The sequence below is a fragment of the Mandrillus leucophaeus genome, unplaced genomic scaffold (genome assembly GCF_000951045.1).
Source record: "Mandrillus leucophaeus isolate KB7577 unplaced genomic scaffold, Mleu.le_1.0 Scaffold90, whole genome shotgun sequence".
Classification (NCBI taxonomy): domain Eukaryota; kingdom Metazoa; phylum Chordata; class Mammalia; order Primates; family Cercopithecidae; genus Mandrillus; species Mandrillus leucophaeus.
This window is the reverse complement of record NW_012109808.1, coordinates 6647634-6703327: the sequence shown is the minus strand read 5'-3', so window position 1 is coordinate 6703327 and position 55694 is coordinate 6647634. Positions and strand designations below refer to the sequence as shown.

At 38.0% G+C, this 55694-nt stretch overlaps 1 long non-coding RNA gene across 1 annotated transcript; it reads right to left on the bottom strand.

Moving 5' to 3' along the window:
* Nucleotides 1-33384: 33384 nt before the first annotated feature.
* Nucleotides 33385-45540, bottom strand: LOC105531732. Its single transcript, XR_001004849.1, has 2 exons — nucleotides 45405-45540; nucleotides 33385-33774 (listed from the first exon to the last, which is right to left on the bottom strand). It is a non-coding gene; the product is annotated as an uncharacterized LOC105531732 (long non-coding RNA).
* Between the last annotated feature and the right edge of the window lie 10154 nt (nucleotides 45541-55694).

Here is a 55694-nt window from a genome sequence, read left to right as displayed (position 1 = left end):
CCTTCTTTCCTCTCTTCCTCTCTTTCTTTCTTTTTCTTTCAGATGGAGCCTCACTCTATCACCAGACTGGAGTGCAGTGGTGCAATCTCGGCTCACTGCAAACTCTGCCTCCTGGGTTCAAGTGATTCTCCTGCCTCAACCTCCCAAGTAGCTAGGATTACAGCTACACCACACCCAGTTAATTTTTGTATTTTTAGTAGAAACAGGGTTTCACCATGTTGGCCAGGATGGTCTCGATCTCTTGACCTCGTCATCTGCCCACCTTGGCCTCCCAAAGTTCTGGGATTACAGGCATGAGCCTCTGTGCCCGGCCAATGCTGCCTGGTTTCTTAAGCTTTAAAGGCTTTGTAGCCAATAAATGGTGTTATTATTTCTAAAGTAAATAATTAAGCCATCCAAAAAAAAAAAAAAGAAAAGAAAAAAGAAAAAAACCCAAAACCCCAGAGAGAAATTGAACAATGTTGTGCTTGCTTCCACTCTATTTCCATAGCAGCTGTTTATAGTTCTATGCCTCCTAAAGGATATAATGAGAACACTGTAAAACAATCATTATCTTTTTAAAAACATTTTTATTGAAGTGTAGCTTACATACCGTAAAATTCACAGACTGTAAGTGCACAATTCAACAATTTTTAGTAAATTTATAGAGTGTGCAACCATTGCCACTGTCCAGCTTTAGAACATTTCCATCACCCTCCAAAATTCAATCAAGTCCATGTGTAATCAACTCCCTTGGGCAGCACAAGGCTGAGACAAAAAGAAGTTGTTCCTGGGCAGTAGGTCAGTGCCATTTTGCCGAGTGTCTGATGAGCAGAATGGATGCTTGGACAGTAAACTTACAATAAACTTGCAGCAATTGAAGATACTGAGGTGGAGAATTACTTCTAGTGCACAGTAAATGACCATTCAAGGGAAGATGGGAGGGGCTGAAACTTCATGGGACACACCGATGATAGTAATGTAAGCAAATATTTACATAGTGCAAATGCTCTAACGTGTCCTATTCTAGCGCTTTAATATTCATTCACTGATTTAACATAGACAATAACCCTGTGAGATACTGCTACTGCCACCCCCATTCTGCAGATAAGAGAACTGAGGCCCAGACAGGTATGGTAAATAAGCATATAAACATAGAATCAAACCCAGGAAATCTGACTCTAAAATCTACAGTTTCACTGACTACCCTCTGCTTCTTCCCCTCAGTGTTGCTTAGGTTAGCAAACCCCAGTAAATCAATGACTGACATTTTCTGAGTTGGAGCCAATTGACTAGCAACAGTCAGTTTGAGGACCCAGAATACACAAACCGGGGAAGAGGCATCCTTGTGCCATGGTAAGGCTATTTCAGCTTGGCTGTTATACTGTAACACAAGCAGAGGTGTTGGTATAAAGGAAAAGTTTTTTTTTTTTTTTTTTTTTTTGTGAAGGCGGGAGGGAACTGGCTTAATGGGTAGCAACCAGGCAAATACACGTGCAGCAATTTTGTGTCCTGGAATGAGTCTTCTCTGGCCAAGAGTCATGGTCTCCATTTTCGTGAACAAAGCAATATCCACTAATGACTTTGCATCCATGTTAGCTTCATATTTTTTCTATTCCCCCTTTTTATGATCCACTCCATTAATGTTTCTCTTTTCCTAGGCTCCCCCTCGCTACCTAGCCCTTACTAGACTCTTTTTCCAGATGTGGGTCAACTACTTCATCGTCTCTAAACATATTTTAGACTAATTTGTTTAATGGTTACATGTTCTTTTTGCTGATACTAGAGGATTTCAAAAGTCTAAGGAGACTTTCATGGATGCTGTTCCATGGTAACTTGAGTCCCAAGTTTATGAATATATGTCTTGGCAGCATTGTGAATTCAAGTACTTCCTGAAGTTCAGGGCCAAAATGGGAAATACAGCTGGGGCAGATGTTCTGGGATTAAAGTTGCTTTCTTGGTTTTAAAAGTTGAGAAATTCAGATATGTTGAGGGGACTCAACAAAGCTAAGCCAGGTGAAACAATGGGAGCAGCACCAATGCATACATTTCCATATACTTACTGCCATGGACTGTTAGAATTATTTTGGCAATACTTTGTAAAGTAGCTAGCATATTTGATGTCTAGTAAGTAAACGAGGAAGAGGAAATGAAGATACAGTATTATACACAATAATAAATGGTACATAAAAGCTATCCCTCTAGAATAATAAGCAGTCTTGGAAGACCTAGTTACAGAAAATTGATCCATCCGTAAGAAATTATCTAAAATCATCGTAAAAATGGTGTGGCTTTAGGAACACATGGAAAATAATATCCATTATAGTGGTGTTTATTTTTAAATATGTAAGTTCCAAGTTATTGTTAACTTTTATCAATCAAACCACATTATCGTAAAATTTTGTTTCTGCGATGACTAAATTCCTCCACAGAAAATAGACTCCTACCCATTGAATATCTATACAATTATCTATTCAGCTCAGTGCTTAATTTTTAGCAGTTATTTTCCAAGACAAAATGTATCTTTTCTGAAAGACAAGGACAATTACAACAGTTTCCCAGGTTTTTGTTCATTCTTAGCTTTTAAACATTTTCCTAATTGAATGATTACACTATATCATGTAAAAAAACCTTCATCAATCATCAGTTTAAAATTGTGGCTCTGTAGAAAGCATGTTTTTGTGTTTTTTTTGTTTGTTTTGTTTTTTTACTTTTTAAAATATGCTTTAAGTTCTGGGATACATGTGCAAAATGTGCAGGTTCGTTACCTAGGTATACACGTGCCATGGTGGTTTGTTGCACCCATCAACCTGTCATCTACATTACGTATTTCTCCTAATGCTATCTCTCCCCTAGCCCTCCACCCACAGAGAGGCCCCAGTGTGTGATGTGCCTCTCTGGTGTCCATGTGTTCTCATTTTTCAACTCCCACTTATGAGTGAGAACATGTGGGTTTGGTTTTTGGTTCCTGTGTTAGTTTGCTGAAAATGATGGTTTCCAGCTTCATCTATGTCCCTGCAAGGACATGAACTCATCTTTTTCTATGGCTGCATAGTCTTCCACGGTGTATATGTGCCACATTTTCTTTATCCAGTCTATCATTGATGGGCATTTGGGTTGGTACCAAGTCTTTGCTATTGTGAATGGTGCTGCAATAAACATACGTATGCATGTATCTTTATAGTAGAATGATTTATAATCCTTTGGGTATATACCCACTAATGGGATTGCTGGGTCAAATGGTATTTCTGGTTCTAGATCCTTGAGGAATCGCCACACTGTCTTCCGAAATGGTTGAACTAATTTACACTTCCACAAACAGTGTTAAAACATTCCTATTTCTCCACATCCTCTCCAGCGTCCGTTGTTTTCTGACTTTTTAATGATCGCCATTTTAACTGGTGTGAGATGGTATCTCATTGTGGTTTTGATTTTCATTTCTCTAATGACCAGTGATGATGAGCTTTTTTTCATGTTTGTTGGTCGCATAAATGTCTTCTTTTGAGAAGTGTCTGATCATATCTTTTGCCCACTTTTTGATGGGGCTATTTGTTTACTTCTTGTAAATTTGTTTAAGTTCCTTGTAGATTCTGGATATTAGCCCTTTGTCAGATGGATAGACTGCAAAAATTTTCTCCCGAATGGGAGAGGTTACCTGTTCACTCTGATGATAGTCTCTTTTGCTGTGCAGAAGCTCTTTAGTTTAATTAGATCCCATTTGTCAATTTTGACTTTTGTTGCCATAAGGATGCTTTGGCATTCACACCCAAAATAGTAAATTAAATGAGTACTTATTGGATATTTTCAGTGTGCTGAGTAGACTGTCAAGTATGAAACTCTCTAGACCAGGAGCAGAGGACCTCGTCTGTAGTCTTGAATTTCTAGCTATGTGACTGTAAGCAAGTTATGTAAGTTTCAGTTCCTTGGTTGCTTCATCTGTTAAATTTCTTTTATTAGGATGCTTCTAGATCAGAATTGTATGCAGCAGAAACCAATTCTGGCTAATTTAAGCAGAAAACGAATTCATTAATGGTTATTATAGGATAGTTCACAGATCCTTGGGGACAGTCAGAGACATATTCTTAGAAGTTAAGTAAGGATACATGATGTGAAAATGAAGCCAAAGTTGGCTCCTGGAGGACAGCGTTTTCTCATCTTTGTGTATGGACTTTCCCACTTTGAACCATTTAACCAATCAAAAGTTATTGCTAAAGCCACCATCATTTCTGCCTGGGAAAACTGAATGTAGTTACTATAGTTACCACCACAATTGTATGCAAAGATATGGAGCAGCCTCTGCTTCTGTGTGTCCCTAGTTTGGCCAAAGAATGTCTCATTGGAATAGTCAATGACCTGTGCCTATGCCTCAGCTGCAGAGGGGCAGCACGACATAAAGATCTTGCATTGCTCCCTCTGAAAGGTGAGAACTGCTCTAAATATAAAAAAGAAAGTTCCTATGCTGCACAGTCCAAAATCTTGATGAAACATTTCAAATTCTGGCATCTTCTATAATACTGATTACAATTTGGGCAATGATTTGCCTGAAAAAATCTTGACAATCGCCTGTTGTATTTCTAAATAGCACCCTGTTTCTCTCTCATTTATATCCTGGTTTAAAAGATAAATTACAAAGTCAACCTATTTACAATGAATGCCCTCATGTCACAAACTAGGAGTATAGGTTTGCAATCCATTACCATATTTATTTATATAGATCTCAATATCTATATAAATCTTTGAGATAAAAACTTTTATCTTGAATTGTGTTTACCTGTATCTATGTTGTTATCTTGACAATAGTTCCATGGGGTAGCCAGGGGAAGCATTAGCCATCCCTTTTATAAGTAAGAAATCTGTTACTTGACAAGGGTATGCCAATGCTATTTTGTGAGTGGCAAAGAGGATATTAGACTCTGTGTCTGATTGCTCTAACCTTTGGATCAAGCACACCAGCTTCCGTTATTAAAGGGTAATCTCACATTTAATTTATTAGATTGCCCCAGGAAGACAGTAAAGATGACTGAACAAGTAAGAGCTTGAGATTTCAACTGTCATATTCTGTGCTCTAAACTAGAGCTTCTTAGCTCAGAAGGGGGACCCTCCTTGCATGGGTGTGATGAATGGGTGCTCCTCCAGTTCTCCAGGCTGTCAGGGCCTGTGGCATTAGCCTCAGGTGGACAAGCCCCCTCCTTGTCCTTTTCCCTATTGTACTCTGATTGCCCTGATTGGAAAATGCTTGGGAAGGATGGCTCTAAGCAATCTAGTACAGATGTTCCAATCCACTTGAAAGATATTTCTCATGCATTTATTCATTCAACACTGACTTACTAAAGGCTCTGATGTTCCAGATATGGTGCCAGATGTGACACATAAAAAGGTAAAAAACTCAGCTCCTGCCTGTGTGTGGGTAGTTTGTTGTCCAGCAGGGGAGGCATCAGACACAGGGGCAGACTCAGAGCAGGTGATCAAGGTGGTCATATGAGTAGGTACAAGGGCTATAGGAATACTTAGGTGGGACTCTTAGAAGGGTTTGGTTGCAAGGGAGTGCATGGGGATCTTCTCAGAGAGGATGATCGTTTACTTGAACCTAAAGTAGTGGGAGGAATTTTCCAAGCAAAAGAATGATAAGTGAAGAGAGACTGTCCTACGCAGAATGAGCCACTGTGCAAAGGATGGAGACCCTAGAAATCTCCCTTCCTTTTAGGGCATGTGGACATTTCAATATAGCTGAAGAGCAGGTGCGAGGTGGGTAGGGCTCAAAGACCAGGTAAAGAAGTGCCAGTTCTTGCAAGGCCTGCTAGATCACAAAGGGTCTTCTATGCTAAAGTCACAATCTCTGATCTTATAATAATCAAATGTAGAAAAATAAAATGTTTATAAGAGACAGTGGCTTAAAAGTCAACTCAAATGTTTCCAGTGAGGATGCCAGTAATCACTACTATCTATTCAACATTGTGTATATGGCAACCATTGTTCTAATCTCTTTCTAGCTATTCAATTATTCGATCCTTCCAACAAGCATATGAGGTAAGTAATACTCTCCTAGTATTACAAATGAGAAAAATTGAGACCTAGAGGTATTGTTATAGGTAGCGTAGAACTGGGATTTGAATTCACATAGTCTATTTCCCAGTTTGTCTCTTAGATACAATAGTAGTACACACTAGTACAAAATTCCACTTTAGATATTTCCATCATGAGAATATGTTTGCTGTAGGAGTTCATGTGAATAATGTTATTTTGAATAATTTGAAATTACAAGCATTACAGCAATATTACTCATGCTTCAGAATCCTCAGACTTACTAATATTATAATAAATGCACCCAATAAGAAAGCATACGTTTTTGCCTCCTAAAAAATGGTTTCTCTTATGGCACATAAAAACTCTGAGCTTTAGTTTTTCATATGAAAACCAAAGATGATAAGTTGGCACAAAGGTAATCATGGTTTTTGCCATTAAAAGAAATGATTTGAATCCATTAGCATTCATGTAATGGTTTTGCCACTAAAAGTAATGGCAAAAACTGATTACTTTTGCACCAATCTAATAATATCCTGCTATAAAATGAGATGAACAGGGGGCAAGTGACATGTACATAGCTCAAAATGTAATATCTGAAACTGAATCTGACACTACAAAGCTGGATATTTGCAATAATCTCACACTGCAAAGTGATGGGACATCTACTGACATATGTTTGTAAAACAATGGAGGTTGTGTTGTCTTCTCAGCAGATGTCTCATTTAGCTTCAAATAATTTATTTATTCTTTCATTCTTTTTATTTAAAAAACTTGCTTCAAGATACTTTGTGTCTGCCTTTGTCTTGGGTGCTGGGGATATAAATAGTGACCATTACGTGATCTCTGTCCTCGGAAGTCTCAGTCTTGTGGAAGAGTCCAACGCAGGCATAAACAGAAATTACAAAGCAGTATGCCAAACACACTGACAGTGCAATGTTTAGGGTTTAATAGCAGCCCCAGTCAAGGGGACTTAACCCATCCTAGTGCTACAGGGGAAGATTTCGCTGTAAAAGGGGTGCCTTCAACTTTTGCCAGAATGAGAATCAACATCACTGTAGTTAGAGCAAGATAGAACTGGTTACAAGAAGAGCAAGAGTCTAATCCTTCTCCTCTGCTAATATACAGCATTCACCAGGCAAGTTGGTGATGCCATTTCTATTTTTAATTGTTTCCCCCTCTGGCCACATTTGCCATATTCATTTTCATACTATCCAAAAACTTTATCAGGGCCGGGCGCAGTGGCTCATGGCTGTAATCCCAGCACTTTGGGAGGCCAAGGCGAGCGGATCACGACGTCAGGAGATCGAGACCATCCTGCCTAACAGGGTGAAACCCCATCTCTACTAAAAATACAAAAAATTAGTCGGCTGTGGTGGCGGGCGCCTGTAGTCCCAGCTACTTGGGAGACTGAGGCAGGAGAACGGAGTGAACCCAGGAGGTGGAGCTTGCAGTGAGCTGAGATCGTGCCACTGCACTCTCCAGCCTGGCTGACAGAGCAAGACTCCGTCTCAAACAAACAAAACAAAACAAAAACAAAAAACAAAAAACAACAACAAAAAATACTGGATCAGGTTCAGTCTAGAATTGACGAGGTCCCTGTGTACCCTCAACAAAACAGCCTTACCCGCGCTCATCATTCCTGGCATATGCCTCTTCATCTGTTCCCAGCAGCCAGTGCGAAGACATTCAGGCCCCTGAATGGATGTGGAAAGTTTAACAGAAATGCTGTGAGGGTTTCCTGTTGAGAGCCTTTGCTGCATACAAGTCAGAATGAGATTCTTTCTTTCTTTTTTTTTTTCCTTTTTTTTTTTTTTAAGCTAGTGTTATCCCATCCAAATAATCCTTCAGAGGGTTTGTAGTCCAATGAGGGCTCCAAATACAGCACATATATTTGGTTTATTATCAAAAATGGCATTTCAGAAACATGTAAATAATTAGATAAGAGATTGTAACAATATCTTCTCATCCTGGGCTTTGGGGATTTACTAGAATTGTATAACATTTCCAACAATGTTATTATGGTTATAAAAATACACGGTTATCTGCAAGCAGCCCCTTTTGTATTGAGAAGAGACATGTCAACTAAGTTCTCATTTCCCTATTTCCACACCATAGATCATTATTTCCTAAGTTCCAGTTACTTCGTGATGTGCTTCCCTTGAACTCGTAAGACATTTTCTTCATGATCTTTCCAAAAGATCAAGTGAATTTAGTTTCTACACCTGGTTTATGTGTAGAATTTCAAATTGCTCTTCTCTAGTCCCAACTATCCCATTCTTGAAGGCCCAAATCTTGTCTCATCTCTCTTATAAAGTTGTATCTGTGCTTCATTATGGGGGCAGAGTACACTTGTGGTCCTCATTTCTCAGAGTAAGTGAGACTGTGCCATGGAAGCCAACAAACCCCCAATCCCAGAGGCTATAAACAACAAAGGTTGTTTCAATGTTCCAGTGCTGCATCATGGTCTGGCTGGAGACTGTTCTGCTTCACCTCACGCTGGCACTCTGGCTTTCAGAGAAGCCACAAGCTGGAAACTTGCGAATTGCAAGGGCAGAAGGAGAGAGAACTCTGGAGAGTCTTGCTATGGCACTTACATGCTTTATCCAGAAAGCTGCACGTGTCACTGTGCTTGGTACTGATTGGCTACTGCTAGACCCACGGTCCCTCCCAATCACAGGGGAGACAGGAAGTGCAACGATATCATGTGCCTGGAAGCAGAGATCATAAATATTTGGTAAACTGCACTAACAACAATTCTTGGGGATTGACTGGGGGATTTGGCACTTACTAATAATGACTTTGACTCTGAGCAAGTGCTGTAACTGCTGAACTGCTTTACGCCTCATCTTCCTCTTTTGTAAGAGAGGAGAATCCTTTATTCTTTGATAATTTCTAGAAAACAATTATTGACTATATAAGTCATCTAACAGATCTAATCTGCTGTAACTCTTTGTTCTTGAATAGTGTGATGAGTGTGTTTGATATCCCTCATAAGAATGCAAGCTTGTTCTGTTGAATTGAGCTCCTTTAACATTTAAGGAGTATTAGATGGAAACCAATTTAGTTTGGCAGCGCTAGGCAAATGAAATTTGACTCTATGATCTTCTTCATTAAGGAAAGAAAGAAAAATTAGAAGGGGCATGAGTTGAATCCTCAGGGCTGTTAGAAACTTATCTTTTTGTCTCAGAAAAAAATAGTCTCACAAATATCTCATAAAATGTCCCTTAAAATTCAATTTTTGAAAGAGTTATTCATTGAGTTCATTCTTCTCAATGAGGTAATTATGTATAAGTCAATGAATGATGTTGGGCTCTATGGATTTGGTAATCGTGTTCCAGTTTCTGCTCAGTCATTTTTAATCGACACCTTCGTTGCATCTGTTGCTAAAGAACAGATTTATGCATTGTTTGTCATCAGATCAATGAGCATTACAAGCAATCAGGCTAAAGAGTTACAAAGGCCCACATTATTTTTCCTTAGGCATAAAACAGTCAGTCGGCTTCAAGTCAGAGCTGAGTAAATTATTCATTCTAATGTTGTTGATCTAGGCCCACCTAAAGAGATGGCCTTGATGACCTACAATAAAACTGGTATGACTAAATATTTCTCTCATCTCAAATCTTCCTGCAGTTTTTAGGCTTTTGTGTACCATGAGCTCAATAATCTGTATGCATCAAAAGAATAGGCTGGACCATAAATAGCAGTCATTAATTGAAGGTGCTTTACACCTAGTTTGCAATTTCTCATCTCCATAATTTAGAAAATGTGTATGTTTAAATCAGATGTGACGTTTTATTGCAATTTATAGGACTATTTAATATTGAGCTTTAAAATTTTAAATATATTGTAATACTTTCTGGACTAACACTTGTCTTGCCATCTTTGAGCCGCATATTAACATATTTTCAGCTGCAGGTAAAATTAGTCTATGCCAATATTAGTGTATTTTGGATGACGTCTAATTAATCATAGCTCTTAGACCAAGATGGCTGTGACCTGGTTATTTATTGAAATGTTGACCCAATACGGACAATTGGGCAAAAGTCTTATGGTTTTTTTCTTTCCTGCAGTCAGAATTAAATCAATGATCCCAGAAGAAAGGAACCACCACAGTGTTGCGGAAAACAGGAATTGTGAGAAGTTATGGGATCAATTTTAACTTGATTTACTCACAGCCTCCTTAAGCACTCTTTATAAGGAACTCACAACTATATTTTGTTTCCCAAACTCCTCAGACTATTATGTCTTTGCTATGTGGTGTCCCCTGCTAAGCATGACTGCCTCTGTTTCCTCTTCTAACTCTGAGTCATCAAAGTTGCAAAACTCAACTCCAGCAATATGCCTTCTAAAGTGTTTTCTCCAAATTTATTTCAACTTCCCAGTTCTGTGTTTCCATTAGATGGCTTAATAGTCAGCACCTGTCAACCATTTATGTGTCTGTTTGCTCTACTAGAATGCTAGCTTCTGGACCAAAGATCTTATGAATTATTTAAATATTGGCTGGACATGGTGGCTCACGCCTGTAATCCCAGAATTTTGGGAGGCCTAAGGGGGCAGATCACTTGAGGCCAGGAGTTCGAGATCAGCCTGGCCAACAGAGTGAAACCCTGTCTCTACTAAAAATACAAAAATTAGCCAGGTGTGGTGGCGCATGCCTGTAATCCCAGCTACTTGGGAAGTTGAGGCAGAAGGATTACTTGAACCCAGGAGGTGGAGGTTTCAGTGAGCTGAGATGGTGCCACTGCACTGTAACTTCAGCTACAGAGGAAGTCTCTGTCCCCCTTCCCCACTTAAAAAAAACCTAAAAACCAAAAAATGAATCTTTATGACCAGTTCTTTGGCATGGCATACACTTAATAAATGTCTGTTGAATGAATGAATATTTGTTGAGTGAATGGGTGAATATCATAGAACCATGACTTGACCTAACTGCTGTATTTATTGGAAATATTAATTGATAGCATGTATGGAATACTGTGTGCCAGGCACTGTTCTTTGCATGTTGTAACTCACTGATGGTGTGTAAAAGTCCTGAGAAATACTGTTATTATCCCACTTCACAGCTGAGGAAACTGAGACAGTAGAAGAGAAAGTAACTTGCCTAATGTCACTCATCCAGTAAGAAGAGGAACCCAGCATTGAAATCCGGACAGTCTAGCTCCAAAACAAATAAACAATACCACCATACTTTTACCTTTCATCCTATAAATTTCTAATAGCCAATGAAGAAAACAAATTGAAAACAAAATTCCTCCTTCCTGCTGTTGCTTATTCCTAATGGCTGTTCTTTTTAGCTCATGTAAAAAATAAAGTAGTAGCATGTTTCAGTATTTAATGTAGCTTTAGTAATTTCAGCTCGTAAATTTGCTTTGGAAGCCTGAGTGTTTAAATATTAATCAAAGAGATGAAACCTTCCAAGCAACTGTTGTCGGAGAAAGATCAACATTAGTTAGATTTTTACTTACTGACAAGTTAAAAATAAGATTATGGTAGCTTTCTTACCTCCTGAAAATCTGTTGGTCTTTAAGCCCCTTGTGAGATCCAAAAGAAACATTTTGCACTAAACTTTAAAGCAGAGATATATAAAAATCAGTAAATAAATGAAAAAGTGATTAAATTATTTATTAACGATTTACCAAAAAATAATCCTTTAACTATGTAATCCTATAATTGTTTTCAAAGACAAATGATTTCCCCCATGTTTAGATGAATATACTTAATGAATGCTACTCAGTATAATGATCTTCCTAAAAATGCCCCTTTTGTTTCCTTTTCTGAGACTTCTAATATATTAAAAAATAAATAATGCCAAAAGGCTTTTATTAAATTGTGAAAAATTTAAAATTTCCACACTTGTTAAAGAAATACTTTTAAGCACACACATGTGCAGTTATTTGCTTGTGTTTTTCCCCTGATAGTAACAGGATTTATAAAGATGTTATTTTGTAGCTCATTTCGCTAGTTACAACATTTGGGGCATTTGGGATCAGTTACTTAAACTGTCCCTGATTCCTTTTCTTCTATACAAAATAGAGGTAACAATATGACTTACTTTAAGAAATTAAAATACCTAGAACAGTGCTCATGGAAAGTTTAATAAATTGCGATTATTGTTATTACTGGCATTGAGCAACGTGGTTTCATAAAAGAACAAGCATTTAAAAACTGACAAACATTGGCCGGGCAGGGTGACTCATGCCTGTAATCCCAGCACTTTGGGAGGCCGAGGCGGATGGATCACGAGGTCAGGAGATGGAGACCATCCTGGCTAACACGGTGAAACCCCGTCTCTACTAAAAATACAAAAAAATTAGCTAGACGTGGTGGCCGTGGTGGTGGACGCCTGTAGTCCCAGCTACTCGGGAGGCTGAGGCAGGAGAATAGCATGAACCCAGGAGGCGGAGCTTGCAGTGAGCCAAGATTGCACCGCTGCACACCAGCCTGGGTGACAGAACTCCAGCCTGGGTGACAGAGCGAGATTCCGTCTCAAAAAAAAAAAAAAAAAAAGGACAAATATCATTTAATATGTCAGCTCATCTTCTGTGACCACAGCTATATGTTAGTGTGCTCTGGTCACCACAAGAGAATACCACAGACTGGATGGCTTAAGCAACAGAAATTTATTTTCTCGCAGTTCTGGAGGCTGGAAGTCAAAGATCAAGGTGCCAGCAGCATTGGTTTCTAGTGAGGCCTCTCTTCCTGGCTTGCAAATGACCACCTTCCCACTGTCTTTACACAAGCTTTCCTCTGTGTAAGTGCATTCCTAGTGTCTCTTCCTCTTCTTATGTTAATATTAACATAAGTTCTATTGGATTAAGGCCCTATCTTTATGACCTCATTTGACCTAAATTATCTTCTTTTAGACCTTATCTCCAAATATAGTCACATTGGGGCTTAGGAGTTTGACATATGAATATTGGGGGGCACTATAGGGTCCATAACAAGGTAGAACATCATTTGGGGATATCTTCAATATATGAATTTGAAGTTCTTTATATAAAGCCTAAGTCAAAATCCACCCCCCACCCTCCCTTCCCAGTAGAAGGTTTAAAGAGGTCATCTGATTCCCATTTTAAATGAATGACTTCGGCTCCTGTTTGGAATTCCACTCATTAATGTGCTTTTCTTTCTCCAGTCCTGTATTAACATATATTTCCATGGGGTTTTCCATTACTTTTATTTTGTTTCTTAGAGGACTGGTGGGGAGCTTGATTACTACTTGATGCCAGGAAATAAGAGATTCAGAAATGGAATAAATAGGGAACAGTGGAACATTTGTCTGGGCATGCCATCAGCCTCAAGCATGTTAAGAATGTTGCTGGAATAGCTTTGCCATCAGAGGAATGGTTCTAGCACCACACATCAGTCCTTCACTTGGGGAAGCGTGACATTCCTAAGGTTTTAAAAATAACAGAACGATAGAATAGGCTCTCATTGCAACAAACTGAATCTCACCCACAATTATAATAAATATGATTTGGAGAATGATGACATTTTAAATTGAGACCAAAGTGTCTCCAACCAGAAAGCAGTAATGACTAATTTCGCATTGTGCAGAATAACTCATTTGTTGGGGAAACCTAACTCCTATGCTTAGATTCTCATTGTTCTTTTTATGATAACTGCCCAACGTCTCTGTTTAGTTATGATGTCAGTTTGATATACTATGTAGTATGAACAACTCATCACATGAAACAAACAGCGAGCTAATTTTCTACAAGTGTGCAAGTAAATACTGAATTACGGTTAACCCTTAGAGCAATGCACTTGAGAAAACTTCCACTTTCCTTTTACAGTCTGCCAATCTTTAAAACAATTTCCACCATCCCACGTGTTTGTGTAAAACCTCAAAGGGAACTATTATTTTATTTTATTTAATATGGCTGGCAATTCTATTTTTAAGTACTATTATGAACTGGATAAGCTAAGTAATCTACAGGCCTTAATGGTATCTTACAGCCACTAGATCTTTAGGTAGATTCAATAAAACATTAATTGTTACCTATAGGAAGCCCTTGGTTGGCTATGTTTTCATAAGTCGTAAAGAGGCAGATCATCTGAGGCCAGGAGTTCGAGACCAGCCTGGCTAACATGGTGAAACTCCATCTCTACTGAAAAAATGAAAAAAAAAAAACACCAAAAATTAGCCAAGCGTGGTGGCATACATCTGTAATTCCAGCTACTTGGGAGGCTGAGGCAGGAGAATCACTTGAACCTGGGGAGTGGAGGTTGCAGTGAGCCGAGATTGCGCCATTGCACTCCAGCCTGGGTGACAAGAGTGAAACTCTGTTCCCCCCGCCCAAAAAGAAGCTCTCTTAAAACAATACCTTTTGGCCCACATTATAAAAACAAAGTAGCAATATCCGAAATGAAGATGGTAGTAACAGATAAAAGTATCCTTGCATAGAAATCTAACTCATACGAATACGTGGCTTGACCAGTATTATTGGTAGATGGTTTTTAACAATTCTTACAGCCTGGATCTTCAAAATATGGGTCCTCTAATTTTCTTTCTTATTCCAGATCTGACAGACCCAAATAAGTAGCAGACAAGTAATGCTAGAAAAAACATCAGCCAGCACATTTCTGGCAGCTGGGTTTTATGGCCAGGCCCTGGGGAAAGTGAACCTACATTTGTCTCCAAGAAAAGATGAGTAGGCCATAGTGGGAGAAACTGTGCATGAGAAAATCAGGGCAAATGTTAGTGCGATTCTGGCTATGTGTGGCTTGGTCTCTCACGGTGGAGTCTTAGTTTTTCTCTTTGGCTCACAGTTAAATGACAACTCTTTCAGGGAAAAACTCTCTCACACTACATTTTCCCTCTGCTTTCACACCACCACAACAATCATCAACAGAGAAGCCTTCTATGACCAAAGGTGTGGGGGTTTCTGCCCATACACCAAGCAGCAGGTCCTCTAATTCAGTTCCGTAGGGTAGACACTATCCACCCAGAGATGGTGTCAGATCCCACAGATTGAGGACTCAGTCCCACAGGACCACCCCCTTCCTTCCTCTCAGTCACCAGTCCCGGCCTCCAGAAATCCTGACCAACTGGCTTCAAGTTGGGATTCCCACGACCCCTTCTTTGAGTTCAGTTAATTGAGTTCCATTAACTGGCTAGAGCAGCTCACAGAATTCAGGGAAACACTTCCTTGTGTTTACCCATTATTGCAAAGGCTATTTTAAAGGATACAAATAAACAGCCAGATGATGAGACGCGTATGGTGAGGACTGGAAGGGTCCCAAGTGCAGGAGCTTCTGTCCCCGTGGACTTGGGGCGTGCCACCCTCCGGGCATGCAGATGAGTCAGTTCTTCACCTTTCTGATGGCCGCCACGTGTTCAGCTTGCCAGAAGCTCCCAGAACCCTGTTCTTTGGACCTTTTATGGAGACTTCGCTGGTTGTGTATCACTGAAGCATGAATGATCATGTGGAAATATAACTGGACACAAAGCATAGGATCTAAATCCAGCAAGACTTGTCTGTTCAGATTCTTCTTAGCCTGTCTGTGCAGTGTACTCTTCCCCAGGATATGCAGCAGGACCCTCTCTGGAATGAGGTCTTATGATCCACAATCAGATGAGAATCTTGCCTTGGGCATGTGAAAGGAGGACAAGAGAAAGTCAGAGAGAAACGTTGTGCTTCTGAAACCTAAAGTACACCCAACGTTGCAACAAGACAATAACAACGGAAAATGGAAAATGGGAGTTATGAGCTAGGAACTGTGAATAAAAACCTATATGTACATATATGATCATGATTTTCACACAAGAAACCCAGCAGTGACTATACACTTTTGTGGTTGTTTCTGAGCTTTTTGGTCTCCGGTACCTTCCACCTCCTCTGTGTAATAACTGGGTCTGTGTTCCAGCCTCAACCTTAAAGTTAACTTCTCCAAGAAATCATTCACCTTCCCAGCATTTGAAATCACTGTTTTATGACACAATAGATCGAAAATAATACATATACTATATGATAATCATTGGGGGGGGGGGTGTGGAAAAAGAAGGCTGACCAAACAGGGAGATTGTCTGGCTTTGAAAAGCTATCACGAGTTGGCAATTGTTAGAGAGTGACTCAGCTGTCTGGCTTTATCTACCTTTCAGACAGATTTAGGTGAGCTGGAGACAGATTCAACAGTAAGGCTTATTCACAAGTAGGCATGCCTGGATCAGCCAAGTCTCATCAGCATACAGGAAGGGCAAATATCCATGATTGCATTAGGCAAATCCTACCTTTTCTCTGTTGAGATGCCATCAGTTTAAACTTTCTAAGCTAAGAGCTGTCTAATTATATTTAAGCATATATTTCTACGTATTTCTTCACACATTCATTATGTTTTTAGTTTATTCATTTACTAAATGTTTGCAGTGTAATGGTGTCAAATGCATTTAATGATTTAAGAACATTTATACTCATGTTGCAGAGGAGATTGAGGCTTAGAAAGGTTAGATGACTTTCTCCAAGTCATATTGCTGATTTGTGCGAGAGAAGAGACCAGAGTTAATACTTCTTTGTACATTTCCCACTAAATTCTTACTTAGTTGTCTTTTTTCATTCAGATTTTATATAATTCCAAAATACTTAAGAGTATTGAGTGCATTGTGTATACGAGGTTCCATTCATACAGGTCCAGTTTCTGAGGCTGAGAAGAACACACACAGAGAATAGCAAGGAAGAGGAACGGAAGCTGGCGGGCTCTTTGATGACTTCCCTGTGTCATGAGCCCATCGTGGGGACATGTACCTCCACTTTCTTGTCATGCAAGACAGTCACATATCCTTATTGTTTATTTAAATTAATGGTTTGTCACTCTTTTATTTGCAACAAAAAGTTTTTAACTACTAGACTAAAATAATAAAGATAGTGCAATGACGAAGTAAAATAAAAGGGTTTTTTTTTTAAGCCTTCAACTTAAACAAATTTGCAAAAACACAACCCCATTAAAAAGTGGGCAAAGGACATCAACAGACACTTCTCAAAAGAAGACACACATGTGGCCAACAAACATATGAAAAAAAGCTCAACATCGCTGACCATTACAGAAATGCAAATCAAAACCGCAATGAAATATCATCCCATGCCAGCCAGAATAGCTATTATTAAAAAGTTAAAAAACAACAGATACTGGTGAGGTTGTGGAGAAAAAAGAACACTTTTACATTGTTAGTAGGAGTGTAGGAGTTCAATCATTGTAGGAGACAGTGGGTGATTTCTCAAATACCTAAAGGCAGAAATACCATTTGACCCAGCAATCCTATTACTGGATATACACCCAAAAGAATATAAATCATTCTGTTATAAAGATACATGCACTTATATATTCATTGCAGCACTATTCACAATAGCAAAGGCGTGGAATCAACTTACGTGCCCGTCAGTGATAGATTGGACAAAGAAAATGTGGTCCATATACAACACGGAACACTATGCAGTTATAAAAAGGAATGAGGTCATGTCCTTTGCAGGAACATCAGTGGAATTGCAAGCCATTATCCTCAGCAAACCAATGCAGGAACAGCACACCAAACACCGCATGTTCTCACTTATAAGTAAGTGGGAGCTGAATGATAAGAACACATGGATGCAGGGAGGGGAACAACACACAGTGGGGGCAGAGAGGTTGCAGGGAGGGACAGCATTAGGAAGAATAGCTAATGGATGCTGGGCTAAATACCTAGGTGATGGGATGCTCTGTGTAGCAAGCCACCGTGGCACACATTTACTTATGCCACAAACCACATCCTGCACATGTACCCTTGAACTTGAAGAGAAATAAAGCCTTAAAAAAAGCCCATGCTGAACATATTTGAGTTTGTAAGAGTCATGTGTGAAGAGGCTGTTTTGAATTTATACAATGTGGCTCACTACCAAAAATGCTAGGAAACGCATTATAAAATTATTCACTTTATATCACAATGTCAAGTACAGGTACTTTCTTTTTAAAAAGAAAATATATATACTTTACGTTCTAGGGTACATGTGCACAACGTGCAGGTATACCTGTGCCATATTGGTTTACTGCACCCATCAACTCGTCATTTACATTAGGCATTTCTCCTAATGCTATCCCTCCCTCAGGCCCCCATCCCTCAACAGGCCCCAGTGTGTGATGTTCCTTGCCTCGTGTCCATGTATTCTCATTGTTCAACTCTCACCTATGAGTGAGAACATGCGGTGCTTGGTTTTCTGAAGTACAGGTACTTTCAAAACTGTTGTACCAGGATGATGGTGTATGATGGTGGACGATGGTGGACGGGTCATGGACTGCAGATGCTTTCCATGAGAGCATGTAATTCAGACTGGGCCTGGGAGAGCAGCATATGATATAAATGGCTAGGTTTCTAAAATCCCAGTATGAGAGAAGTGTGCAAGATGAAATCTGATTGCATTTTCCATATCAGGAACACCTTTGTAGACACCTGATTTCAAGGATTCATAAATATTAGGCCTGTTTCACAAAGAGTTGTTATAGGGCAAAATAAAATGTGACAGTGTGTATCATTACTCTGTAATGATCGGTGATGTTGATCCTTTTTTCAGATGCTTCTTGGCTGCATGTATATCTTCTTTTGAGAAGGGTCTGTTCATATCCTATTGCCACTAATGAGAGGTAACATTTGTGGCATTTACTATTTTCCATGCACTATTCAAACTGCTTTTCATGTCTTTCCCTAGTAGAGCCTCATGCCCTGGTTAGAGAGAATACTTATAATCCCTCTCTTTATATACGAAGAACCTGTAGCTTGGTGTTGCTTGGTGTAGTGAAATAACTGGTGTAATACCATTAAACTAGTAAGTAGAAGAACCAGGATTTGAACATAAACAGGGTTACAATCTCTACGCCCTACTGTCAATTGCAATAAAGCTATACGCATTTTATATTACTTGCACACCAAATAGATCATTTCCCTGAGTGCTGGTTGTCTGCTTTCATGTACTGTTGCCATACCTTGAAGACGTGAAGTTTCTTATCCTTGAAAGAAGAGAAAAGTCACCTTAATTGTGATTGGGATGAGAGACGGGGTGAAAGTAGGAACCTTGTATAGAATAGCTGAGGTTTTGCTTCAGTCTCTTTGCTATATGGTATCATGGGCACATGTGCAAGCTTGAGTTAAAGGGAAAAGGAATTCAGTGGAGAAATTGAAGTAGTCCTTTTCCTTGTCAGTGGGCATTATCACCCATTAATATTTGGTCATGTGGGAAGTAGAACAAATGAAATCTTTAGAATCAGATAAATCTGAGTAAATTCTATTCCACCATTTTTCTGACTAAGTCTTGGTTTCCCTATGTTCAAAAATATGAGCAATGCCTACGTCATAATGTCATTGAGGGGAGTTGCATATGTTTGTAATTGCGCATTTATCAAGCAAAATGCTTTGCACAGAGGTGAAACAACAAACAATAGTTATAGCTATTATATATATGATTATATAATAGTTATAATAATACAATTGTTTTCTATTAGCAGCTATTACTACCTTGCTAACTACTAGTTTATTTTCTCATTTTGTCTTTCTAATCTCGCCTGGCTGCTCTGGCTCTTAATGACCTCTCTAGGAGTTGAAGTATTTTTCTTTTCTTCATTTTCAACTGAGAAGATTTATTAACTGTATCATTATGGTTTGAATTAAAAAATATTTTAATCAAAGTGCTTCTAAAGTCAACCAATTCATATTTCTAGCATGCTCCTATTCCTTCTTTGATATTACCACCTTTTCTTAAAATGTGGCTAAGAGAAAAGGCTATGATGTTCATATAAGCTGCGGCACATAGTCCCTATCAAGGGAAACCTCCTCTGTCTTTTCTGCTTGTTACAGGTGATTTAGAGAACTCCTAAGTAGGATAGTGTGGTTTTAAAATGACGTGCTTGACCAGGTGTGGTGGCTCATGCCTGTAATCCCAGCACTTTGGGAGGCTGAGGCGGGTGGATCATGAGGTCAGGAGTTCAAGACCAGCCTGACTAACATGGTGAAACCCTGTCTATACTAAAAATACAAAAATTAACTGGGTGTGGTGGCGCGTGCCTGTAATCCCAGCCACTCAGGAGGCATAGGCAGGAGAATTGCTTGAACCTGGGAGGTGGAGGTTGCAGTGAGCCCAGATTGCATCACTGCACTCCAGCCTGGGTGACAGAGACTCCGTCTCAACAACAACAATAACAACAAAATCATGTACTTGTAGACAAAGACTAGACCAAAGAATGGCTTAAGGAAACTTCTATCTTAAAATTTGTGGTTATATTCAATTTGGATAACTCTATTCATGTTTCACGATGGCTTCCATCTCACTAGATATGTTTGGACAATTAAATAACACATATGTAGCACCCAGCATATAGTAAATATGTAGTCAAAAACCTAGCATATAGTAAATGCTATTAATTGCTAGCCATTACCAGTATCGTTTACTCTGTTGTGGAACTACAAGTACAGCTTTGCAAACGGTAATGGTAAATGACAGGCAAATTAATACAGGTTGTTTTCCTTCTGCACAGTTATTAAGCGGTTGCCTTTCTCATCTTTAAACCCTCCTACTATGTTTTATTTTGTATTCTGGAGAAGACCACACTTCTTTGCCAGCAATCTTCTGTTAGGCTCTGACAATAGTCAGACTTAAAAGGAGACTGGAAGGCAGGAGGAGGCATGGACCTCCTTCAGAGGAGTCTCACGGCTCTTCAAGTAGAGGGCACCTTCCCCAGTAACAGGGAGTGAGTGCTTTCTGCTCTTATCTGCTGTCCTTATTGGGGTCATCCTTGAAATAGCTCTTCTCACTGACGTCAAAAGTAGATTCCAAAAGCTGCAATTGCTCCCCATTTATAGTTTATCCACATGCTAGAAATAGCCTCTTAAAGCCTCCTCAACTTTATTAAAGCCAGCTAATCTGGGTCCTAACTCCATGGGGTCCCTTTTTTGAACCCCTGATGTGTTAGTACCAACTAGCAGGGACCCCGCCACCAGAATTCTAGGTTCAGGCTCTGCAAGACTCTTCTCTAAACTTCTAAATTTTAATAATACCTCCCTCATCCCATTATTCATGAACCCTAAGGGAGATGGTTGTTCCTTCCAGTAATTACCTATGTGAATCCACAGTGCCCCTCTTGTGTCTTTCGCTTCTGTAATACTTGTTTGTCCATGCTTTATAACAACTTTTTCCGTTAAAATAACTAGTGGATTTTTTTTCCCCTGACAAGACCCAGACTAATAAGTGATCCTACGTTCTGCTCAGGGGATAGCAAATATTGCAAACCTAGGAAAGCCTTTTTTATTATTTTTTTTTTTTATTTTTGAGAAGGAGTCTTGCTCTGTCACCCAGGCTGGAGTGCAGTGGTGTGATCTTGGCTCACTGCAACCTCCACCTCCCTGGTTCAAGCAATTCTCCTGCCTTAGCATCCCGAGTACCTGGGATTACAGGTGCGTGCCACCATGCCTGGCTAATTTTTTGGATTTTTAGTAGAGACGGGGTTTCACCGTGTTAGCCAGGATGGTTTTGATCTTGATCTCCTGACCTCATGATCTGGAAAGCCTTTTGTTATGTGTAAACTAATCTCAAACGGTGGATTTAAGATTATAGAATATTAGAGTAATTAAAAGTTAGAGCTATCTTTCTAATAATTGTGGTTGTGCACATTCTCTTCTCAAGATCTATATTGACATACGTGCGTGTGTATACATACATCTTAAGATTACATTGACATATGTGTGTGTGTATACATGTATCTTAAGATTACGTATTATCTATCACTTGGAACCCTGTGATTTGAAGGAAAATTCTCTCAGGTTACAGTGCCCAAGAATATTCTTGGATTGGAGGAAGGTTTATGCTCTTTAACTTAAAATGTCAAGAAAATTAAAATGAAGGATTTTATTTTTCCTGCAAAATATTTGACTTAAACTTTATCATGTAACTTTGAATATGTAGATTGTTAGTGACTTGGGGGCCTTCCTGTTTTTAACTTTTATTTGCATATATATATATATGTAACTGTGTGTATATATTAACTGTGTGTACATATGTGTGTGTATATATATCTGTATAGTACATATATGAGTGTGTATATATATAGTCATGCTTGAATAGCTTACTTACAGAAGTATTCAGAAAACTACAGATGAATCTCTCAAGATGAGCCAACTGTAAGAGATATTGATTTTTTCTATGTCATGGGTAAAAATAATTTAGGGATAGGCTGGGTCTTTCCACTTCATTTGATCTGTTGAAATATGAATTGAATCTGATAATATTTGAAAAATGTTTAAAACTAAATTTAGTGGAAAGTATCAAGGTTTATTAAAGGAAATGAAAACACTAATATTAATCACTTTAGTTAAGAAAACATGTTTGTGCTCAAGTGGGCACTAACTGGGTTATAATTGTAATGGAAAACAGAAATTTCTTCTTCTGTGATATATCTCAGTTTTAATTTAGAGCAGAGCCAAACAAAATTAATTACTACTACTTGGCAGTATATGCAAAGCCACATTCTATGCTTTCGATAGATACAATAAAGAATTACTATTACTTGTCTCCTTCCTGAGTACCTTCTTAAAATGTTTGAGTTTACTAGTCAAATTCATGGTATAGCTCCCCAAACCATTGATCAATTTACTAAACGTATTAGTGTACTTGTATGTTTCCTAGTATAGAGAATTCACTGAGGTGCATTGCCTTATTCTTTTTGTATTGGTTAGATGTTTCTAAAAGAAGCAGCATGTTCAAGTAGAAAGTTAGGTTTAAGTCACTAATATGGTTTAACTCTGTCTCCACCCAAATGTCATCCTGAACTGTAATATGAATTGTAATCTCCTGATGTTGAGGGAGGGACCTGGTGGGAGATGATTGGATCCCCATGGTGTTCTTGTGACAATCAGTGAATTCTCATGACATTTGATGGTTTTATAAATGGCACTTTCCCCTGCCCTTTCTCCTGCAGGCTTGTGAAGAAGGCATATATTTCTCCTTTGCCTTCTGTCATGATTATAAGTTTCCTGAGGCCTCCCAGCCATGCAGAACTGTGAGCTGTGAGTCAATTAAACCTCTTTTCTTTACAAACTACCCAGTCTCAAGTATTTCTTTATGACAGTGGGAAAACAGGCTAATACAGTCACATTTCCCCCAAAAGAAAGTGTATAACAGAATTATTATGGGTTTTAAATAACACAATTTTCTAGAGTATAATCTCCATGAGGACAGAAATTTTTGCCTGTGCTCTATTCCAACAGCATAGAACAGTGCCCGGAACATAATAGGTGGTCAATAAATAGTTATGGGCTGGGCACAGTGGCTCACGCCTGTAATCCCAGCACTTTGGGAGGCCAAGGCAAGCAGATTACTTGAGGTCAGGAGTTCAACATCAGCCTGGCCAACATGGCAAAACCCTGTCTCTACTAAAAATACAAAAATCAGCTGGGCATATTGGTGCACGCTTGTAATCCCAGCTACTTGGGAGGCTGATGCATGAGAATCACTTGAACCCGGGAGGTGGAGGTTGCAGGGAGCTGAGATGGCGCCACTGCACTCCAGCCTGGGCAACAGCATGAGACTCTGTCTCAAAAAATTAAAAAAAAAACATAATAAATAAATACATAAATATGGAGTGAATGAATAATAGTTTTAAAACCACATTGTAAACTGCAAAGCTCTGTGAAAGTATTATTGCTCGCTGGTATGGTTTGGCTCTGTGTCCTCACCCAAATCTCACCTTGTAGCTCCCATAATTCCCATATGTTGTGAGAGTGACCCAGGGGAAGATGATTGAACCATGGGGTTGGGTCTTTCCCATGCTGTCCTCATGATAAGTGAATGGGTCTCATGAGATCTGATGTTTTTAAAAATGGGAACTTCTCTGAACAAGCTCTCTCTTTGCCTGCTGCCATCCATGTAAGATGTGATTTGCTCCTCCTCACCTTCTGCCATGATTGTGAGGTCTCTCTAGCCATGTGGAACTGTAAGTCCAATAAACCTCTTTCTTTTGTAAATTGCCCAGTCCGGGGTATGTTTTTATCAGCAGTGTGAAAACGGACTAAACATTCACTAATATACTTTGATGTCAAACGCGTTGTCAAATGTTATTGAAACTCACTCAATAGATAATTCCTGCCCCTTATTATAAAATAAATCCCACCTTGGATTTATTTGGTTTTGTGTCCTGCTTGGATATAAGCATTTTGCTACAAAGAAGAATTTGTTTAGGTACAGAAGCAGTGCTTTCCCAAACTAAATCATATTGAAGTACAAAAAGGTAGTAGTGTATATGTATGTTTGTATCTCTGTGTATCTAAGTCTCTCATTTGTGAGTGTATCTTTGAGTATGTGTTACTGCTACTTTGATCTTTAGTCTCTCACAGATATGTGAGATGCTAGTTTGTGAGACTCTTATAGGACTTTACTTTGCCAAATCTTAATTCAGCACTTTCCAAGACCACCTATCATAGAAAGTTTAAAACAGAGAAGGGAAAAGGGGAAAGAGAACAAAACTGAAAAAGATTTGTGCATTAGGTGGAACTGCTTTATATAAATCTTGAGATAATAAAACAAATAACAAGATGAATTCACTTAGTCTTCTGTTTTTATGGCTTGCTGTGAACTGAGTTTTCCATCTTCTCAAATTCCTATATGAGACACACGTGTTTGTGGGAACACCAAACTACTCCAGAGTCTATGAATCCTCCTTTGTACTTTTTGCAAAGGCTGTATATTTTCTAACTCTATGAGTGGGAGTCACTTCTTTCCTTAGTCAATTTCATTCTATATAACTCTATCTAGAAGCCCAATATACTACTTTGCAGGCAGCTATGAGCAACATCCTTGTGATCCCTGTGGATATAATGGATGTATATTTTCCTTCTTTTTTTACTATTATTTTTAAAACCATCTCTCCTTGTGAATCAGCACTCTTGGTCATGCTCTTTCAACAAGCTTATGACTACCACGTGGTCAGCTTTAATAATGAGGTTTAAAGATAACTTAAAGAGGAGAATGTTTGTTTCTCTGCCTGAAATAAAGAAAAGGGTCTGCAAACTGACTAGGATTGCTCACTAGACCTATTGTTGTGAGGGTTCGTTTTGCTCCACAAAAGAGAAACACATTTAAACTAGTTCAAGTCAAGTAAAGGAAGCAAGTGAAAGGAAAACGGGGAACATCATAGAATCCACAAGCAGGAAGTACAGGCAGTAGTACTCTTGAGTCTGGAGAATTAATGATCAAGCAATTTTCATTCATTCTCTTGCTCTCTTTCTTCCCTTCCACCTCATTCTTTTCTTGCTTTCTTTTCTCTTTCTTTTTTCCTTCAACAAGCATTTATTGAAATTTCTATCACCTCTTTAAGGAGCAAGGGAAACACCAGTGAACAAAACAAACTAAAGCATTCCTTCTCTATGGATTCTATAATTTTGCGTGTGTGTGTGTGTGTGTGTGTGAGTGAATGTATGGAAATAGTACATAAACAAACACAATATATGATATACTATGTCATAATACATCATATGTTGGTTACTGATAGAATTTGGAGAAAAATAAGACAAGGATGGGGATCCAGGGAGCAAATGCAGTTGCAGTTAAGGAGCCAATAATTCAGTCTCTCACTTCTATTTTTCAGTCATGATTTCCGCAGCTCTTAGCATTTGCTTTCTCTTGATCCGTGTCACTCTTCCTACTTCCTCTCCTCAACTCCAGCTGTGTCCATGTGTTCTGTGGACTCATCTTGTGTCCACTTGGTCGAATTTCACATGGTCTTTTAACTCGAGTGCCCACCATTAACTACAGTATAACTTTGGATTCTCTTAGTACCAATCCCTAAGAGGCTCTTAGGGCTTCAGCTGGACTCTGTTTAGACAAAACCCTTCCTAGAATGGCATAGGTCCATAACATACTGTTGAACCAATGGATGAAATCTCTTAGTTACATATTTTGACTCCATTGTGTGGATTTACCTACTGAGTCTTGAGGACCTCAGTATATAGTATAGTTGGCTGTCTGTATTCATGGATTCTTCATCCGTGGACACAACCAACTGCAGATAGAAAATGTATTTCTTGAAAATTGTGTCTGTACTAAAAATGTACAGACCTTTTTTAAAACATCAAAACTCAGTTTTTTTAAAAGATCAAAACTCGGTTTTTTAAACTTTTAAAATATAATCTCAAAATACTATAGAGACAATTTTTATGGAAGAAAATTTTAATTTTTGTTTGAAAGTCTGAAGTTTTGAATATTAAAAACCATGGGCTTGATGACACAAGTTTTAAGTAGCAGACTGGAGGTAAACTTTCTCCCTTTGTTTTCCCAATTACAGAAGAGGCACTATGCATCTGGGTTGGGAGAAAAGAGGAGCGTCATCAAGGAGAGCAGTTGAGTGAAATGGTTTTGGGGGTATCTGAGAAAGGGCTGCAAGCTCTGCTACATCTTCCCTCTCTGGACTGCATCCCAGATTGATGGTTGGGACCTAGAGTTAACCAATCATTTATGGGTCAGGGCCTTACTTTCTTGGATGGAAATTGGGAGGCAAAAGCCTGTTAGACTCCACTGCCTTCATCTCCTGTCCTGCCTGAGTGATATGGCAGCTACAAGTAGAAAGTGTGGTCTGTTCAATCTAGGAAGACTGAATAGTCCTATAATGGTCTTCAAATTTCCATTCCCCAGACTTGAAACCAGAAAGTGGAACAGAAGAGCATCCAGAAGTTTCTTATGGTTTCCACCATGCTGAGGGATGTGAAAGTGGCTGAGAAATGGCCACAGGAGCTAAAAATACTTCATGGTAGTGATGCTAGTGACCCAGGGTTACCTCTGAAATGTCAACCAGTGATACCACAGGAAATTAGATGCTTGGCTGGGGCAAGACGAGAGGTGCTAAGACAGGAAACCCAACAGGGTGGTACATACCTTAGTAGATGAAGGATTATACAGGTGGGACTGGGCCAGGACCTGGACACTGAAAAATTCATGGAATTTGAATCAATACAAGGAAATAGGAGCAAGAGCAAAATCTGGAACTGAATGAGTTTACCAAGAACTGACTTCAGGTTAGGATTTTTGATAAGAGAAACAGTGACAATTCCAGGACAGAGATCAAGTAATAAAGCTACATTCTTGGCACATCTGAGCTTGTGACCTGGGAGGTTCATGCCCAACACACAGGTCTAATGCTACACCAGCTTCACTTTACAAATAAAGCTTTTGCTATCGTTTTATCTAGGGTGATTCATCATATTTATCTTACAAATGGTACACGTTTGACAATCTCCAGCATATGCCCCACAAGTAAATGGAGAGAACCCACATTTCTCTTCAGCTTGATTAATTTGGAGAATTATGTTTTTTATAAAATCATTCTGATTATATATCCCAAGATATTGTAAACAGCTGTTTTAATGTCTTAGCCTCTGAGACTTCAGAACTGATTTCCACATTACCTTTGATACATAAATCTATAATTTAAGTCTGATGGGATCTTCAGCGCTTTAAAACAATATGCTTGCTCCTTCTTTCTTCCACCATCATAACTCTGCATTCTTATTTCAGCTTTAATTTGTACACAGCTAGAATACACCTGTCTGACCAGATGCATGAGTTAGCTACTTCACAAGAAAAATTTGAAATGCTGCCACCATGTCAAAACTCTGTAATAAACATTTAAGGATTCTACCCTCAACCCATCCCACCAAACTCATAAAAGCAGAGAGAGAGAATGCCATGCTCCTTTTCCAGTAATTATTCTGGACAAGACCATAAATGGCCAGCAGGATATGATGAGAATGGAAAACAAATGGTTTCCAAATTTCTAAAGCTCATTGTACAAAGCATGGGGAAACAAAGAAAGCCTGCTCTCCATCCCCATCTTTTCCCCCTTTTACTCCTGCCAGGCATTTTCTTTGTTCTATTTTCTATCTCACTGAGATTAAAGTGCTGATCTCCCCCTTTTTGAAAATGATGTCACCTTTTTTTTTTGCCTTGGCAGAGAGCAAGTTCATTACAAATCTGCTGTGTGACTGATGGCTTTGAAGAGATAAGGCAGAGGGGGAGAACACATTTGGGAAAGGTATGAAACTCAAGAGACAGGTTGACAATTAAACAGGCAGTCAGAGAGATGATGAAGGATAAGGAGAAATAGATGCTGGGGTAAATATCTTTTCCATATTCTCTTTTGTAGCCACTGAAAAACTATTTTTTTTTCATGATAGTTTTATCTGGAAGCAATACCATAGATGAAAATTCATTTCATGTGTTTTCCGGTGTGATCCGTGCACTTTTGATGACATTATTACAGGCAGGTCATCGTGGATGTATTTGATGTTCAGGGTGAGGAAGACATTTCCTTCTGCCATTAGAAAAGGTAAAAGAGTTTGGTACTGAATTTGATTTACTATAATTTCTGATCATTGGACAATGTGGCAGTTTATGTAAGAAACATTTCAGATGTAAAACCAGATTGAAAGCATAATGCACATTCCAGCATCATGTGTATTATATATAATTATTAGTGACCGATGCAGAGCCTAGGAATCTCAGAATCTTTTATTCCCCAGGTTTAATCATACTGGAGGCAGTGGACATATATGTGGTTTGCATAGGCCAATTTACTGAAGTGTTTGACATCTAGAAATTAAACACACACACACAAACACACACACACACACACACACACACACACACACACAGAGTACCCTAAAGATGTATTTTCACCATACAGCATCTTGTGTGGATAACTTTGTCATATGTATACATCTAAGTGGATGTTAAAAAGCCCTTGTCTTGCTGGGCATGATGGCTCAAGCTTGTAGTCCCAGCACTTTGGGAGGCCCAGGTGGGCAGATCACTTGAGGCCAGGAGCTCCAGACCAGCCTGGCCAACATGGCAAAACCCAGTGTCTACAAAAAATACAAAAATTAGCTGAGCATGTCAGCGCATGCTTGTAACCCTAGCCACTTGGGAGGCTGAGGCAGGAGAATCACTTGTACCCGGGAGGTGGAGGTTGCAGTGAGCCGAGATCGTGCCACTGCACTCCAGCCTGAGCAACAGAGGGAGATTCTGTCTCAAAAAAAGAAAAAAGAAAAAAAAAATTATCTTTCCTATGGATAGATATTTCTGCAGATGAAAAGTTTTTTTTAAATATGCTTCTGAGTTAGGGATGGAAGTAGGATGTTTCAGAAAAGTAAGTAGTGGATAATAAAATAGAGGAGAGGCCCAGAGACAGATGTTTGTCAGGCTGTGGCATATCTGATGAGAACACCAGCCATTCCTTCTCATCTTCTGTGGCTCTTCTTCCCATCACCATCACTCACCTCCCGCCGTCACTTGTATGTAATAACAGAAATATTTATGATCGCATCCTGCGTGTCTGAGAGCAGGGTGTGTAGGTGGTAGATGTGCTTGTCACTCCCAATCCTGAGGCCTAAAACATATTGCATGAATTTTACTTTTAGTTTCCCATTGGTCTTGAGGAAATCCTTCTAAATAATGTATGCTGTGCTGTTATTCCTCTGTTCACCCCTCCCCAGTATCTTCCTGGGCTCCCGTTGCCTCCAAAATAAAATTCCAGCTACTCAGGTCTCCACCTTCTGGTTCCTGCCAATCTCTCCAATCTTGCTTCTGGCCATTTTCATTACACATTTACTTGAGTCCTAATGAAATGTCTGGTGCTTGAATGCACTTGGCTGTTTCATTCCTCTGAGCACACTCTTTCCTCTGACTGAGATGCCCTCTTGGCTCTTCACCATCTAACAAACATCTATCTCCATTTCCTTCTAGTCTTGAGTACAAGTATGATCTCCTCTGTGAAATTTTCCGTGTACTCAGAGAGCCTTGATCACTCTTTTCTTCTGGCCACACCTTACCTACTACTTCTACTTTGAGTTTAGTATCTTTATTGAATTTTTGACAATTTATGTGTCATGATCTAGGTGATTGGGTATACCCAGCATCTATAAACCTGCCCAGCTAAAAGCTAGTGCTCACTTTATAAATGTTTAGTGAATAAATGGATATATACATCCTGGTGTTTGAATTCAGGTTAAAGGATTTCAGGGCTCCATATCTGCTTTCTCAGTTAAGGATGTACTCTCTTCCTTAGAAAATAAAACCCCAAAGAGACTATGAGTTAATACAAATTAATGCAATATTTAAAAATAAAAACAAACCAGATGGAAAGCTGTTGTGAAATGGCATGCCTTATGTAAGAGCAATACATTTTCTTGTCCATACATTATCATTTCTTTCATAGTTCATTGTTCCTGAACATTATCATTCACAGGTATAAGCTACTGGTCCCTCCAAACTCTCTACCCTACCATTCTGATTCTGTTTGTAAGCACAAATGAAATACTTTCAGGCAAAGCAAAAGTGGCAATTAAAATGTCTTTAATCCATGCAAATGCATCATTCCAGAATTGGAAGTTACTGTCTTCTTGATAATCTAGAAAGGCCCGTATGACGTGTGTCTTTCTTCTTGTGTGTTTGTTTTTATTTTGTTTTGTTTTGTTTTTCCAGTAATTGCTTGAGTGGCTGAGTTAGGTTTAAGTCTGAAGCAGATGGTGGTTGAAACTGATCGAGGCACAGGGCTATGGCCTCCTACTTGGGCAGGTGTGTTACAGTGTTAAACCAGGGATGAGGTGAATGCCAGGAGCATGGATAATAAACAATTATCTATTTTAAAAAATTTTACGTATTTCTTATTGATTCAGCTTATCAGAATGTTTAAAACTTTCTGATTTTCTTAACTTATGTTAGTACCATAATCAGCACATCAGTGACAAGTATCACATGTGAAATTGCAGAAGCCAACGACTTTCTACCATTTTGAAAAATTAGAGGGGTAATAGAAATCTCAGTGCTGCTGGAGCAATGATAATTATTTGATGATCCATGCATCAGAAAGATTTAGGCATTTAATGAGTGCCATATAGTTTTATAACTAGCACTTCTTTTAACATGAGCCATTTTGAGGGGTGGTAGATAGTCAGATTCTCATTTGAGGTATAGGAAATAATTTCAAAATGTAGTATTAAGAAGAAGAAGGGTTCAGAGTGGAATTCAAACCATGGTCCTGATACCATGCTACTTTACTGCATCAAATAGACTTCATAAATATCGGGTGGAACGTTTAGGCCACATAAATATCGATGAAGACCCTTTTTGTATAAAGAATAAAAAAGTGTTGGCCAACAGCAAGATGACTGACTGGATTAGGGCACTTCATAAATGCTTTATCAGAACTCACTCTAGCTTTCTCAGTTTCTCAATTTTTAACATTATCCCCGAGGTGTGCATATCTGATTTAAGGAGACTGGTTAGATTTGCAAGCACTTCTTTTATTTTCTCAGAGAAAAAAATTAATTTCAAGCTCTTTTTTAAAAGCTTTTTTTTTTTTAATTTTCACATACCAATAATATGTAAAAGAGAAATGCCACTCACTCTTACTCTCAGAAGATATTTTAAGAAATCTGCTTAGTGGGTTCATTGCGGAGTAAGGCAGACCCAGAGATGGGGATTCAAGTGCAAGTTATTTATTTGATATGTGGTTCCTGGAAATGCAGATAATGAAGAAGTAGAATGGGGAGGAGGGGAAGGCCTCAGAAAGTTCAGAAAACTTTCTTTCTAAGCAAGTTTCCAATGAGAGATTGCAATTCTATCCAGATGGGTTCTCTAGGACCCAAAGCATCGTAAGTGGATCTGCAACATCCCATCTCAAGGGTGGGGCAACTGGGTCATTTTACACCAACTCCCAGTCAGTCACTGGCTGAGGGTTGCACCTGGGGACTCTTTATTTCTCTAGTACTGAAACAGGCAGAGTGAGATCTTATGACTAGAGAAGAGCCTCAGGCAAAGAGAAACAACACTGCAAGTTGAAAATTAGTCCTGCAGGCACTGACATGGTAAGGCCCAAGGGCATCTGGCCCTTATGGCCTCAGCTCCATCTGCGGCTACATTCACTTAGCCAGAAATGGCTTGAGTTCCTTAGATACTAATTTCTGCTGCGATAATAGTGAAATACCCTCTGTGGAGAAGAAACCTCCCTGCAGGACTTCCCGCAATATCAATAGCAATGCCATCATCATGGCCTCTTAAGCCATTCACAGATGGTTCAAGAGTGTTAATCACAAACCCTTAGACAAAGACTCTGGAAAGCACCTTATTCTTGGGCAATACCCCACAGGCATTCATACAACAGACTTAAAAATTCATCCGCTGGCACTGGTGCCGTGGCTCATGCCTGTAATCCCTGCACTTTGAGAGGCCAAGGCAGGTGGATCACCTGAGGCCAGGAGTTTGAGACCAGCCTGGCCAACATGATGAAACCCCATTTCTACTGAAAATACAGCAAATTAGCTGGGCATGTTGGTGGGTGCCTGTAACCCCAGCTACTCGGGAGGCTGAGGAAGAAGAATCCCTTGAATCTGGGAGGCAGAGGTTGCAGCGAGTTGAAGGTTGCAGTGAGCCGAGATCACGCCGCTGCACTCCAACCTGGGCAACAAGAGTGAAACTCCATCTCACTTAAAAAAAAAATTAATGAATGGCAATATAATTATTGTAAGGTCTTGTGATTCATGTTGATGAATATCTAATAGGTGTTTCATGCGTATTTGTGGAATGAATTATCATTATTGTTATTGCTAGTATTTTGACCCTTCTTGCAGAATCACACCATGCAACTCTTATTCTAGAGAGCATGAATCCACTCCCCAGGCCAAGTTGTGATTGCTTTATCTGAATTTACCTGCAGACTTGCTAGGAAGTTTGTATCGTGGACTCTGCTGACTGTGCTAAGGAGATTTATAGGAGCCTGATAAATAGTACTTATATCACAACAGACTGTACATTTCTGCCGTGCTGGAATGAAAGTTCCTGGCCAGAGCCTTTTCTAAGGCCATTTTTTATGTCAAACTGCAGTCAGTCTGGAGGTGGTGTTGAAGATGGTTATGAATGTTACAGAGCGAGCAAGGCAGTGCATTAGCAAAGAATTTCTGTGAAAATGAGTATAAAGGGAGGAGTCTTGGCTCATCAGTACAAGCAGGAAATCCCCATGAAGAGACTGATTTCACTGGCAAATTTAAATCTAACCTCTAACAGACAAAAATGTCTGTTAGGTGCTTACTACCTTCAATAATTACACAAATTTAGTTTCCCTTGGTCTTGTTGTCTCATCACATTCATATTTATGTTGTTTTATATATATATATATATATATTTTATATATATATATATATATATATATATCTTCATAAGCCAAGCCAGATTTTTTTTTTTGGAAATAAACAATAGTTAATTGATCTGAGAACTTGTGATGGCAAACATAGAGATTCAAAGATACTTAGGAGAAAGCAAGACTTGTCATCTATGATCTTTGCTTTCTTCTCTTGTAAAGATGGATTAATACCTAGCCTACGAATTCAAAGAAACAGATAAGACTTTCTAATGTGAACCAAAGTGGTTGTTTTGTATGCAGTGTGTTACACTAGTTCCTGGGTAGATTTCCACTTCTTTGCTTTTATAGATTTGCTACAAAATTTTAGCTCAATCATCCAATGAGACAATGTAGTTTTTGTTGCTTGTTTTGGTAGCAGGAGAAAACAAGGAAAGCGGAAAGAGTATCCCCATTTTTTGTGTGTTCTTTTTCTGTTGTTTATTGTTCAGTTTTTGTTTTGTTTTGGGGGGAGTCTGAAACTCCTCTATTACCCTTTACCCTGAAAGGCACAGAAAGGTGGGGATATCCATGGTTGTAGCAGAACAAGTAGATTCCAGAAAGGGGCGGTATATTTCATTGACCCATTCTTAATTCCTAGTGGCAAAGAAATAAATGAGAGAAACACTTTGAATGTAGGTTCTAGTGCTCAGTTCTCAAGTCTAAGTCTTTAACAGAAACACCTGAACCCCTTCATCAAAAACAAACAAAGATTAGAAATATTTTGAATATCAAGATTGGATAGGAAGCAACATTTATACCACTCTCTTGAAAGAACCACGTGACAAATTCAACTGATTAGGAATTGTAATTGAATGGAGGAGGGAACTATTTCCATTGTTTACACTCTGTCAGTGACCTGGATGCTAAATGAAATCTTAATAAACAAAACAAGCAAACAAAAAAAAAATCCCCACTTGTTTATGTATCCATTCATTCTTTTGCATAAGTTGACAGAGTTGGGCATTCAAATTTTTTAGCATTAGTTTAAGAAGTTTCATCTGTAAAATTATGTATTTAAGACAGAATGCTACATTTCTCTTTTATTCATATTTCTAAAATTTGTCACATATGGAAAGCCTCAGTTTTTCAGTAGAATTATTATTTATTATCAAAGACAGCTTTTGTGAGGAAAGCAACACTTTTTTTTTTTTTTGACAAACTCAATTTGTTTGCATATAAAATATAATGTGAAAATTAATATTGTACTGTGTTTGCAATACTGTGAAAATACTGGGATCTTATTTTGACTAATTATACATCTTAACTTATCCTATAATGAAACATTTAGCTGAGATGTAGTCTTGCTTTGCTCTTTCTTTTAAGTAGAGGTGTGAGTTTTTCTGTTTTGGCTGTGTTCCATTTTGTGCAATAAGATTGCATTTTCTTTTAAAAAGTCCTCTGCTTCAAAACCAACTTTCACTTTCTTGCATAGAGTTCATATTCACTCTGGAGAAGTTTGCAAATCATAATGAGATGACAGCTTTACAAAGAGCCATGGGATTCTTTGAGATTAAAAATAACAGTTGGATATTATATATATTAAGGGTTGCAAATTATGGCCCATGCCGAATCTGCCCTGAGGCCTCTTTCTGTTTGGAACTCAAGCTAAGAATAGTTTTCATATTTTTAAATTACTTAAAAAAATAATATTTTATGATACACAAAAATTATATGAAATTAATTTTCAGTGTCCATAAATAACATTTTATTTGAATACAGCTGCACTGATTCATTTACATATTGTTTAAGACTTTTGTGCTACAACACAAAAATACATGAGTAGTTATGACGGAGACCATATGGCCAGTAAAGCCTTAAATATTAATTATCTGTCCCTTTATAGAGATATTTGCTGACCTTGGTCTCTCTCTTTCTCTCTTTCCTTTTTATATATAGCTATAGATAGGTAGGTAGATTTATGATCTATTCATCTATATATATGTTTTATCTGCCTATGATCTAGCTATATCTACATCTCTATATCTATGCTCTATCTGCATCTATTTATATAATATCCATCAAAGAGAAAGAGAAAATGACATTCAATTAAGAAATGTAACTGCCATTTAATCTCAAATGTGCTTGGACATATTTATACTAAAATGAACAAAATTTATAGTAACCAATATCTTGTTCTCATTTATTCTTCATGTGAAAATAGCACACAAATAAAGACAGAAGATCTATCCCATTTCATATGAACACATCATTAGCCCATCTTCATTTACATAGCTATACCACCTCCAGGCAAAGATGAGGTTTGCGCTATTAGGCAGACAGTGAAGTAAAAATAAACTTCTTTTCAACATGTAATTTTTTCAGCTATCCTGTCTTTGGCTCACACAGACTCATAAAAAGCTTTAAATTTACTACATTTCTAAAAGGATACAGTTTGTGCAGTCGGTAACTGTCACCTTCTATATAGACATTGGTGAAATACACTCACAAAGCAAATCAGTTATTCCTCTCCTTTGCCCAGAGATGGAAAATCATTCGATCTCATAAAACCTTCTTATTTTATTTTATATTTTTATAGCTAAAAATATGAAGCTGAATAGTGACTTAGGTGGTATTTGTTGCTTTTAAAATGTCCTTTCTCTAATTTTAATGTCAGCATAGCAAATGGAGAACCACTGTTGTTTGTTGTTTGATTATAATCACTTTCCTGAACTAGGAAAACCATAGAGAGAGAGAGTGTGTGTGTGTGTGTGTGTGTGTGTGTGTGTGTGTGTGTGGGTGGGTCTGTACAAAATAAAAATATAGCATTTAATTTACATGTAGTTTGGGTTATAAACTGTGAAGAGGAAAAAAACTTTTGTTATTTTTTTCTAAATCAATGTCACTGAAGAACTGTGCATATTAATACTTTAAGTGGATGGTGCTTTCCAATTACAATTAATAGTAAAACCTACTTAGATTTTAAAAATAACTGTTTTACTAGCTAATTCAGGCTAATGTCAAGATAATCCAATCAGTGTAGACATTTAACCATCATTCAATTATTTTAACTACAACGATGTTACAGAGTTTGAAAGGCAAGTGCACATTACATTTCTGCTAAAATAAACACTTTCTATTTCTTATTCTGAAATCACCTTGTAGGCAGGCTTACATAATAACAAGGACTCTTTGAAATCATTATTTGCTCAGTGTGCTATTAATAATAATCTTTTCATGTTGAATGAATTGAAGATGAAGATCTACTCTTTAGCTCTGACAGTTAAGTGTAATCTTTTAAGAATGTGGGCAAGAGGCAAGAAAGGAAACGTGGGGATTTACATTTGTGAACAGTGCTGATCCTGAGAAGACATACTCATAAGGCACCATGAGCAGAGAGCCTCCATGTAAAGTCAGAATTGTCCTTCCTGTCTACACAGTTAGTTCAATTAATATTACTGGGGGGACCACACATCGTCTCTACTTCATCACCCTTTCCCTCTACTCACTGGACTCTTCCTCTCTACCCACAAACACTACAGGACATTCTTTATTTGAATACAGTGAAACTGACTCTGTCTGTAAGCTGCCCCTTCCTTACTGATAAACAACTTTATCCAATGTTAGGTCCTTTAAATTTGTTTCAATTTAGGATTTTGAAATAGTTTGAATGCTGTTGGAAATGATACTTTCTGTTATAGAAAACAATCCATTGGAACATTATTCTTGAATGAAAAAAAGTTTATATATTTCCTCTTAAAATAAGATGAATTCCTCTAAAAAGTAATTTTGTAGGAGAAATATTAAGAAACACTATCATCTGAATTTTCACAGCATCTCATATTTCCAATGTCCTGCTAAATCTAAAACAGATTCTTTTATTTTCTTTAAAAAAATTTAAAAAGAGCAAGTGTCTTTGCAAAACAGGAAAAAACGTATTGACTTAAACATACAAAAATTACTGCCTTTTTTTAACCACTTGGATACATGTGTTTTAATAGTAGATTTGTTTACATCATCAAATTCTTTCTATCTTTGCTGTATTGGTTTTTCAAAAGTAGACCCTAAATATTATTCCTACTAAGTTTCAGAAATATACAAATAGATATAATATTTTCTGTCCTGAACTATTAGAATAACCTCTTATGTGACCATATAAACACCAGCCACATTCTAGTTCAAAACGCTTTGGAATTGAAAAGCAGTTTTCAGTTCCTACTTGTAGGTGGGTGACAAAGTCTTTAGGCTTGTTAGGGCTAAAAGCGCCACACACTTTGAAGATAAATTAGTTTCATTTTTATTACTGTATTGCCAGCTTCTCTTCCAAATTACATTTTTAATAAATTTGATCTATAGCCATTTTGAAGGGTGAAAGCCCATAAACACATCTTTCTGCTTTAATTGCCTTTATAAAGCACTTACTGAAAAGGGCAGTTTTTCTTCCCAATAGTACCACCAGTTTTTATAAGTGAATCTGCCTGCCTCTCAGGATAAACTGAAATTCAGTGCTAAAAATGAATCCTGTACTGTGGGGTGTTAATATATTCATTCACACAAATTTTTATTGCAACAAAAAGGAAAATAATTGCCTTTTCAAGGAGGTTGTATGACATTAACAGGTAACATTTATATTCCAATTTATTTACAATTATATTCTACATATCATGGCCCCGTTGTCAGATCAATGCTGTTTGTGACTTGCAGGCAGTTAAAAAACCACACCTTTTGTCATAGAACAACAGGCTTGAGCAAGTTTGCTACTGGGCGCTGAGCCACATGAATCCATGTATCTTTCTCTTCTCTATTTGTGTGTACACTCCTCCCTGGGTGATCTCATCCAGAGTCATGAACTTGCATTCCATCTACACACCCATGCCTCTGTCGTTTGGATCTCTACTCTCATCTCTCCCCGAGTTCAGACTTGCACCGCCTACTGGCTCTTCACTTTGACCGGCTAACTGATGCTCAAATTCAATGTATGGAAAGCAGAATTCTTAAGTCTTCCTGCAACTTGTCTTCCCTATCTCAGTCCCTAGCGTCAACATTTCATACTAGGGCCCAAAACCTTGTAGAAATCTGTGACTCCTCTTTATCTCCCACATTCCTTATCTATTGGCAACTCCAGTGGTCTCCAACTGATAATACAAACATGTACACACAGAATCTGACCATGTCTCAACATCTATTCTGTGACTACTCCAATTAAGCCACAATCTTCTCTCACCTAGACAGTAACATACTACTGAAGGATTTCTGTGGCTCTGGTAATTCTCTAAACACCGGCTATAGTGAAATATATTCACATATTTTAAAATGTGAATTAAGTAATTTCTCAGCCTTGCTCAAGACTGGCCAATGGTCTCTATCACACTCAGAATGAAATCCAAGCCCCATGGGCTACAATGGCACATGTGACGCAATCCTTACCTTATCGCTCATCTCACCCCACTCTCCCCCTCATACATATTGCTCTAGTCATGTTCACTGACCTTCATGCTTTCTGTGAGCAAACCAAGCCCACTCCTGCTTCAGGCCTTTGTACTTTCTCTTCTCTCTGTCTGGAGCACTCTTCCCGAGGTTTTTGGATGGCTCACTTTCCTACTTCATTCATATTTCAGCTCAAATGTCAATTCCTCCGGAAGGCCTTTCCTTTCTAATCTAGCGTCTTCTACTCCATCTGTCACTCTGTAATTGTGCCCTTATAACATTTTTTTTCTACGTAGGTAGAAAAAATTGCTCTCTGAACTTTCATTATACTTATTTATTTTTCTATTCATTTATGGATTTTTTCTTGTCTCTCCCAGCAGAAGGTTGGCTCCACAAAAGATAGGAGCTAGTCTCTTTTCTTCCCCACTGGATCCCTTTTGATTTCTGCATCCTTTGAAGAAACAAATAAATCTTCCCACATGGGGATATTCAATTCCACTATGGTGTAGACAGCCACTAGGTATGGGATGTGGAAGGTATAAAGTAAACTCAGACACTGAAATACTAGGCCCAAGTCAGCAGATGCACTTCCTGCCTCAGTCACGATTTCCTCAGCAATTGCAAGAATGTGGGAGGGGAGAAAGGGGGAAGTAGAGAAAGAAGTGTTGAGGCGTTGGCATTCTGGGAGGAATACTAAGAATATGTGGGGCAAAAAAAAAATTGCTGTGAACATCTCACTTCCAATAACACATAAGAAAGCAATTGAGTCAAACTGGAAAGTGAAAATCAGAAATTCATGATTTTTTTAAAAAGTTTCTGATTTCCCATACAAACTCAGAAGTCATTATATTTTAGCAGTTGTAAATATTGCTAGGAAGCATTTTAAGAATGCAGACTTTTGAGCCTCTGGGATTTGGGTTTGTTCTCCAGAGGATTCCAACGCAGGTGGTCCACGCACATATTTTGAAGAATGGGGACTGGGAGCAATGAGTGCTCTAAACTATTTTATTTCAATAAAGAAAGGAGAAATATTTTCTAGCTTCCTTTAGAATAAAAATATATTTTTTTCACATATTTATTTATTTATTATTTTACTTTAAGTTTTGGGTACATGTGCAGAAGGTGCAGGTTTGTTACATAGGCATACATGTGCCATGGTGGTTTGCTGCATCCATCAACCCATCATCTAGGTTTTAAGCCCTGCATGGATGTCTTAATCCTCTCCCTCCCCTTCCCCTCCACCCACCGACAGGCCTCAGTGTGTTATGTTCTCCTCCCTGTGTCCATGTGTTCTCACTGTTTAACTCCCACTTATGAGTGAGAACATGCAGTGTTTGGTTTTCTGTTTCTGTGTTAGTTTACTGAGAATGATGGTTTCCAGGTTCATCCATGTCCCTGCAAAGGACATGAGCTCATTCATTTTATGGCTGCCTAGTATTCCATGGTGTATATGTGCCACATTTTCTTTATCCAGCCTATCAATGATGGGCATTTGTGTTGGTTCCAAGTCTTTGCTATCATAAATAGTGCTGCGATAAACGTATGTGTAGATGCACGATAAAAATATTTTTAAGATCATCTATGAAAACATCAATCTTGGCTGATTTATTTCAACATATTCACAAGGCATTATTTTCATAAACTTATAATCAATTTTCAAGAATGTCATTAAAACAGTTTTAGCATTGCCTTAGCCCCTCCATTGGTGAATACTAGGACGATTACAGCATCTATATCACATGATTATTCAAACACGTTAAGTGATGGAAACACTTAGAAAAGTGCCTGGCCTATAGTAATCTCAGTAAATATAGCAATTGTTATTATTATTACTAATTGAAATCATGCTCTACAAGACTTTTAAAGTTTCATTCATTTGTGTATAATCTTAATTGGTTTACAACAGCTTTTGCTTAGGGTATAAACTGCCATCTAAATTTTTGTACATTCTGGTTAGGCACATAAATATTCTGTATCAGAAAAATCACAAAGTTTACCTCAGTCTGTGTGATAATTAACTCAATTTTAATCTCTAAGGGTGAACTGAAATATGTATTTCTTTTGAATCCACACTGCTAAACTTTAAAAAGTCATGAATTTTTACTGTAAAAAATCAGGAAATGCAGAAAAATATTACCTATAATATTACCTGTAATCCATTAATATATTCCATTCAAAATGTCATCTTATGGTGTGTATAAATTTTTTTATTGAAACAAAGTCTCACTTTGTTGCCCACTCTGGTGAGCAGTGGCACAATCAACTCACTGCAATCCCCACCTTCTGGGTTTAAGCAATTCTCGTGCCTCAGCCTCCTGAGTAGATAGCACTACAGGTGCCCGCCACCACGCCCTGCTAATTTTTATATTTCTAGTAGAGACAAGGTTTCACCATGTTGGTCAGGCTGGTCTCAAACTCCTGACCTCAGGTGATCCACTTGCCTGTGCCTCCCAAAGAGCTGGGATTATAGGCGTGAGCCACCATGCCCAGCTGCATAAAAAATTTTTATAAAAGTAATGCCAAAACTTTACATATTTCTTATTTTTTTCAATAAAATAGACTTAAAAATTTATTCTATGTTAATTTTCACTTTATTAGTCTCATTGTTCAATTATGTGACTCCTGGAAATTAAAAAGACAGTGTGCCTTTATAGACAAAGTGCAGGCACTATTTCATCGAGGGGAAAGAAGGAAAGTACGGTGCCCTGATATAAATCCGTCAGTGTGCCCTTCCAGGATTCCTCAAGGAATGAAAATTTTCCAGGTATACAATCCCCAGAGTGATCTTGGAGTGAAGACAGCAAGTGTGTCCTACCTAGAACTTCCTAATGGAACGCTTTAACGATAACTGCTAGTTTAATTATGCGCAATGCGATAACATTTGAATAGCGGCAAAAGAGAAGTCAAGTAATACTTAACCTGCTTTAATTATGTATTATTTTAGAAGGGGATATTTTCTTAACAGGAACTCTCACTCAAAATTGCAGCTTTGTGCTTTTAGCATGGATATTTAACGCACAGCCCAGTTACTGAGTATTCATGTGCTCAGATGTACCTTTGCATAATATTGTAGAGAATTCTCTTTTAACTGACAAGTGAGTGGAAATCATGCCAACATTTCTTTCTTCCTTTTAAAAAATTTGTTGCAGGCTTGTGCTCTACAGACAATACACCCATCCTTCAACTATACAGCTTCAATATAATTGTATTTCCCTTTATTTCTCACTTTTATGTCTTTGTTTTGAAAAGCAATGGTGTGTAGATAAAAGCTTACGAGTAAGATAGACAGTAAATTGAATTTCACCTCTCTATTTGTTTACTGCGTGACCTTGGGCAAGTTGTTTAACCCACCTAATTCTCAATTCTCTAATGTGTAAAATGGAGATGATGACATATTTTATAATTCTGTTGTGAAATTTGAATAATAAGAAGCATAGAGATCATCTGTCACCTTATGCTGTCTCAATATAAGTCTCTTTCCTTTCCTTTTATTGTATTGTACTTTTCTACATATTTCGTTGTGTACTTGTCACATATTTTAAATTTCCTCATCTCTTCTGCTTTCATTATTTCCAGGATGATCTCAGCGACATAAGATACATCTGGGCCCATCCGACTTATTAGTCTCTCACTCTCTTTCTTTTTGCTTTTTGTTTTTTCATCTTTACATTTACTTTCTTTCAAATCGAACATGTTTTTTCTTTGGAGAAACTCTGAAGGTGTCATATACAAGTACATAACAAACAGCTTCACCTCAGTCCCTTATCATTTTAATTTATTTTTCGTCTTCCTATGGTGATGGCTCTAGACCTGATATATAACATATTCATATGTGTTCCCAACTTATCTAACAAACCATCTCCTTGCAAGTTTTTCTTGACCTAAATGGTATAAAACAGCCTTAGCTATGTTCTTTGTCGTGATACCAGAATACAATCCACTGAATACCTTATGGCCCAGGACTGCATGGGCCACATCCTGCCTCTTGTCAGACTAGCATCTTTTCCTGGAAAACCAATTTTATCAGGACAGTGATGTTTGTCACTTCTAGTTCTTCATACCTTCTCAAACATCCTTTAAAAATATGATCACAGCATTCTTTTATTGTGTTAGTTATTTCACTGTTACTTAGGATTTTTTAGCTGAGATAAGGTATACAGTTTAGGGTCAGTCCACGGGGACTGAGGACACCTCTCTTTTTCAACTCACTGGTTATCCAGTTTCCAGGTTGTGGAGTGAAGTCTCACATTCAATCACTGGATTTTTCATCTTGGGCTTCTTTTCTGTTGGGAAGCCGTATAATTTTCTTTACATGTCTTTTCTTAAAATTGAAACAGTTAAATTATCCCATTTCTTTTCCATATATATATTTTTTTTGCCATCCATTTGCACTCTGAACCCATCAACCTCTCCTCTCTTCATGAACACAGTAAGATGTTTGCAGCATGCACCTTCATTTTTGCCTTACCCTCCTTTTTTTCTTTCCTTCAGTTTGACTGTATCAATACAAATGGCCCTCATTTTGCTCTCTGATTTATGCAGTAATTCCTCATCCTTGTTTTCCCCCGACTGCTCTCATTAAATGTATCTCAAACTAAAAATATCTTCAGGCTATGAATTGTTTGAGCTTCATTTCTTCTTCTCAGAGTGCTTCCTCTAGAACTTTCTCGATGGACTCCGATGTCCTGACAAAGGAACAAAATTTTTCACACCTTGGATATTTCTTCTAGAATTTGAATCATCTTCCTATTCTGTGGGAATAAGGTTATCTTCCAAGTGTATTTTCTAACATATGCAGCTTTTAGGGAAGATATTAATGATTTGAAAAGTTGAACTTTTCTTTTTCTCTTACACATAAACTCTCACAGTCCAGTGACTCATCTTTTAGAAGTAATTTTTCAGCCTTTCTGCAGGTATATATATGTAAACATTTTAAATTCTGTATTTGTTTTAGATTGGTTCTATATATTTGCACCCTTTATTTAGTTTTATTTACTTTTAGTCCTCTCAATTTTTTTTTCTAAGTAAATCTTATATTCTCTTTAAATGCAGCTGTTTTTCTTCTTTAAGGAAAGGAGACATATCCTTAAATAACCTATCCATTTGTATTTCTTGGTGCCATTGTCTGAGAGGAAGAGGGGGCTGCAGCATTTGCTATAAAATCAAATCTCTCTTTTTCCACAATTGACATCCATAATCATCCATCTCAGAGTTAGTTCATTTACCTCTGAAATGTTTACATGCCCCGTCAGCTAATGTGATGGTTGCAGATATACTCACTCTCAGTACAGCTATTTCCCAATTTCCAGACTCACAATAAAACAAGTTTATTTAGTTTGAGTTCCAAAGGCTGTAACTCTAGCTTCTGCATTTTAATTATCTGTTTTCATTGTCTTCTTTTCAATTGTGATGTGCTCGTATTTATCCTTCAAGATTTTGTGTGAAACCTCTTTTTTCCTTTTCATGATTCCTCATAATCCACAGACTTATGGAAACACAGTATTCTTTCTTTTTTGTTTTGAACTTGAGTTTCATTTATTTTGGACTTTTGGAGCAGTTTCCTTTGATTTATTTAGTGATAATTTTGTCCTTTCCCTTATATATTTTCTTTTTCCTCTATAAACTTCCCCCCAATTTTTATTCCAATGTACACATTCTCTTTCCTTCTGCAAAAATCTTGCTTTTTCTTCCTTTTATTTCTACAGCTCTTGATCATTACTAGATACTTCATTTACTTGTCTTTTATTCTTCTTCTACTATTATGACTTAAATTATTAATTTTTAATCATCTCATCTCTACCTAAAGCTACTTTGAATGATTTTCCATATCAATTGATTCTAGGATTCAATATTTCCATTGTGTACAATTTTATTATCATGTGCTTTTAGGAATTTTCATAAACACTTCCCCTTCATCACAAAAATTACAAAAGATACAATAACAGCTTAGCAGCTAATACTGTGCAGTGCTTAATAATGTTTAGGAAGTACTTAATACTATTTATGAAAAGCTTTCTATATGCCAGGCCCTCTGCTCTGTGTTTTACCTGGCAGAATTGTCTGACTCAGCTACTGTTAGCCTTTCATTTTATAGGGGACAAAACTGAATTTTGCAGAAACTATCCAAGTTAGGGTTTAGTTTGCTGAGGGTCACACAAGGAGTAAGAGGCAGATCTAGTATTCAACCAGCTAGTCGGGCTCCAAAGTCCCCCCCCAACCCCTGCCCACCCCTGCCAGGAATAAATCTTTCTCCCAGAGTAAGCGTTATTTAGGCATCATTTTAGTGTGGGGCAAGACATGAAATTAAAGGCCTAGAGAAATCACTTGGATACTGTGATACAGGCCAGACAGCATACAGTGGTGAACACATTCATCCAAGTGGTGCCGCTGCCCTTCTTCTCCAGCTGAGATCTGCCATGTGCTCGTGAGGAGGAGTCAGGATTTGCAAGAGTTCTTAATCAGCCAAGGTAATTAGAAATCCAAGTATTTAGCGTGTGATGTTTCCCATTGGAAAAGTTGTATCTCCTTAAAAAAATTATACATCATGCTGGCTAACCAAAGACATCTATATCTGTAATACAATCTGTGGAATTTGACACCTCCATTTAACTGACTCGTAAACCTATTATATCCAATGGATACCATTTTTCCTCTAGAAAAACATAATTAAGAATATGGTGCCTGTCACACCTCGATTCTCACCCTGAGACTATGCTCTAGAACCAACGAACTAGGTTCAAATCTCAGCTTTTCCACATGACCTTATGCAATTTACTTAACCATTCTGTGCCTCTGTTCTTTGCTTATTAATATAAAAATAGAAATAAAATTGTCTGCATCAGAGAATTTTAAATAGTTGCCTTTAAAAATAATTTTCACCGGTTTCACTGGAGAGTGGGGGAGTAAAACTTCTCACCTGCCATACCAACAGTCAGTTCACCATTGGGTTTTTATGAGGATTGAGTAGGTTAATATTTGCATATTTAATAAAATACTGAAAGAACAAGAATAAGAAAAGATCACTAGGCTTTAACTCAGGATCTCTGAAATTTGAATTGAAGTTTTTAATCCACTTACTATATAACCTTGGGAGAGTCACCTGAATGCCATTTGTGTCCTCATCTGTAAAAATATATTTTGTTTTGAAAAATATGTGTGTTATCTTATTATCTCAAGGTATTTGAGGATCCCTCATGTCTATTCTTTACGGAAGCAAAACATCCCATCTTTCCATTGTATAATACAATGCCAACTCCTGAAGATGTTGCTCTACATGGTCAAAGGGTGAGCATACTGCAGGCAACCAAAGGTCAAGACAAATTTACAAGATCCCTCCCTACTGCTGTCACTATTCAGCTTACCAATAGTGCCTTCCTAGTCAGTGTCTATCTGGTCTCAGTAAAATAATATAGAGTCACACAAAGGACACGAGCTTCTGGAGCAGCCTTATGCACACTGAGTTCTATTAATGATGTGGCTATAAAAGGAGGCTGAAGTAGTCATGGCTGAATGTTAATTTAACTACAGCCATATCTAGTGCAGTTTGGAGCGTAGGAAGAAAAGGTATCCTATTAATATCTATGAGTGTGTTAGGACTCCCATGTACCAGTCAGGGTGAGTGACGTAGCAGTCCTAAAGAACAAACTTTATGAGCCACAAAGTGTTCTTGGAATTGAAGATCTGGGAAAATAATGACTATTTCCCCAAGACTCTTACCTTTGAGAATAGCAATACTGTTCCATAGCATAGTGCTTGATATTATTTAAGAATTAATTTTAGAATGGTTTCTTCTAGTTTTATTGATCAGAGGCTGAAGCTGCTTGTTTAAAAGGAATTGTTCGAAAGTGTCTAAGTTGAAGGATTGAGAAAAGTCTTTTGGGTTTATGTTGGCTAGGTCAATGAGAAATAGCTCAACAAGACAGGAAGAGAAGAGAAGACCACACTTTGTTAACAAGGGTTTCTTTGGTCGCTCATCAACTTTATAATTATTGGAGTCCTCTAATAACATTTACCTTCTGCTTCTCTTTCAGCAGTTTTTGCTTCATATTAAACTCACTTATTTATGTGTCCTCAGATTGTGTGTTGCTTATAGTCAGAAAATGTCTTTGCCCTAGAGTTTCTCTGCACCATCTAGCACAATGTCTTTCAAGTGTGATGAATGAACAAAAATACACGTGTCTTTACACAGGCACACATATATACTCATCCTGAGACATTACCTACTTATGTTCCACTGATCTCAATATATGTTTCGGTTCATATGACTCTAATACTCTAATTTCTTTTAGAGTAGGTTGAGCCTTGTTTAAAAGAAGAGGGGGTGGTTTATACACACACACACACACACACACACACACACACACACAGACTTAGCACACCCTTGGCAGAATTCTTGATGAGTCAAGGCTATTAGAAATCCAAGTATTTTGTATGTGAAGTTTCCCATTAGAAAAATTGTATCTCCTTTAAAAAAATCATACATTGTGCTGGCAAACCAAAGACACATGGATGTGTAATACAATCTGTGGGATTAGACATTTCCATTTAACTGACTCCTAAACTTCTTATAACCCATGTATACCATTTTTCCTTACCCCAAAGAATTCATCAAATCAAAATCCACAGAAATCTGAAGGAACTAAAACTTTTTAAATTCAGTCTCTAATTAATATTCATAGATCTATGGTTATACAATATTTGATTACAAAGTCATTTAAAATGGATTAATGGAACCAAAGCTTTATGGTTACTACTAAGGACTAAATGTACATTATGATCATCAAATAATAGAAATTCCTAGAAACCTGATTGTATACATATAGGAAAACTAATGCAAAACTACCAAGTTTCAAATATGATTTTTTGAAAAAAAATAATTCTTAACCAAACACCATTTCCCTTGAGAGATTTGCTGCCCATGGTAATGGAGTCAAATACCTGCAGAAGAACATAATCAAAACTCAGAGGAAAGTAAGGGGGAGCAAGTTTTTTAAAAGGAATATTGTTTGCAGTCCTGTTGTTACTCATTCTTGTTGATAATTGATTTTGTGCTTAAATCTCACAAGAATAAACAGGTTTTAGCAATACTTTAAATTCTTAGCGTTTTCTAGGAAGCGGTTGTGATCAGTGAATCAGATCTGACTTAATCTGATGAATGAGTATTCTTTTCAATAGAAAAGCCAAGAAGCGCTGGATACTATTCGAATGCTTCCTAAACCCTATTTCAACACTTCTCAAATTGAACTTACTCTTTTCCTTCAGATATGTGCTCTTCCTTTTATGTCTCGTGTCTCCATCAATACATTACCTTCCTTCTAATCACCAGAGCTAGACAGTCCTGGTTATTGTTGATACACTCTTTTTCATCCACAGCCACATTTAATAGATCAATTATCCTCCGAAAACTCTTTCCGGCCTTGCTTTTCCCACTGCCACTAGTTCAAGCCTTTGTCATCTTTTTCCTACTGCAATAATCTCTCACTGGCCCTTCCCTCTCAATTCAACTTTCTATAATACCACTGGATTTATCTTCCTAAAACACTAATAAGCTTACATTGCTTCCCAGGTAAAAAAAAAAAAAATAGAAGAAATGATTTCTAAAAGCACAGATGTCTCTCCATTTCAATCGGGGTGCCAGCAGGCATATTTTGTTTAGTCCATGGTCTAAAATTTTTTTGATTGGTCAACATTTAATAATTTGTAGAATCAACTTATGATATTTACTGCTTTTCTTGAAAAAGAGCAACCTGCAATGGTAGGTTGGCATTTCTCCCTTTGGACTGATTTGCTGTCCCCACCTACTCCTGCAAATGTAAGGCTTCCCTATGTCACTACAGTCCCCATCACTCCCTGTTGTCCCCATGTCTCCTTAGCAATGACAACTTCTGTTGCTTTCACTTGTCATATCTTTTTTCACTGTAGTTTTTCTTATCCCCAACCCACTTCCTCCTACTGAGAATGTCCATGTTTCTTAGCACAGCATTCAAGGCCCTTATATGTTGGCTTCATTATCCTCTCCTCATTTTATCTTCCTCTATATCCCACTTTGTATTTTAGCCATATTAGACTGCCCCTTGTTCCTAGAACATGTATGAGCTGGGGGTTTCAAGTACAGATGGACTCAGACTGTTTGGGGTCAAATTTCAATCTTTATCAGCTCTGTTATCTTGCATAAACTACCTAACCTCTCTGTGGCCTGGGTATTTCATTTTTGTAGTGGAGATGTTGGTTCCTACCTTCTACAGTTAATGATCCTGATTTAAGAGAGTTAATATATAGGAAACTTTTGGCACTTAATAAATGCTCAGTAAATTTTAGGTATTGTTAATTTCCCACCAAATGTTTTACTCATGAAGTTCCATCAGTTGAGCATATCTTTTTTTGTTTTGTTTTTTTGCCTGGTGCACTTCTACCTCTTTAATAGTCAACTTAAGTGCTACATTTGGGAAATGTTTTCCATTTCCCCCATCAGAATTAATGACTCCTTTTGTTTATGTAAGTATTCATAGCCTAATTTGGTTATACCTCTTTTGTGGATTTACCATATCTCCCACTGGATTTTCAACAACTTCAGGGAAAGGAGCAGATCTTACATGTGACTTTATGTTCTGAATATCTAGATGAGTGCTGTACAAATAGTAAATGTTCAGAAAAAGTATTGCTTGAAGAAAAGTGAATTTATGAGCTTGTCTTTGATGAATCAAGTAATTAGAAGCTGAGTGAATCTTAAAGAGAATTATGTACAATTCACTTACTGGAAAAGTGGGAAAAAAAACCCAAATGGATGTGGAAATTAAGTAATTTTACTATGGACAATTAATGAAGTAGAACAAGGACTAGACCACCAACACCGTCACCCTGAACTTGCACTTCTGTTTTTTGTTTGTTTTTAGAGAAAGGTATTAATGAGGAGCCCCTACATTAAAATAATAGTGGGGTCATGCAGGCAGGTCTCCTGGAAGGTAATTGTCTGCCAATGTTATGCCAGCAAACCACATGTCAGGATGAAGATGGTGACAACAACCATATTGTTGAGGGACTATAATTTATAAGGTACAAACTTGCCATTGCCAGCATCTCTTTTGTGCAGCAGACTTGTACCATCTTTCCACTCTTCTCAAATCACTCATTCATATGCTGCCCTTATCTCCACTCGGAGGTCATTAGCTGGGGAGGGAACTTGAAGGTAGGGAACCTTTTTCAATCTATTTTGTGGCTCCAGTATCTAGAAGATTTCTCAGCAAATTATAAACACTCAGTGGGTTTTTGTTGTTTTTTTTTTTTTTTTTTTTTCAATAAATCTGTGGAACAAAAGTCTCAAGAAGTAGAACACGGAGCTATGGAGATAGATCACAAGATAGAGTCAACAATTTGCTAGGCTCATGTAATGACTTATTGCTGAGGACTCACTGCTGTCTGTTCATAACACTTATCTTCCTTCCTTTATACTCCATACTGGACCCAATAGATAGAAATGATTAATTCCCAGTAGAACTTTTCTGTGTGTGCTCTAGGCTATTTTTTTCCACTTTCTATTATAAATTTAGTTTATCACTACACCCAATTTTTTTCTTTTCCTGCTGTGGGCACTATTTCAATACCTAAAAACTCTCAATTTAAGTAGCAGTTTGTGGTTTCTCCCAAAACTAAGAGCCAGCATATAACAGCAAGAGGAGATATTTCAACAGTAGCTGATCACAAAATAGATGTTAATCTTGAGACCACATCTATATCTTAAAGTGTTCTTGTGCACATAGGTTAAAAAAACGCATCCATGTAGGATGGTTAGATTCAAAAGCCTAGAAGGTATAAGTTTAGAGAAACTGTGAGTACTGAAAAATTTAAAAGAAATTGGAACCTCAAGGTTTGAGTGTAAAGCGTATTTCTTTGCAGAAGGCAGGGGAAGGTGGCGGGGGTTTGTGAATGCTTTTTATTTTCAGCCTCAGATGCTCTCATAAGAAAGTAAACCCAAGACTAGGTGAGAATTGTGTGGCTTCATTTTGTCAAAACATATTGCTACTTATAAGATTAGGGATGCTGCCAATAAAATATTTCTTCAACCCCCGAGGTTCTACAAGAATAGACTCTTGGATAAGATTATTGTTAACAGCACAAGTGTTGATATAGCCACGAGTTAATAGCTACTGGCAAACAGCAGCCTTTTTTGTTCTGTGTGAATAGTTCTTCCTCTACTACTCTGCCAAACTAAGCACATTTGGTGTGTTTTCAAAGTGGCACAGAGGAGGTCAATTCATTAATCATTCTCAAATAGTGGGAAACATAGACTCCTGTCTAGGAAGCCACTGGAAATGCAGTCTTTTCTGTTTTCCATTTTTAGTTAGTAGGTGATATTCTTTCCCTTAAAAATTTCTTCCTTCTTTGTCCTACTTCCTCAATGTCCTGTACATTTCTTATCTCTTTATGTGAGAATTCAAATGAATGGATTATTTTTAAGTAGAGAATTGAGTAAGATTTGATAAAAAGAGGATATTTTGTTTTTAATCATGTTTTACTCTATTTACATATAGTGTACAAAATACTTGGCCAAAATGAGTTTTTCCGAATTTTACTCCACTAAAAAAGTCACTTTCTTGGGCACAATGTATGCTCAGTGTTGGGTAACCACACATCTATCTCAGATAGATGGGATGTAGATGAAGCTAATTTGAGTATCACCCCCTCTCCATCCTAGACTGACCTCACAAGCATGAGATTTGGCGGCAGATAGACTTGGGTGGATATCTGGCTCCAATTCTTGCTAAATATGAGACATTGGCTTACAAAACTTCTCAAAGCTTTGCTTTCCTCTCTCTAATCTGGGTCTAATTGTACAACCTGTCTCTCAGAAGAGTTGTGAGGCTACATTTGATAATGTGTGTCAAATATCTCAGCAGAAAGAGGAAATTTCCTCCTAGTTTTCTCCTTTCTTTCCTTCTCTCCCCTCCCTCTTTATTCTTTTTCCTCCTCTGTTTCTTTCTTTTCTTCCCTTTCTACTCTTCATCCCCCTTTCCTTTGTTCTCATCTCCTATATCTGAAATGCATCCCTTTGGTCTACTTTCTCATACGAATTCCACTAGAAAATGATTCATACATATTTTAATTGATTAGGAGTCTGTAAACAAATGAAAAACAAGGGACTTTTTCCTCTAACCTGAATTCTATTTACATAGAAAATAAACTAATTTTTTAGTATAGAATTTTTTTTTCCCTGAGGCTTCTAGCTGGAAAGGACTTCAGATTTTGGATGACACTGACACAGCTGGCTCTTTTGTTTGGTGGAGAGAATTATAGAGCTGAACACGGAGTGTAATATCAGATGGAATTCAAGAGCCTTTCCTCTCTGCTCTCTGGATCTCCGTGAAATATCCTGTTTGTTTTGAGGGTCAAAGTGAGTTCTACTCAGTAATTGAATGCAGAGCATAAAATCCTTGCCCATTTTCAATTCAAAGCTTCCAAAGCTGATCAGGCAACAGACCTCTGACATTTTGTTTGTTTTCATGTGAATATAAAACTCAAACATTTAATTGATTGTGAGCCTCTATAATATGTAGTTTGCCTTCATTTACAAGCATCTCCCTCCCTCTCCCCTTACCTGTGCTCTGAGTACCCGGCTTTCCTGCAGTCCTCAGCCTTCTTTGCCTTCACCAAAGCCCACAGTACACTTGTCTAATCTTTTGCATGCTCATTATTCAAAATGGGCAAACAAACAAATCCACTTGGGAAAACACTTTTTAAAATTTAATTTTGTCTTATTTCCAGCACTCCTTCCTGCAATTATCTTTGCTTTGTCAGCATGTTTTGACTTCCTTCAAGTTGTAGATTTGATGCATGGTCACATTTCTCAAAGTATAACGCCTGATTCTCTTAATGGTCTTCTGAGAAAGAATCTGAAAGTTCTTTCCAGTTAAGTGACATCCAGTTACTCGACTAAATATCCCAGGTGTTCACTGGCTTAGGTGCTAAATACATCACCCTTTCATGTTTTTCCAGAGATATGATACATACCAATTTTGGCTTGATCATCCAAGTAGGAATTGGACATCATTGTAAAGAGTTGTCTCTAAAGAAACCTGGCTGGCCCATGTGTGACCCCAATGTACTCTCTTGTTCTTCAGTTGCCTTTAGGTTTCTCCAGACACTTCCTATATTTACAGTTAACTTTCTTTCATTTCTTCACCATTAGTTTCTTATGCCTATATCTGCTCAACTCTTTATCACTTTCTTTTCCATTTTTTATGAGTATTTATGGCTTGTGCTTCTTACAAAGATAAGGCAAATATGAATAATCTTACTATTTAAGAAGCACACAAAAATGACGATCAATGGAAAATATAGCTCAGTCTAGGAACACAAATGGATTCTTTCATGACACCAAACACACTTGAAGGCAGGGCTGCAGTGCTGTTCCCATCTCTCTGTCTAGGCCCTAACACAGTACCAGCTACAGAATAGAAGCTTTGTAACTGGTTAATGGATGGCTAATGGACTGCAGTGTGGATTCCTCTTCTTTTCTTAAAATCAGAGCCCAACACAGGCACAGTGAGATGTTTGCTATGTAGGTGATGATTTCATGTTAGGACAAGATTGCCTTTATTTGGGGCAGCTTAAGGGATATTCTATACTGGGGAATTCAACTATACATAATTAGATATAAAATGGTAGTCATGCACACCTATGCAATTAACACAATAAAGGATCGGTAAAAATTTGTGGTTATGTGAGGCTTCAGAATTTGGGATTCAGTCCCTATAAGAAGAGTCCTCAAAGGTAGAACAGCATTTTCAGTACTGAAAACCTCACGTCGTGGAGTTCTTTTGACTCCCCAGATGCTGGTCATAGGCCCAGGATTTTTAGCTTTTACACTCTCTAGCTGTAGAAACTTGAGGAACCAACCACTCTGGGCCTTACTTTTGCCATTCATAAACTAATGAACATTAAAAACTACCTAAATTAGATGATTTCCTTGGAAAGGTGTTTATATATTGTTTGATTTATTGAGTTATGGGTTAAGCATTTAGTTATGTGAAACATTTAGTTATGTGAGGCATTTGAAACAATGACTGGCAAATAGTAAGCACATAATATTAGCTCTTGTTGTAGTTATTACTAGTAGTAGCGTTACTGAATCGGTGCCATGGGTATGTGGCCCACACAAGGAGAGGTATGCCTTGGTAATAGTTTCTACTCAATAATTAGGAAGAGCATCAATCCATGAGATAACTACATCACTTTACATTCCTTGTTCATAGGAGCTACACAGTACTTTTGCAATAAAATGTACCTTAAAAATTTTTTTGGCATTACTTGTAGGGGATGAACACAACCCCCACCTTTTCCCTACCATGGTCTTCCCAAGAACAGAAAATAGCTTCTAAACTCTCACTGTACTTTAGAAAATGCAAAGAGACTGTATTTTTCAGGCAAAATTATACATTTTCTGCAGCTTCTACATGTTTTCTGGTAGCTCTCTCAGAACCTGCTGCCAGACTTAAGGACATTCTTGAAGTGGGTGCAGTAAAGGAGGATAAAGCAGGAATGAAAATTCTCTGAGCATTGCTGTTTGTGTGTGGTCGCTCCTTTCCCCAGAGCCCTGCCCTGCTGCTCTAGGAGACTTGCCAATAGCATTTTACCAAAGGGAAAGAATCTCCAGAGTGGCATTTCCCTCCTTAAAATGTGAGAAAAATCTGCCTAGAGAGGAGAGTTTCAGGGCTGATGGAAGGGGTGGAATGGAGGAGGTATTCTAAATTTCTTATTGTCAGTTTCCAAGAGACTCCTCTCCATTCTCATAAATAGCCAAAGTGCTCATGTAAGAAGGGGAAATGACATTCATTCAGCTGTTCATCAAACATTCATTGAGGATCCAAGCAATAAAATGTGGTGGCAAGAGGAAAAAAATGCTACACAGTCCCTCTTCTTAAAGTAGTGAGGAAAAGAGGAACTGTATAACTGAAACATAATAGCTAAGTCTTTAAAATATAAGGCATGAGGGGAACACGGAAGACAAAGACCTAATAGGTCCTGAGTGAGGCAAGGAAGGTGTGAAAGAGGCGAAGGGCTTCTAGGCAGAGGAACAACAAATTTGAAGATGGAAGCGACTGAAGCAGCATAGTTTTTAGGGAGCTAAAAGTGGAAGCTAAAGAGGCCACACACAGGTGTGAGTCGAGAGGCAAGGCTGCACAGGTAGGCAAGGAAGGTATGTGTGAAGTTCACTTGCCATGCTAAAGCATTTGGGAGTTTTTAAAATTGTCCAATGGGAAGCTATTAAATAATTTTAAGTAAGAAAAAAAAGTTAATTCTATTTTGCATTTTAGAAACATGATGCTAGCAAGAGTTTTAGGACCAGATTGCTTATATGAGTGAGTATTTTGGGGGGCTTGGGTGCACTTAGGATATGCTGGTCAAATAGTAGTGTATGCGAGTAATTCTACTGAGAAATGATACAGCCTTGAACTGTGCCAAGAAACGGGGGATGCAAAAGATAAGATGGTGTGAGATGTGAAAAGGAAGTCCAGAATGAACATCTGATGCTGACCTGGGCTCTCAGGTAGATGGTGATGCTTATAACCTGATACAGAAGGGTGGGTTGGGCTGGGAGAGAATAGCTCCATTTTGTTCTTGTTCAGTTTGAGCAAGCGCTGGAACATTCACACAGGCAGACAGCAGACGTGCTCATCAAAAGCATTTTTGCTGCTTATTGGGTTATCAGGATGGACATGCATGGACTAATTAACGTGCTCCAATGCGAGCTGTAGAAAAATGGAATGAGCAATAAATTGAGTCGTCATATAGCCAGCACTGTATAGAAGGTGAGAACATGGACCTTAGAGCTACAGTGCTTACATTCAATCTCCATCCTCATAACTTAACAACTGTTCAACCTTGAGCAAATTGTTTAGCTTCTCTGAGTCTCAGTGTTATCTTTAAAACGAAGATAATAGCAGTATCTGCTATAACCCTGTTATCAATAGTGAATAAATTAATGCCTATAAAGTGCCCGGACCAGTGAGTCACACAAAATTAAGTAATAGTATTGTTAGAGATTTTTCTCTCCCTCCCTCCCTCCCTTCCTTCCTCTCTCTCTCCCTTCCTTCCTTCCTTCTTTCCTTCCTTCCTTCCTTCCTTCCTTCCTTCCTTCCTTCCTTCCTTCCTTC